Here is a 70,851-nt window from a genome sequence, read left to right as displayed (position 1 = left end):
CAGCATGGCTGCCCTGTTGAAAACCATAGAGATATCTGCGCCTAGAAAGCAATATACTGAAATAGTTCAAGGGAGATCAGAGTCATTCCTCTCTTTTGTAGAAAAAGTTGCTGCTTCTCTCGAGAAGCAGGGTGAGGATAACAGGTTAAGGCAGATGTTGTTAAGGCAGTGAGTGAGAGATAATGCAAACAAGGAGTGCAGAAAAATCACAGATGCGTTGCCAGGAGATCCTGAGGTAACAGACATGGTCGAAGCCTGCGCTAAGGTGGGATCTGGGAACCAGAAAAGGTCTGTTTTGGCTGAGTTCCTGCAGCCTGTTCATGCGTCTTCTGGTCGTGAACCAAAGCAACCCAAACAGGCGAAAAAACGGAAGCGGCCTAAGCCGAGCGAAAAAGAGAACACACCAATCCCCCAGTGCAAGAGGTGTGGCAGGCCAGGGCATTGCTCGGACTATTGTAGATCCCCGACTCATGCCAATGGTCGGCCGTTGTCAGGAAACTTCTGCTGGGGTGCAAGGAGGGGGAATTGCTCTCCGATGCAGTCTCTCCTCCAGAGAGTGGCACAGGTACAGGCACAGGCCTACTCAGCCACCCTAGAGACGGCACCCAGGGATCAGACAGCACCCAGGGATCAGACGGGTTTGACGTCCACACCGCAGCCGCAGTCGTCTTAGACTCTAGTGGTATTTATAAGGTTGCCTTGGATGCATATGGACCCTTAGCCCAAGGATACAGTGCAATGCTGGTGGGAAAACCTGATTCCATCAAGGAATCTTAGTGCACTCAGGAGTTATTGATGCTGCCTTTAAAGGTCAGATTTGCGCTATGGTCTCCACGCAAAAACCCCCTGTAGCTATTCCTGAAAAGACCTGCCTTGCTAAATCAGTGCCTTTTAAGTCTTGTGTCCCCAGGATAGAACAACAAACTCACGAAGATAACGGCAGTAGATCTATAGGACTTCCGCAGGCCTTCTAGACTGCAGACATCTCTGACCAAAGGCCACGATGACATGTACCCTGATCCTGCCAAACGCCCGTCCACTCTGGACTCAGCTTCGAGGTTTGATTGATACAGGTGCTGATGTAACTGTCATCTCCTTCTCTGCGTGGCATACCTCATGGCCTTTAGCCCCGGTGGGATTGGCCATCACAGGAGTAGGAGGAACCACACAGAGCTATTGAAGCGAACGGCCTGTGATAGTGAAGGACTCAGAGGGGCACCCAGCTATGATTAGGCCTTATGTTGCTACCACTTCCCTTAACCCTTGGGGATGGGATGTGTTGGCAGCTTGGGGGGTATGGATTATGACAAATTTTTAGCAGGGGTCACTGTGCGTAAGGGCGCACAGTATCCTACACTGCCTTTGCGGTGGCTGACTAACACACCAATCCGAGTCAGGCTCTGCTCAGTTAGTTGAATTAAGGGCTGTTACCATGGCTTTTCAATGATTCTCACAGGAACCTTTGAATTTGGTTACTGAAGCCAACTAGAAAAAGCTTTGTATACAATTAATCACCTTACAGTACCACAAAATTCAAATAATCCTGTTATTCTGAATCATTTTCTCTCATTGCAGTCTGCAGGCGAGACACAACTGCCCCGAGCAAAAGTCTGGGTACGGAATTTACTTACTAACCAGTGGGAAGGCCCTCATGAGCTCATCATTTGGGGTCGTGGGTATGCTTGCATTTCCACAGATACTGGAGTACGGTGGCTACCTTCGAAATGTGTTCACCCTGCCCTACGGCACCAGAGGCAGAACAGGCAACCTCCAAATGATGACCAGAACGCCAACCATCTAAATGGCGACCAGAATGTAGATCATCAGCCTAATGACTCTTCTGATGATGACCAGGATGTCAACCATCAGGCAGATGGTCCTTCTACAAGCAGAGACTGAACTTTAAATTTCTTGTTATGGAGTCAGATAGTGAAAGCCTTAAGGACATATTTAGAATTAATAACTGATGTAGATTTCTATTTAGGATTAATAGTAGAGTTGATATCTTATAAAACAAAAAGGGGGAATTGTAGATACAAAAATGCTGCTAGCGAGGATTTTCTTGCTATTTTCTAAGTTCGTGAGAGACTTTTCTCTCACGCAGAAGAGGTAGCAGGGAATGTAAACAACCAAGCCACCTGCAACCTTGAAAAGTCTTGTTTATGGTATTGTAGAAAAATATTTTGACAATGGATGTTTTAGGATTTTAGCCAATCACCCCCAAGGGGTGGCTGGTCCTTTGTCCAATTAGACTATGAAGAAAAAAGTCTATAAAAGAGTTTGTAAAATAATTAAATAAATCAATCTTGCTGCACAATTCCTGCCTGCTGGATCTTCTCTCCTCCTCCTCCCTATGGCTGCAGGACACGGTGATATACCCTAGAGCCCAGACCTGCGGTAATAAATACATGCAGCAAAATATCCATCCCAAAGAGCCCACCTGAGATTTCTTTCCTGCTGGCACAGACAGCTTCAGCAATGTGCAAAGCAACGGCATATGTCCTGTGGCCTCCAGAGTGTGGAGACAACCTAAGAGGACTGCATAGGCCAGGTGGCAGGAAATGAACATCAGTTTTACAGAAAGGACCACTTAAGAGTCTGTTTTTAGAGCACTCCTAAGTAATGGCCATGTCACCTCACAAAGGAGCTACTGAGATGTGCAAAGCAGCTTTGGTGTACATGGCTTTTGTTCAGCTGACAGTGGGTCTGTGTTTTAATGAAGTTGTCTACTCTTTCCCATGAAAAGGATCAAGGCAAGAGGTTTTCTAACTTTTTTGAGTTTTTACTTGGACCCATGGAAAGAAGAATAAAGAATAAGCCCCAAATCAAACCCCAAAAAGTGAGCACATCAAGTCAGGACTTGATAAGCACTAAAGATGAAACTGACAGCACTTAGATCTGCCAGGCTGCAAAAAAACTGTCATTAAGGGCTAACACTTCCATCCAGCCGGACACGTTTCCAGTCTATAACACATCAATTTTTGCCAGGAAGTCTTTAATCTTTTCCTCCCAATACCCCACCCTTCTTTTGACTTGCTCTTTTTTCCCATTTATTTTATAATTGTCATCTACTATCTTCTATCATCCACTATTAATGAGATTTTAGCTTTACATCTTTGTTACATTTGTGACACTATTTACATGCTACACTATTAAAATAATTACATTTTCTAATGTGTAAACACTGAATATTATAATTTCTAGCAGCAACATGGATGTCAGCTATATTGTTAATAAATGATAACATTTTTCCCCATATAATTTGAGTCTTGTTTTTAAAGGCAAACAAAAGACCTAAAAGTGATACCTCTTACCTTTTGAAGAGCAGACAGACAACTGAAAATTTATTTGTTAATATAAACTAGGAGCAAAATCTGTAACTGACAACATCCAAGTGTATGCCTTATTATACATCTGGCAGGCTTAGTGCATGGTAAAAGCTCAATTTTTCTATGGTGTGTGCTTTACTACAAAGCCACAGCTCATTTAAATTTACACCTCAGTAGTGGCCACTTACATAAGAGGCTGCTGGTAGCACCATCTATTATTAGTAATGCCTGACATGTTTTTGGAAAGAAAGAATCACCAATGTTTCCATGCTTCAGGGCACAGGACTGATATTTTTAGACCTACCTTTATTGTCAGGGAAATGTTTGTGCCATCCCTGAGTAAAATAACTGGCCATGTTATTTATCCTGGAAAACTCAAATTGTATGTAACCTGTAAAAGTCAATCAGATTCCAGAGCCTAAAGACCCCTGAAAATTTTTATTTCCTTAGGAAAGGAAGCTGATGCCCTGAAAATGCAGAGGGAAGAAATATTCAGCTCAAATGCATAAAGAAGAGGAGCTAGAGCAGTAGAGCAATGGGTGGTAACATGCAGAAGGCAGAAGCTGAAGACTGGATATCTATTAAAATGCCCTAGGGTATATCACCGTGTCCTACCGCAGCCATAGGGAGAAGGAGAGAAGATCCAGCAGGCAGGAATTGTGCAGCAAGATTGATTCATTCAATTATTTTACAAACTCTTTTATAGACTTTTTTCTTCATAGTCTAATTGGACAAGGATCAGCCACCCCTTGGGGGTGATTGGCTAAAATCCTAAAACATCCATTGTGTTATACATGAAATCCCTAATTGTCCTTGGTCTTTGCATATTAAGTGCTTTAATTAATTAATTCTGAGTTAAATATTTTAAATGTTAAAATTAACCCATCAGCCCAGGTACAAAAATCAAGTTCCATTATCAGTGTTTTCAATTGTTCAAAGTAGTTTATTAAGAGAGTTACACCCTTCCCAGTTAAAAATTTCCCAGTTAAAAATCCCCAACTTATGCTCCCTTTTCAAACTTCAAACCACCTGTACACCATAAGAGTTATCTTTCCTGTGTTTACGGTATAGTTTTACAAGTGTTTTAAGATGTGTTGGATGTATTTTAATATTTTTTTCAAGTGTTTTTACTTTGCACTTTGGTCCAAGGAAGGGCTAACTCCAAAACCCCAGTTCTAACAGCCAGCAGCTCTTTTTAGCCCCATAGCCGTTACCCTGTAGGCAAGCTCCATGGCAACCTGAATTTTAATGAAGGCATTTTAGCACCCTTATCTCAACTGATACCACCCCTCTGACAACGACGAGCTATTGGTGGACGGAGATGATCTGTCAAAAGGAAAGCACCAATCACTTTAAACCAAAGTGGGTGGGCGGTGGGTGGGTTGTGGGCGGGCTGGGGTGGAGCAAAGGCACTATAAAACAATGAGACACGCTTTGAAAAGCGCGAGAGAGAGAGGTGGGAGTGTCCTCTGCAGGCTAGCTGTGGTGGACATCAGTGCTGGGCATTAAAAGCCTTACTCCTATTAAGGAGCCTTTAGTAACTTTTTTTTGACTTTTGGACCAGCCAAAAGCCAGCCCAGCACTGCAAGTCCTTTTTCTTTACCTGAGGTCCAGTGCTGTCTCAGCCAGAAGATCTCAAATCCCTGCGCTCCTGGGGCATACCACCTATAGAGCCATACGATCCCAAATTTTTATATTTTTCTAATTTCTGTAATTTTTCAATTTTTCTGTTTTCAATAAATTATTTTAATTTTTTATTTAACTAAGAATTGTCTTTTTTCTCACACATTGTCAAAGTATTTTTCCACTATACCATAAAACAAGACTTTTCAAGGCTGCAGCTGTTTCATTGTTTACAGAACTCTACTACTACTTCTGTGAGAGAGAAGAGTCTCTCACGGACTTAGAAAATAGCAAGAAAATCCTCGCTAGCAGCATTTTTGTATCTACAATTCCCCCTTTTTGTTTTATAAGATATCAACTCTACTATTAATCCTAAATAGAAATCTACATCAGTTATTAATTCTAAATGTCTCCTTAAGGCTTTAACTATCTGACTCCATAACAAGAAATTTAAAGTTCAGTCTCTGCTTGTGGAAGAACCTGATGGTTGACATCCTGGTCATCATCAGAAGAGTCATTAGGCTGATGATCTACATTCTGGTCGCCATTTAGATGGTTGGCGTTCTGGTCATCATTTGGAGGTTGCCTGTTCTGCCTCTGGTGCCGTAGGGCAGGGTGAACACATTTTGCAGGTAGCCACCGTACTCCAGTATCTGTGGAAACGCAAGCATACCCACGACCCCAAATGATGAGCTCATGAGGGCCCTCCCACTGGTTAGTAAGTAAATTCCGTACCCAGACTTTTGCTCGGGGCAGTTGTGTCTCGCCTGCAGACTGCAATGAGAGAAAATGATTCAGAATAACAGGATTATTTGAATTTTGTGGTACTGTAAGGTGATTAATTGTATACAAAGCTTTTTCTAGTTGGCTTCAGTAACCAAATTCAAAGGTTCCTGTGAGAATCATTGAAAAGCCATGGTAACAGCCCTTAATTCAACTAACTGAGCAGAGCCTGACTCGGATTGGTGTGTTAGTCAGCCACCGCAAAGGCAGTGTAGGATACTGTGCGCCCTTACGCACAGTGACCCCTGCTAAAAATTTGTCATAATCCATACCCCCCAAGCTGCCAACACATCCCATCCCCAAGGGTTAAGGGAAGTGGTAGCAACATAAGGCCTAATCATAGCTGGGTGCCCCTCTGAGTCCTTCACTATCACAGGCCGTTCGCTTCAATAGCTCTGTGTGGTTCCTCCTACTCCTGTGATGGCCAATCCCACCGGAGCTAAAGGCCATGAGGTATGCCACGCAGAGAAGGAGATGACAGTTACATCAGCACCTGTATCAATCAAACCTCGAAGCTGAGTCCAGGGTGGACGGGCGTTTGGCAGGATCAGGGTACATGTCATCGTGGCCTTTGGTCAGAGATGTCTGCAGTCTAGAAGGCCTGCGGAAGTCCTATAGATCTACTGCCGTTATCTTCGTGAGTTTGTTGTTCTATCCTGGGGACACAAGACTTAAAAGGCACTAATTTAGCAAGGCAGGTCTTTTCAGGAATAGCTACAGGGGGTTTTTGCGTGGAGACCATAGCACAAATCTGACCTTTAAAGGCAGCATCAATAACTCCTGAGTGCACTAAGATTCCTTGATGGAATCAGGTTTTCCCACCAGCATTGCACTGGATCCCTGGGCTAAGGGTCCATATGCATCCAAAGGAACCTTATAAATACCGCTAGAGTCTAAGACAACTGCGGCTGCTGTGTGGACATCAAACCCGTCTGATCCCTGGGTGCCGTCTCTAGGGTGGCTGAGTAGGCCTGTGCCTGTACCTGTGCCACTCTCTGGAGGAGAGACTGCATCGGAGAGCAATTCCCCCTCCTTGCACCCCGGCAGAAGTTTCCCAACAAAGGCTGACCATCAGCATGAGTCAGAGATCCGAGCAATGGCCTGCCACACCTCTTGCACTGGGGGATTGGTGTGTTCTCTTTTTCGCTCAGCTTAGGCTGCTTCCGTTTTTTCGCCTGTTTGGGTTGCTTTGGTTCACGACCAGAAGATGCATGAACAGGCTGCAGGAACTCAGCCAAAACAGACCGTTTCTGGTTCCCAGGTCCCACCTTAGCGCAGGCTTCGACCATGTCTGTTACCTCAGGATCTCCTGGCAACGCATCTGTGATTTTTCTGCACTCCTTGTTTGCATTATCTCTCACTCACTGCCTTAACAACATCTGCCTTAACCTGTCATCCTCACCCTGCTTCTCGAGAGAAGCAGCAACTTTTTCTACAAAAGAGAGGAATGACTCTGATCTCCCTTGAACTATTTCAGTATATTGCTTTCTAGGCGCAGATATCTCTATGGTTTTCAACAGGGCAGCCATGCTGACCTGTTGAGCTTGCTGCAGGATGCTAGAGGACAAAGTACCCTGTAGGCTGGGATCAGAGAAGGGACCAGTCCCCATCAAAGCATCCATTCCTGCTGTCCGTCTAGGATCAGCTGCAAGGAGCTGCCTATTCCCTAATGCAGCCTTGTCAGCCAGCTTTCTCCAGGTTTTCTCAAAAACTGCAAATTGTATAGGTTGAAATAGGATTTGACCTAAGTGTCTGATATCAAATGGAGCAAGCAAATCTGTATTTATCACCCTTATTATCTGCATAACCTCAGCAGAACGGAGCCCATGTTGTGCCACCTTGGATTGGAGGTCCTGGGCAACTTTCCAAGCAATTACCTCATGCTTGTCATGCTCCCCTGAATTTGGGAGAGCATTATACACTGGGAAAGCTTGGATCTCCCCTTTTGGGGAGTCACCACCATCCTGAACTGTTGGCACAGCCTGTGGATGGGGTGTAACATGGATTACTCCCAGAATCCTCAAATCTATTTGGCATTCCCAGGGTCTCCAATAATTTCCAATCTCCCTCCTCCAACACTCACATCTTAACTGACTCCAAGAAACTATTGTAGTGGGTCGGACGCACTGTTACCATGCAGTCCTGAAAGGTCCAGGGGCGAGACCGGCGCAGCCTTTTCCTTCGCCGCCCAGCTATGGCAGCCTGATGCCCTGGGGCCAGAACCTCATCTGCCTCACTTCCCGACGAGGAATCATCAGGCAAAGGCAACTCTGAGGCGCTGTGAGCGAACAAAGGTGGGCGGGGAGGGACAACATTGACTAGGTTGGCTAGAGGCAGAACAGACAGCACAGACTACAGCTGGCTGCGCTGCAGTTTGAACAGCAGCCTCTTTACGGAATGCCATCTCGGCCGGTTCCGACCGAACTGGTACTGGAGCTGCTGCAGCTGTCTCCGGGGCTGCTACCACGCACGGCACTGCGCTCGTCTCTTGCACTGTGCCAGCATTCGGCGCCGCCACTGGCCCTTGCTCTGCGGCTGCGTTTGGCGCCGCCGCCGGACAAGGCATGGCCACCGCGTCCACCGCTTCTATCACTGGTCCCAGTTCCGCAGGCCGCTGGAGCGCCGGCGCTGCACCGGTTGCTGACACTGCAGCCCCCGCCGCCACCACTTCCAGGTTTTCCTGCAGCAGTGCTACTTCCGGATTCGGCACTGGCCACGCCACTTCCTGCTTGGGAGCCGCGTCTCCCATGGGTGGCGCAGGCAGTGCGGGCGGTGGGGTGCCTCTGGCATCTGCACTACCTGCTTTTGCAAGCTGAGCAGTTCCTCCAGCTGCCGTCATATGTTCGGCAGCTCTGTCAGCAAAGGCAGATGCTGTGTTAATAGGTCGACGGCTCGGTTCTGCAGCTGTGCAGAACAGTCCAGCGCCATAGAGGGCAATGGACCACACTCAGGCAGTCTCGGTGCAGTCACTCCAGGGGCTACACCAGCCAAGAAGGTAGATCCGGGCGTTCCTGGCGCAGCCGATGCCTGCGCAGACAGGCTAGGAGCCACCACGGGGGTCCAATTTGCTAAGCCGCTAATTCACGGTCCTGGATAAGCCGTGGCCGCTGCTGACCCGAGCGGCAAGACAGGCTGTGTAGCTTCCTGCTGCCTTGACACCCCCGCCTCTGCCGGCGCGGCGTCCTTGGGGGCCATGGAGTCCTGCGACCGTGCAGGGTGAGCTGGCGCAGGCTCTGCCCGTGAAGCCGGGGGAGATTTTTCGGATCCAGCACCACACGCCCATGTCAGTGGGATCCCCTTCGGACATTCCTCCGTCACGCACTACCGAAATAGGCGAGCCAGATCTGCTGCCACAGTCAAGGTCTGTCAGCAGCATAAATAACGAACACCCAAGTTCGGAATAATTCTAACGCTGCTCAGTTCCCAAACGGGAGCTCATGCTGGACAGCACAGCAAAATTCTTGCCACAATCCAAAGTCCAGGGCAGTGTTTCTGTCCATGGGAATCCCTTGCAAAGTAGCCCAATCTAATAATTCCCGAAGTGAGTTTTCAGCAATGGAGGTGTGCATTATACTGAAAACACCTTTCCAGACCATTACTACAGCGTCAGTTTGTGAGCCGCTGTTTGCCACTTTCTCAGTCCCGTTGGACCTCCTTGTCCCGGGGGGGGGGCGGGGGGGGGGGAAGGGAACAGCATACCTCTAGAGAAATTCAGCTTGGCTCGCAGCAGCAGGACACTTTGCAGCATGCAGATCACGTCGGTGGCACCAAATATTAAAAGAATGCCCTAGGGTATATTACCGTGTCCTACCGCAGCCGTAGGGAGGAGAAGATCCAGCAGGCAGGAATTGTGCAGCAAGATTGATTCATTCAATTATTTTACAAACTCTTTTATAGACTTTTTTCTTCATAGTCTAATTGGACAAGGATCAGCCACCCCTTGGGGGTGATTGGCTAAAATCCTAAAACATCCATTGTCAAAATATTTTTCTACTATACTATAAAACAAGACTTTTCAAGGCTGCAGCTGTTTCATTGTTTACAGAACTCTACTACTGCTTCTATGAGAGAGAAAAGTCTCTCACGGACTTAGAAAATAGCAAGAAAATCCTTGCTAGCAGCATTTTTGTATCCACAGATATCAGAGTTCGTAAAGCAGGAGATGCACAGAGTGTCAAAGGAGCAGTGTATGTGGATGGTCAGATGGAAACTGAGATGTAGCAGAGATACTTTTGCACGCAGATGGAGGTGAGGAGCAGATGTGTGTGACTGAACTGCCTGTCACAGGGGCTGGGCTCCTGTCAGAAGGGAGATCCTTAAATCAGACCCCTACAATGTACAGGCACAGGAGGCCTAAATCAGTCTGAACAGAAACCTTCATCCTAGAGCTCCTTACAGCAAGTGGCTTTGCATTGCAGAAAACCTCCCTGGCAATGTAGGGGTTTCTTTCTATTTGTAATGAAAATGTAATGCCTCCTCTTCAGCTAAAGCTCTTCTGTTTATTTCTGTGAAATGCCGAGAAGGGCATAATGGTTGAAGCCCAATGTTTGTAAAGGAGAACACCAGTTCTGTTCAAAACTTCGGACCAGGCTAGATCAAGACAGTCTCAATGCATACTTGCTTTGTGAGCAGAGTCTGACAGTGCGTGTCGTACTTCCAAGGGAACAACAAAAACTGGATTACGAATTTGACTGGTTTCAAACCCATGTGCTCTGTGAGCCGGGTGCGGCGCGGTAGAACTGGGGGCTGGCATTTCAGCACTGCCCTGACAGGACACTGCCTGGAATTGGTTCTGGCACGCTTGAGGCTCCGCAGCTGGCCACACACACGGACAGTTCACTCTCCTGCACACAGCAGCAGAACCGCTGCCGGGACAGCACCGCGCTCGCAGGATCGGAGTGAGCTATGGGCGCAGGCACCTGTTCCGACACAGCGGAGGGACAGCGACACCCCGGTGCCTTTTTCTCCTCGGCCTCGCTCCCCGCGTCCTGACCACGGACTCCTATCGGCTAGGGACACGACAGCCGGGAGCAGGGAAAGACGAAGCAACGCTCCTTCATGGAAACGCTCCCGGCCCCGCCGCGCCCCGCGCAGGCGCGGAGCGGCCGCGCATGCCCGCAGCGCCCCCGCGCGCCCAGAGGCGGCGGCGGCGACGGCGGGGCGGGGGGGGTGGCCGGGCCGGGCAGGTCGCGCGCTGCGCCCCCGCCCCTCCCGCGCGGGACGGCCCCGGCCCGGCCCGGCCCCGGCCCGGCTCTGCCCGGGCGGCGCTGCCGCTTCCTGCTCCCGGCCCGGGCGGGCGACAGACGCGGCCTTCGGTTTCGCACGGGCACGGTAAGGGCGCTGTGTCAGCTCCTGCCACCGCCGCGCGGGCGGGTGCTGACAGGCGGCAGCTACCCTGCCAAGGGGCCGCGGGGCCGTCTCGGTTCGGGGGCGGCCGCCGGCGTGTGTGGGATGGCCTCGAGGTGGTGGGGCCGGGGGTCGCTCCGGCGGCACCTCCCACCAACCGCCCTCCGCAGCTACACTTTCGGTTTCGCGCGGGCTGCGGCGGAGGAGCTGGCGCTGCCCTGTTCCCTCCGACTCGGCTCCCCGCGGGGTCCGCGCCCGCCGTAGGGGGCGGCGGGCGGTGCCTGGCGCTGTCAGTGTAAACAGCCCGAGGCAGTGCGGCCTCCCGGGCTGGGCCCGCAGCCTCCTGGGCCGGGCCGGGCTGTGCTGGGAGCGGGGCGGCGGCGGAGCGGGGAGGCGACTGGGGCAGCGCCAAGGGGCAGCGCCTTGTTTACCCAGGGCGTCGGGAGAACATGGCAGCCCGGGCGTGCTGGACACTCGATGTCATGCGTGATTGCTCTTCCCGTGCCTCGTGCCTGGGATCGCTGTTTGCACCATGGATAAACAGCAGAAGTCTGGCATACTTTTCGTTATACCGTGACTGTAAAACGTCGTGCTGGGTGAGCCCAGTTCGTGTTTAGCTGTTACCTTTTTGGATGTGTTCTCTCTTGTCTTTCCCCACTTGAATAATTCAGTTTTTCATTCTTCATGCTTCCTCCCTTACGGCTAGTCACTTATCTTTCTTGGGACTTTTCTTTAGTCATTTAACTTCTTAAGCAAAGACAGCACAACCTTACTGTAAGTTTAAAAACAGGTTCTTGGTCTAATCCTTACTGCTTTTCCTTTTCTTCTCACACCATCTCTTATAGTAGACAGGATCAGCTTTAGGAAAGGTGCTGGGAAAAGGATGGTTCTTTTGTGTGGTGCTGTCAGTGACACACTCTTCATCTCTCAGGTTTCAGTAGTATCTGGTTCAGAAGGTGCCTAAACTTTAGACTGTTAGACACATCTTTATGTTCAATAGTCTTATAAGCCATTCAGGGGCTTTGCCTTCGTAAAGCTGTCTAACTTAAATCTTACAAGTTTTTGACCTCGAGAATATCCTGTCAAAGCTAATTACGGAATTTACGCACACTGCTTCCTTTTAGAGTGTGTGTGTTGGGGTTTTTTTTAAACGTACATCCTCACCATTTAATTTAATCGTCTCTGCTAATTTATTATGTAAAACGATGAATAATTCCTCCCTACTCTGGCTTGTGGGGGAGTGGAAATGATTGCTAAGGACCAACAATCAACTCGCTGGAAAGACAGGTACAAAATAAGGGTAAATATGTAAGATTTCTGTCAGAGGGAAGAGAAGGTTTCAGGGTAGCTTTCAATAGAGAGCAGTGGCCTGCTAGTAGGATGAGATACAGGAAGGTCCAGAAGAAGCCTGCTGAAGCCACAAAGCTTTTTGCAGAACGTTAATAGTTTCTAACTGACTAAGCTTACATGTTTTGGGGCTCATCAGCTTCAGCTATTGAGGTTTCAGAGCAAACTTTGGATGGTCAGATTATCAAATTAAATATGTATGGAAGGAGGTCTTCTAGTTTTTACTGGATTTGATGCATCATTAATTTGATCCAACGTTATAATTTCTGTGCATTCAGCAATAAAATTACTGCTTTTTTTGTATGAAAATTTAGGAAGTATGGAGTGGCTAGGACTACCTTGCCCATTCCTTATTTTGATTTGTGCTTTATAAATTTTAGTGCTTGGTGTAAATTGTAAGGTACTGTAAACTGCATGGATTGCATGTTCCTCTGACCTTATAAATATAAAGATTTACTTTGTATCCTAATTTTGATATAACCCCTGCAACAGACTTTAGCAACAAGTTTAGGGGCTTTTTTCTGCTCAGACAGCTTTTTCAGTGGCTTAATTTTTCACCTCTTAGACTTGTTGAGTTTCAGAAAAAGAAAGCTAATTTGCCATTTCTTCTGCACATGCCAGTGTTAATCAGATAACAAGAGCTGTAAATATGATCTTGGAAAATGTCTTTAAAAAGACTTTTCAGTCGACATGAAATGTTTTACAGAGCGTGGTATGGTTTATATGTATCAGAGTGATAGTGGCATTTACTGCTGTATTTGAGGTTCTGACTATGAAAGAGCACCTTAGTGCCCTTAGGAAGCCTTGTTCCTGTTAATGGGATTCTGCAGTGATCTTGGCCGGTGTATTTCTCCACGTATAACTACCTTCATTTTTCAAGCCAACATTCTTAACTTTTCTTTGATTAAACCAAAAGAAGGCTATTTTGAAAAAAACAAGCTGTGTGTGATGCTACTGCTAGCTGGAGTCCTGCGCTTGCGGTTGCATCTGTATAGGTATCCGCATAAATCTCTCCTCAGGATTTAGGATGCCAGCTGAATAAAAGGGAGACGTTCCAAGTACTCTTGTGGTGGTTCTGAGTGCTGTGGGAGCAGCTGCCTCTGGTCACTGCTGCCCAGACTTCTCCATGTTTGTCTTGTTTTCATGTATGGGCATCTTTGTTTAAGCATTGTGTTTTGGGGTGGTTTTTTTGCTAGTTTCTTTTATAGTTAAAATAAAAGTGTGCTAAAGCTATTTGCACACTTGTATTGAGAGTTTTGTTTTGAAACCAGTCCTAAATAAATTCACTTGAAGTTTGGCCTAGAAGAGATGACCTTCTCTGCCATCCTTTCCACACTGTTTTTCAATTATTATCTTTTATTCTCTTGAATAGGTGACACTTGATAGGTGACTGTGCATAGGGGAATCATCTTAAAATACTGTTTTTTGTGGGATGTGTTCATCACAGTTGTGATTTCCAGTAGTTTTAAGCTAGTAACATACAAGAACAATTTGGATTTCTTGTAGGCACACAGATACATAATGTCGGTCAGATAAATGTACTATTCAGTATGTGAAGGAAATGGTATTTTGCAGCCTTCATCACAAGTGCCCTGTAGCCTCTGAAGACTTGCTCTAATTGGTTGTCTTGTCCAGTGAAAGTTATAAAAAATTTGAGTCTTCGTTGTGTGTTTTGTAGTGGTAAATAGAAACTTCTTGCTGTTGAGGCAAAGTATTCAAGATTCAGAATTTTTTGTTTGGTTGGGGTTTTGTTTTTTATTATTTGGTGATGGGAGCATGTAGACTTATTTTTGTTTTCCCATGAGATATGTATAAAAATAACAGATGATGCAGCAAGGATGTTTCTGTGGTTGTAAGAGTTTTTCCAAATGTTTCAGAGCTAGTTTTTCTCAGAATTTTCCATTTCCAGGAAGAAGAGGAGTGGATGTCAGAGCTGTAACAATATGATTTGGTAATTTTTTTTGGAAGTGTTAAATTAATTTTTTCTCCTCTGATGTTATTCTGTATTTTGCTTTATTGTAAGCATCTATCCAGAGAGGAATTACATTTGCAGTGTGCATTTTTTGGTTTTATTTTTAATCTTTCTGCAGGTTGTTCTGTAATTCAAAACTTTGAACCAGCTTCTGTGCTGGCTAATTGTATCACTGGGGACAGCCTGGTCTCTTACAAACCTGAATCATCTCTTACTTTAAGAGTCTGAGTCTAATTGTCTTTTGGCCTTTTTGGCTCACTTAGTCTTGGGAAATGTGAATTTCTGAGCTGATTCCTGGAAGTGACCAGGCAGGCTTTTGCTTTTACAGGAATCAAATGAGTTGGGGCTTGCTGGAGAGAGGATGGGGAATAGATTCAGTGTCCTACTGCAATTTGAGGGAGAATCAAAAAGTCTTCCATAGAGACATACTACTTAGGGAAAGGGAAGAAGAAGACAAATGCTGGTTCGTTCAGAAAGGGCTGTTTCTGTGGGAATCTCACATGCATGTAGGTGTATGGGTGTGTTTAACTTAGAACTTCTAAACCAGACTGAACTGAAACTCTTTTACCTTTTCACTTGCTGACAGGTGGGCTTGTTGTTTTCTCTACCCTGCCAGAGTTTTGAAAATTTTGCTGACTGAATGTCAGTATGAAGTTCAAATCCTATTATATAAAGACTTCGTGTTCCTTGCTGGACTATCCATGTATTCAGTCTGAAGATACCATTCTTTTAATGCATGCTGTGATTTAGCATCTCATGCATTCTTCTGTGTACTTCCTTTCCCCTGTGAGGTCCTTACTAGGATTTCTGCCGCAGCTGGAAAATTCAGATTATCATTTATGCTCCAAAATTATGCTTAATTTATGAAGTTATTGCCTTAACTTCATTTCTATAGGAAATTGGTGATTCATGTAGAGATAGATCAGCATAAAAGTAATCTAAACCTTTTGTAACCCAGGAGATGGAAATCACATATTTTTGAGAGAACCTGCTCTTGTAAACAGTATTGAGCGTTTTCAGTTGCTGCAATTTGGCAGTTACTTGGCCACCTGTGCGGGATTATAGCACGTAAAATATAAATATACAGCAGATGTGGTCTAGTATATGATTGTTTATTTGCATTAATATTTATTTATTATTATTGATTGTTTGTTTGCATTAATATTCTGCATGAGAATGAAATTAGCTTTGTGACGTGCTTAAGCAGAGGTACCATATGAAGCACTGTATGCTATTACGTAGCTACAAGTCTGAGTTGCAGGAATAATGCTGATGTTTGAAACAGGTTGGAATGTCTGGGCTTCCAAATTAAAACGCAATTTAATTTTTCTGGATTTCTATTTTGGGTTATGATTCATTTGCAATATTTCTTTTGTGTATATAAATGGAAAACTGTAGAAGAATAAAAGGTTTTTGCAATAAAACAGATTTTTAAATTTTTTCTTCTGATTGATTATTTTAGTGTACTCATAAACAGTTGTTTTTCTATTTTACATATTTCTGAACTTAAAGATTTTTTGAATAATTGATAGGTAAGGAGCAGACTTTTTGTTCTAAAAATCTAGAGGGTGACAGGTATATATGGCTCCAAGGGATACCTGTTAAAGGCTTTCCAGCCTGAGTCTTGTTTGGAGAGCAGATGAGATCTTGGCTTTCTTTTTCATCAAAAAATGGTGCTAGGTTTACAAATGAAACAATGGAAAATAAAGTAGTAACTGTGGGGGGTTTTTTGTGCTGTTACAAATGAAATATAGTTAGGTATGAGTCATGCTTTGTCATGTAAAGTGGACTGCCTATGTGAGCAAAAAAAGCCTTATTGTGTATATTTTTTCTTTCTTTTGAAATGTATCTTATGCTTATTCCTTGCTTAGTTTGCAAGCATTTGTTTGATCAGCATTTGTAATTTTTGTTAGTGTAACCTTGCCTGTAGGAAGCGCAGTTACACTGCACGAATCCAAACAAGCTTTTCCCTAAATGTGCAAGATGAGTTTTGTTTAAGCTGGCTTCCTGCTACTGAAAAGCAGATTCATTGAGTTTGCCCATTGGAGTATTGATTATAATTTTTCTTCAATACCTATTAGACGATCCTGTTTTCTTGCAACCTCAGTGATTGTTGTAGCCTTCTAACAGATGGGTTTTATTAAAAATGTTGGGCCAAATTCTGACTTTTGTTAGAAAGCACTGATCTCAGTTTTTGCTGTAGAGATGCAGCATGCAAGAGATTTCATAAACATTGGATGACTTTTGAGTATAAAATATGCAAATAACTTAAAGTTATTTTGTGTTTCAGTAACCTCTGCCCAGCTGTTTAAGAGCAGTGGATTGTGAATTCAAGCCTTTGATATCCTGAGGCTATCAGCATTACTATCTTCGAGAAAGAGAACAGTTCTCAAAGAATCTTCGGGGGATGCACCATGACATCGGTAGTGATTGACACTGGAGGCCCTGCCCTGGAGTTTGACAGCAATGGAATAAAAAATCAAGAGGTTAGAAAACTAAATAGCACTTACTTACTATCAAACTTTGAAACCTTTTATCTTAATTTGGAAGAAAAATTCACTGTAATGTTGCCGTGAAAACAAATGAAAGGGATTGTTGTGTAAGGAGGAATAGTGCAGCCATTTTTCAAATATCTTTTAATAGAAGATTTTGTTATCACAGAAGTGGAAGCAAGAAGTTTTGAAGTCTGCAGTACAACTGTAGACTGGGTTTACAAAATTATATTCTATACTAAGCTTTCTTTAAAGATCTCAGATGTGTCTTGAGGTATAGAACAAGTTGAGCAGAACAATATATGGACCTCTTTTAAACTTAGGCAGTACAGCATATTTTATCGTGTTTTGCATTCTTATCAATAAATAATGAATATATTCTACTCTCCTGTAGCTTTTAATAAACAGAATATGGCAGTGTTCTACTTCTGCAACACTATAACTGATTATATATGCTTTTACAGATGTTTTGATCCTTAAATAAGTAGAGACGAGCATATAGGCTTTGAAGTAGTCAGTTCTTCTGTAATAACTTATGTACTTAACCCAAAACGTGTTCGTAAGACATAGGTCAGATGTAGGTATTTTGCAGTGCATAGTCAAAGCCTTTGTTACATCAAGCAGAGGGAGGAGAAACACTTCCCACAGCTGAGTGTCTTCATTAGAAGTGTGCTCTTTTCTAGTATCTTAAAGCTGTCTGCTCCTTTAAATTTTAAGTCCTTAAACCCAGGAAAATATCTGTGAGATTTAGAAAGCACCCTCTGATGGCTGGTAGCTGTCTTTTATTCTTTTAATCTCTTACTTTGGAAGAAAATTTCCTTTAAAAATATTTAAAATTATTATTATTCCATAAAGAATGTAAGAACATAAGAGGAAAATACTGACATAGAGTTTAATAGTGCAGTATTTAGAGCATTTTTTTTCTTTTCTTTCCTTTTTTTTTTTTCCTTTCTGTAGGAAAATGAGCCAGTCTCTGAATTCCCTGCAGTGATTGTGGAGCCAGTTCCTAGTGCCAGACTAGAACAGGGTTACGCTGCTCAGGTCCTGGTTTATGATGATGAGACTTACCTGATGCAAGATGTAGCAGAGGAACAAGAAATTGAGACTGAAACTGTGGAAACAGGTAGACTTACTTAATTTTTTTCTTCCATGAGGTTTTTGTACTTTTAGAAATCCCCAAGGAATGTGACGTGTTTAGCCACAGGATGGAGGTCTTGACCTGGGTTCACATCTCTTTCCTCTAAGCTTAGTTTTGCTTAGGCTTCAGTGGTGACAGAATCGTGTTGGCAGGTAAAAATGTCATGTTACATTCATGGTGCTGCATTGTAACAGTGTCTCCTCCCTCATGAGCAGACAGATCTTCATTTATGTCTTTGCTATGTACTTACGCAGGGAGTTTCCTAGACAACTGAATTTGGAGTTTTTAAAAATCAGCTGAGCCAGGAAGCCGGTTAGAATTCAGTTTTACGCTATGTGTTAGCCACACAACTGCATGGCAGCTGGAAATAGGGGCTGCATGGCTCTATTTACCCCATCTTCCAACTCTTGCCCCTTCCTGCCTGTCCCTTCCTATCCTGCCTTTTTGGTGCAGAGTTGTATTATGGCTAGTTTGGTGGCAGGAGTGGGTGGCTAGGGGGAATGGAGTTGGGCTGTCCCATTATGGGCAAAAAGCCTAATAGATTGAAATTAACTCATGTATAAAATAACAAGTTAAGAATGAAGGAAGGTGTGGAGCTTTGCTGTGAAAGCTGAACTTTCCAGTGATAAGCACAAATCTTTGTGTACACCCTCTCTCTGAAGAACGCGATCAGGAGGTTTGCATTTTCCGAGGGGCAGCTAAGTATGTTTAAAGTGTCTCTGGAAGCAAAAGTTGTGCTGCTATAGCAGCCTAATTACATCTGACTGTTGGGCTGTGATTCCTGCTATCCTTCCCTCTTGCTCTCTTGTGTTGCTTCTTGTAGCAATGGGGAACAAAGACACACGGACCTCCTTGCCTGCTTCAAAGAAGATCGTTTATTGTAACAAACCAAGCCTTTTTATGTTCTAAACTTAAACAAAAGAAGCACACATTGGCTGCCTGCTGCTGTGGTTTCACTGTTCACGCATCCCTTTAGTCAATGAGCTCTCTGATCACGTGGTATCCACACGTCTCCCCAACCAATCACTGCCTCACACACGAGGCCGACTACATGCCAGCCATACAACCTGCTCTCTGGTCATGTGGCCTGTTTTTTACCTTGCTGTTAGCTGAACCTTTCCCAGAGTGCTTTCTGTTAAGCAGGAGTGAACAGAACTGAACAGGATTTCTTATCTCCCCCGTCTCCCCCCTTTTTTTTTGATAGCATGCACTTCGATAGCTCGCAACATATCTAATATAACTATCATCAGCTGCTTAAATACTTTACCATCATCCAGAGTCTGCAATTGCTGGGGAGCCCCATCTCACAGTAAGGACCTGGAGGACCTTTCCCAGGCAAGGTTTCCAAGTTTACATCAAAAGGGGGTCCAGCTTTTATAAGACGAAATCAGCAAGTCAAAGTGACTTGACTACATTTGTAGCACAGAAGCACCTGGGTCTGGGGGTGTAATTCCTGATCAGTCAGGGCCAGGGCTTGGCCAGAGCCAAGACCTTAACTGGAAAGGTTTCCCTAATATATCCTACAAGCAAACCTCAATTAGTATCAGTTGGGAACATGACTTCACAAGACCTTATCTTTCTCATAAACCGGGGGACAGATTATATCACCCAATAACTGGCACAAAAAGCAGTCAGAACAATGCAGAGGGTCACAAGGTGGTATGGTAAAACATTAACAATGAGCGTCCAGGGCTGACCAGCTGGGAAAGTTGTTTACAGCTAAATCTCTTAACTTACAAAATGACATATACAACAACTACATCACCTGCAGGAAACTTAACAATACCTGAATTTGCCAATTTTCCTTCACAGAAGGTATAGATAAGTTTATAAATCCAGGCCTGGGACTTTACAGTTATATTAACTCCCTAAGTGGTTTCAAAAGATACTTGCATTTTATCAAGGCAACTCTAGTAAATCTCCAAGATGCACTGAAGAATATTGTAAATGTGTGTAAGTTGTTAACAAGCCCTGAGTCAGAATTTACTGTGTGCTCTGAGGGTTACTGTCTTTATCCAGTGTTGATCTACAAGCTTCATTCCAGTGGTAGTCTCTTCTGCATCGGGGAAGCAGCAAGGCGGGAGCCATTCTTCCACGGTTTTTTTTGAGTAGGACAAAATTTCTGCAACTCAGTTTCATTAATTGAAAGGGTACTTTGAAAAAATAAGCACCTAAGATCAAGCTATGAAGTGCTGGATGGGCTCCCGGGGTTTCCCGCGCGGCGCCCGTCCCTGCCACTGCTTTCCGTGATTGGATGAAACACGCTGAGAACAAAGGGGCTGGCGCGGCGGGGCAGCTCCGCAGCCGTTCCCGGGTGCAGCTGCCACCGCATGGCTCGGCCTTGGCAGGCGATGGCCGGCCCCAGGGCGCTTCCAGGGGGTCGGACCTGCTGCCACTGTGTTTCCCACGCTGCAGCGATCACCGCCGTGTTCCCGACGTTGCCGGCGGCACCCAACCCGCTGCCGCCGGCCCCGAGCGCCGCTCGCCGCTTTACGCGGCCCCGGCGCGCGTGTCATAGAGCCGCCTGTGCCGGGATGGAGGTGCTGTTTCTGGTGCCCTGTCAGAACCCCGGCGGCTGCTTCAGCTGCTGGGGAAGGAGAGGGAGTGAAAAGCAGTGGCAGCCCCACTGCCGGAGCAGCCCCGACGCAAGGAGCAAATGTTTCACTGCAAAACACAGGAGGGGTAGTATTGGGAGGGTTGCAAAGATGGTGCTAAGACTTCGTCCAGTGTGTTGGAAGTGGGTGTGAGGAGGCCTGATGTGAGAAACGCTGCCTCACGTCTTCAAAACTTTGAATTTTATTAGTTAACGAAGGATAATTTGACAATCAGGGATCAATGTTAGCGATCAGCAATTCCACAAAGCAAAGGATTACAGCGCTGGGTGCGTCACTCCTGATGGCATGTGGCCGGAGTCACACCTCCTGCTCGGGAACACAGTTTTTATATCGTGGGGCTCAACGGGTCTCCACCCAAACCCTGCCTCCCGAGGGTTATCCTGATTGGCTGGTCGGTCTTGGGACCTTCTCACTGGCTCGTTGTCGCCCACTAGTGATCCCCCACTTATCCCCTTCTGTTAATACGGTCAATGCCCCCACCCCCTCCTTAAAACCAGATTAACATTGTCAACAAACAACCCAAACCCATCAACAGTTCATATAACAATCAACTTATTTACCTCATCAACAATTTCAGCTCAACCACCTTTAACCATAAACCCCACATATGAAAGCCAACATCAACAATTCTCATTTATAACTCTGAGGGCTCAGGGGAATCAGTTTCTGACGTTGCGAAATGGCGGACATCCACGCGACTTTCTTTAAGAAATGCTATAATAGTCCTCCATGTGGTGAAGTGCCCACAATCATCGGCATCGCCGTTCCTGGCAATATCAAAAAAGTTTCTGTCCTACTGCCTGCCAGGCTTCCAATTAAAAAGTCCCAGTAGAAGGGAAGTCTTTTAAATGCATGGACACCCCGTCCAGCAAGCTTAGCGCATTGGAGATGTCTGTACTTTGCTGATGCGGGAGCCACCATAGGCTCCATCTTTGTTCCATGGGAGTTTTTCTGCCTGTAATTCTTCCACTGCTCACCTGGCACTGCTCACCTGGTAGGTGATGGGCATGCATTTGGGTTCCTTTGCCAAACTTTCCTAGTCGACCGATTTCTGGTTCAGTGGAAGTTGCTGCCAGTGCAGTCCACGTCTTTCACTGCCTGTGAGATGGCACAGACTGGGCTGCCATTTGTTGCAATGGACAACAAAGACACACACACCTCCTTGCCTGCTTCAAAGAAGATCGTTTATTGTAACAAACCAAGCCTTTTTATGTTCTAAACTTAAACAAAAGAAGCACACATTGGCTGCCTGCTACTGTGGTTTCACTGTTCACGCATCCCTTTAGTCAATGAGCTCTCTGATCACGTGGTATCCACACGTCTCCCCAACCAATCACTGCCTCACACACGAGGCCGACTACATGCCAGCCATACAACCTGCTCTCTGGTCATGTGGCCTGTTTTTTACCTTGCTGTTAGCTGAACCTTTCCCAGAGTGCTTTCTGTTAAGCAAGAGTGAACAGAACTGAACAGGATTTCTTATCTCTCACAGCTTCTCATACTTCTCTATGCTAATTTTGCAAGAAGAAAAATAGCAAGGAGACCCTCAACTGTTCTGTATTTTTGTTGAGTTAAATTTCTGCTGCATTAGCAGAGTGTTAGGGTAGGGAGTACGGCGAAACTGCAACCAAAGGACAGGTTCTCTTGGGCACTCCATGCTTAACTGGTGAGAGCCACTGGCATGGGTAGTATATGTTCCTGTCCTGGGGTTGCCTAATTTAGAGCTGGAGTTTAAATTCATGATGTCAGGAAAACAAAACAAAGGTGAGAGACTCTGTCTCAGCTGCTTAACCTGGCATCCCAGTAAGTCTATATGCATTCCCATCAGATCAGTGCAGATTTCTCAGTAAACAATGGATGCAATTGCTTATACCTCCTTCTCAATTCGGATGTTATCCTGTAGCTCTGGAGCAAAAATCACAGGCATCAACTTCACGAGGTGAGCATGAGCTAATGATTCAGGTTTTGGGACAATACTTACAATTCCAGTTTACTGAAATGTGTTTTGAAAGAAATATGCTAATTAGAAGTTCAACAAATTAATGTGAAGAGAAGTTATGAAATAATGCATTTCTTAAATTCAATTTTTGACTATGGTAATAAAACTTTTAAAATTCAGGTAAGTGAGAAGTGAGGGTATTCTTCCCAAACTTGAGTTTTACAACTTAAGTTTATATATGAAAACTTTCAGGAGTTTATAGTTTGAAGGTTTTTGTATTTAGAAGTAGTTTTTTAAACATTAAATATGCTGTTTCTTGTAAGATTTTTGTAGATTAATGGCTAACAGAACAGTTCTTTTAGGATAAAGAGCTGCTGCAAATGCACTCTTTATGTTTTTAAGCGTAATTTTATGGCCATAAAAAACTGGGGGAAATTACAATTAAAAACTTGTAGCTCTTCTATAGGAATAGTTTTATGTAAGCTACCATTCAAAGAAAGGGGCGTGGGTGCTTCCAAGCCTTGATATTTGAAAGTATAGTCTTAAAATTTATAGAGCAGTTGATATGATAATTTGGTGTCTGTGGCTGGAGATGGTAAGAGATGTGTCTTGACTGCATGTAGTTTGTTGATGTTTTCTGTGTTGGTTTTATTTTAATTTCACAATTTGACATTAGTATGTCCTTAAAAATTTAGTATAAGATAATCATATATTAAAATCAGTTCAAATATTTATTTGTTTAATAGTTTTGATCTAAGAATTAATGGGCAGTGAAAAGCCAATAAACAGCGGAGGAGAAATGAAAATTAATGAAGATTTTAAAAACTATGAATGCACACCGGTTCCTACAGTATTTTAAGTATTATTTGTGTAGTGTATACCCCATTAATCCATTGTGGTTTTCATGGTGTAATTATACATTACAGTGAGCAGAGGTCCTTGCACAGAACTTGTGTCGTGTTGGTGAAAAGAGTGCTTAGTTTAGGCTGTTCTGAGGGAGGCAGCATTACTGGGCATGTGTTGCAACTGACATGTTTTGGCACAGCCAGGAGTCCTTCTGAATTATTTCTTTTACAGAGAGGTAAGATGTGTGGAGAGAAAGTATGAAAGCCTGAAGAAACATTCATTTTGGTAATGCACCATTATTAGCAATGAATTGCAGGACAGTGAATCTGAGTGCACTGGTTTTTAATTTGAATTTTGTAGTAGAGATAGGCTGTGGGTAGGTAGCAATTTAATGTAGGAGAGGTGGTAACAGGTGCCATGGTAATTGTTAATGAGAAAGCAGGCTAAGGCAGTAAACAAGGTATAATGTTTAAAGAGCATTTTAAGGTGTTAATATTTTGAAGTACATACCTTTGTTATGCTAATGATCCCAATTTAGAGAGGTGCAACAGTGATTTCTGTACATCTTAGAAAAAAATCTATGCTAAAATAGTCTCAATAGATTCTACTTCATAAACAACAGAATTAATTGCTACAAAAATATTCATGTTATTTGATAAATGATCATTGTTGCATCAAGAATGAGTAGACTTAATACCTTTTGTGGTTCTAGACTCTACAAGGCAGTATGGTAAATACTAAAACCCATCTTAAAGATTCCATGGCAGTACTTGAAAAGGATCCCTTTTCTCATAATATATCCCCTCTTTTTCAGTATTTTTCCTGTTGGTCATGGACCTGAATTTTTTGCCTTTCTTTTGACAGTTCATTGGTCATTCCAATGACTACTGATATACGTGGTTTAGAGCATTACAACACAGATTCGAAGAGCCTTGGGCTAATTTGCAGTTAATCTAAAGTTTCATTATTTAGTAAAATGTAGCATTATTCTAGCCTCCAGAGATAGGGATCAGTACCCTGTGTGAAAAATGTTGTAGGGAAGCTGCTGTGGGAAAATTTACTTAGGGTGCTAAAGAAATGATCTGTGCTGTGCACTAAATGGTTCTACTTGTGGTTTGCTATGCAGTGAATGGATTTGAGACTGTGTGGACTATAAGGATAGTCAGTGCCGAGCCAAGGGCAGAATCAGGACCCACAATGTTGTTTTTAATTTAAAAATATCTCACATTTATGAAACCACAATTCAAATAAAATATACTTTATGATCATATAAATACTCATGAATTTTTAGTTAATTCTAGTGGAGTATGGGGTTTTTTGCCTAACAGACTCCTTTCCACTAATCTATCTTGATTCATTAATCAAGGATCATTATTTATAATTAATCCTTTAACTGTAAAATTAATCCACTAACTACCAAAGTACAATCCAAGTGTCTTTCAGCAAACAAGAAAGACTTAGTCGTTCATGTTATGTTTTTATTCCAGAAAAAAATGCCTATTTGCTTGGAATAGAAAAAGGAGTTTTCTAGAAAAACAAAATATGGAAATTTGGGTCATTTCAGGTGACCTTATGACATCCTCTGCGGAAGTAGTGAGTGCCTTTTGTAATGGTTGGAAGGGGAAATACAATATTTAGATTGACATAAGTGTTTAAATTTCTTTCCCTTTTTGTTTGATGCTCTTGGGACTAGTACCTTTAGATTACTGAGGACTGAGTTACAGCCTTAAAATTTTGTTTACTGCAACAGACAAAGTGTTTGTATCATAAAAGACACATCCTTCTTAACAAGTTTTTAATAATACTCAAATTTTATTGGATTTCATTTCCTGCAGAGTTTTTTGTCCTGAAAGTAATTAGCCCTACAGTTTTAGGATTTATTCAGCAATTCAGTAGCAGAAGCTGCTTTCTCTAAAGAAGCAGTCAGTCTAAAGTTAACAACTGCTATAGTTCTGTTTATTTTGTCACCACACAGAACTTGTAACGTGGATGTGTAGGTGTGATAATGGGGTGATCTAATTTTGGAATTTACCATAGGAGCAGTATGGAAGGTAACACAGTCACGGTCTGCAGATCTTAGACATGGAGGATGCCTACTCTTTTAGTTAACTAAGACGTGAGTATTTAAGTATTGCTGCTGTAGATCCTGATTTAATTGTTTTTGTGAATCTAACATCTTGTATTAATAGTTTTTTTCCCCTTGTTTTTTTATTAATCATCAAAGTACCAAGTACAAGTTTGGGATTTATTTTTTCATCACAGCTTTAAGATTAAAAAGGAAACAGAACTACTGTTTTCAAGAAGCTGAAATATCAGTCAATTTGTGAACTGTCACCAGTTTTTTTTTAAATTTCATGTCCTATAAGAAATCTTCCCTTTGGTAAAAGTTGAAAATCTGTTTTGATTCTAAAACTGTTATTGCCACAGGGGGGTGGACGATATGCATGAAAAATGTGGATCTGAAAAAGGACCCTTTCCAGGATGGAAAACTATTGGGCTGCAAAGACCAGGAAGTTCGATTGAAGCTATCATGTAAATTGATAGCCATTTTTAAGGAGGGAGGATGTTGAATCAACAGGGAGTTCAGGCTTAACTCTCCCCCAATTAAAACATATGGATAAATAAAATACATACTTTAAGGGAAATCATCTTCTTCAGTGGAAGTTTCAGATTACTACTTGCTGACTTTCGGCGGGGGAAAACATGCAGACAATCAATGTGATTGATAAAGCAAGCTTCGTTTATTGGCAATACAGAGGCACTTATATAGTGTGAAAGTACATGCTTATCAGTTCTTTAATTAGTTTAAACTTACGAAAGCGCATTCTTACTTCTACATAATTGGGTTAGATAAAAGACTACATTTGGCAAGCTTCTATTATTTATATTTTGACTTGAGAGATCAAAGATCTTCCTCCCTTCTCATGGTCAGTGCATCTTATCAGAACAGGACTGTACCTCCTTAAAACTCCCTTTTGGTTCTCAGGCCTGTTTCTCACGCAGGCATTTTCTCATGGAGGCTTTTTCTGATGCAGGCCTTTGTTTGCAGGCCTTTGCTTGTACAGTTCTGTTACTGATTTGTACCCTTTATCAATGATCCATGTCCCTGATCCTCTAACCATTCTCCAACAACTACTTACACAGTTATCACCATGGGAATCAGTTTTGCATCTCTGTGTCTAGTCTTTAGTTACTGCCTGTTCTTTCTATGTCTTCCCTTATTATGATTAAAACTGCTTTCTTCTAATGTCTCTTATGGAAATTTGAGCCTGTGAACTCTATAGTTTCTATGATAAATTTTCATCAGTTAAATATTATCTACTAAGAACTTTGTATTAGATCTAGTTAGAATCTTACCTTTGCGATTATGGTAGGTGTGTGTAAGGGATAGACAAAACAGTGTTGTAATTCATTCTGGCCAGACATCATTTGATTAAACTTCCTCTCAGGAAAAATGAGGTAACACAAGTATCTGGGGTACATTTTGTTAGTGGTGACATACCCTATTGACTGAACGTGAGAACTTACACATGCAGAGAGACCATTTGCTTTAGAGGACAGTGCTGACTAAAAAAAAAAAAAAAATTGGACATTGTAACAGCTTGATTAAACTCTCATTTTAAGTTGGTGCTGTTCCTCAAAGAGCTAAGATTGAAGCCTATTAGCTGGATAAAAACAAGATAAAACTTTGCTTGCTCTACTGCAAGAATTTGATGCCTCTTACACATTAAGGGGTTAAGAGTTTATCCTTTGAATTATTTTTCACACCATGCTTCTATTGCTACTGAAGATCCACGTGAATCCTCATTTTGCCAAGAAGTCCATTGCACTTTTGGTAGTTGAATATCAATGACAGTGAGGCAAAATGATTCCCCTCGTATTACATGTGTTATTGTGTAGTGCTTGGAGCAGTTATGCCAAGGGTATATACATCAGTTTTCAGTAACATTCTTCATTCAGGAGCAAAATGCAACTGCAACTTAGATTTTATGTCATCTTGGTTGATGTTACCTTTTCTGAGAAATTAAGGAAAAGAGCTCTACAACTGCTCCATGGACGATAGTATTTTAACATAATGGTAACAGCCTAGTTGTGGTGCCCAGTTCATTCTAGATTTCAGGTTTCTGCCTTAGAGCATTCAGTGCTCCATTCATACCGAAGGCATGCTGCAAGACTATTTTGTAATAAAGCAGAATTTAACTGCACATTTCAGGCATAATTTTTATTTTCTGAGGCTGATGTGAGGCTAATTCAGTGGTTTGCTAGTGGAGGGCATTATGGGTTGGACTTCAGATGCACAGAGGGATTCTCCTCTAAACTCCCAACTCCAACTGCAGCTGGGAGTGAGAATTTGTAGGATGTTACTGTCAAGACTCAGCCACAGCATTTTACTAATGTAAGCTGAAAAATTTGGGGCTTTTTATCTTGAAATTAGAATGTGATGGGGCATCCAAACCCATTGTGGTATGAGTGCACAAGAGTTAATGGTGTTTATTGATGAAAAATATAGTGACAAACTATTGAAAGTAATAATTTTTAAAGGTGATCTGCATATTAAAAGGGAGATTGTAGTTGACAACAAACTGTAGGATGAGAGTAAAGCCATATGTGTTTGAGCAGAACATTTAGTCCTTAAAAACATTCAGTGGGCTTATAGAATAGATGTTTGTTGTTATCAGGAAAGACTTAAGGACTTCAAAATTATACATCTGGGACAGAGAAATTGCTCAAGTGTGGCATAGTTGATATGCCAGCCTATTACCAGTCTCAAATACTGTTAATTCTGTAAAATCATATAGAGTGCTATGCAAATACCTGACTTATCATTGTCGAATAGCTGCCCTGGAAAGAAGGAATTTCCTTATAAAGCAGGGAAGTGTAAATATTGATTGTTTGTGGGTTTGAGGTTTGTTTTGCTTTTTTTTTCAAGACAGCTGAGTTTTCTTACTCTGCATGCGCAAGTAATAATGCTGGAATGTAGCACTTGCTATTTTGATTAACTCCTTTTCAGTTTGTCAAAGGTAGTATCAAATCCTGAGAATACATTTGTTTTTTGTCTGCAGTCATTAATTGCTGTATGAATAGTGACATCAGGATCCTGAGTCCACTCAAAGGTGCACATAGTAACAGACACACGGCTTTGGTATTGTTAGACTTCATATGGTGTAGTCAAGAAGATAAGCTTGGCATAGTCATGGACCCCTTTCCTCAATATTTCCCTGTTTCTTCCAGGGACACTTTGTGGTTATTTTGCTATTTGGGCATTTTCTACTGTGGAATCCACAGTGGATGGTAATGATTAAGTTGATGTTCTGATAAAACAGATGGCTGCATTTTCTTACATGTTTTCTGGCATTTAACTGTTAAAAATGCTTCTTTTTATTGTTACTTTTGCAATGCTGTAATAGCTATCAACAGTTTGATGGCCTGCTGTTGAAGACAGCAGCTACTTCGGTAATTATTAGATGGGAATTTCTTTAGAATCCTGGGCAAAACTGACCTTTCTGTAACTTTAAAATTAGTAGGTGATTTGGGCACTTGGGACAGGGCATACTGTGGCTTTTTGAAATGGTTGGCATTTTAGGATTGTTACTCTGTTATCATTTGCAATTTCTCATGTAGACTGCAAATACTACCCTTAGACAGATTGCTGTCTACCCTCCACTTACTTAAATTAAGTCAAACAAATCACCTCTGTAAGAATAAGCAACTGCTTTATGACAATTGCCTTTTCCAAGGGTAGCTTTGTTGTACTAGAATATAACTGGAATCGTCTGTGGCTAAAGTAATTAAATGCACACAGTTTTTTCCTTCTGGTTAATTATTTGCTGTCAGTGGAGGGAAAAGGTGCCATTGTAAGGCTGTACTTTTAGCATTTCAAGCTACAGTGCTTGTGAAGTAGTTTTCCAAGAGAAAAGTCTTATCAAAGAATGTTTTCATCATATTTGTGAGAGTTGTAGGAAGGGCAGCTTTGCATAGGAGACTATAGGAGTGGAGAATGACAATTCCTCTATGAGAACTGAATACTCTATTAGTTTTAAGGACTGCTCAAGGAAATGGTTAAGATAGTTGATGATTCTATTCCAACCCAAGTCTGAAAATCTGATGAAACCCACCAGTTTTTCATATTTTGAATTTACTTCTGCTGTCTTGGATGCAATTAGTCACATCCAGCTGGTTTTTTTGAATTGTATTTCACTTTTTCTAAAGAATTAGGATGATGTTTAACTGGTGTATATTGCAGAGAAGAAGTGATACATTTCCTTTAATGTGAGCAAAGTTGTTCATATCCCCTAACCATAAGCACGAGCTGATAGATATTTTACTCCTGTGTTATACAAGTATGGAGACACAATTCACTTGTCTTGAAGTTACTTATGACAAAACAGGAATGTAGTAAGTAGAAGCATAATTTTGAATGGTAGCTTTCCAGCTTATCAAACATTTTGGCTGGGTTTTTTTCCTGGCAGTTGGTAAATGTACCATGTAGGTCTACCTGGCTATCTTGACAGCTGAACTTGTGGGTTAAAAAATTACAACAAAGCTTAGTCTCTGTATACTAACAGTAAAAACAAACAAACAAACAAATAACCCCCTCAACAATAACCTAAGTTAAATAAACATGTTTCTGTGTGACAAAGACTGATGCTGGTCAGGGATCTGTTCCTCTACATATTTTTTTTTTACTTTTTTCATGCTAGAGAAATAAAAGTACATCTGCAATTTCCTGTGGCCCTGTTCCATTACAGTTAGTATTTCTTGCTTCATGGGGCCACCCACTGAGTAGGTTTTGGTAGCCCTCTTTGTTAGCCTAAAAAGGAGGTTTTGAAAGAGATTTAAAAGTTAAATGCATGTTTACTTTTTTCCTGTTGACTGTCTTTTTTTCCCTGAAATAATAAGATTTTATTAGCATGACAAATCAATTAGTATTCATAAGATACTAGAAATCATATAATTTAAACAGCTGAGACTGCAGGACTTTTGGACAAAGTTGCATTCCTCCTTAAAGACAGTGTTATGCTTTAATACTGTACTTATATAGATAAGGTATGCACAGGTCGCTTCATAGATTTGTTGTGGTTTTTTGCCACATATTAATCTTGAAAGTGCACAGGCTCAGATTCTTTTCAAATGATTGGAATCCTCTTGGGCATCCAGTGATATTCTCTCTGTGTATGATCAGAGAGAGGGAAGAATCAGAACGCTGTGCAGCTGTTCAAGTCCATTTCATGTGAACTGGAAAACACTGTGCTAAGTCTGTGCTTGTAGTTGTAAATAAAAGCTATTTAGGAAACTGGTATTAAACCAAGAACTTCATGTTTAATACTCTCTCTTCTTCATTTTGGACCTACGGTGTTTGTCAAAAGTTACACAATGCCAGTTACTTGAATGCACTTATTCAAGGAGTCCACACATCTCAGGCAAAACTTTATTGGGTATGAGTCAAACACTTCAGTTTGTGACTGAAAGCTGCAATCAGTAAACAATCCTCACTGAATTACACAGCAATCAAAAAAAAGGAAGAAACTGAGAGTGCACCTTTTCCAAAGTATGGTAGTGCGAACTATTGACATGGGTGTGGATCTTCCAAAGCATTTTGTATCTCAGTACAGCTTTTGATCTGGATCTAAACAGACAAACTTTTAAACTCTATTTTATTGCTTGAAGTGTAGGTAAATTATAATTTTTAACAAGAGGAGGTACATAGGATAAAGTGACAGGACTACGTGGTTATTGCAGTACTCTGTATGTAAGCTGAAGCTATGGTGTTGCTAAACTACACCATGTAAGGCTTCCACTTCAATCTCAGGATGTTCTAATGAAGGGCTATTAAATTTTATTGTACATTTAAGTGTGTGCCTAGCTAAAATGCCTTTTCTTGTCCTTGAGCTTGTCTCCACTACGTAATTTCTGCTGGAGAATACAGCAGAGTCCCCTAGTAGAAATATGCTGATGGAAGGAATTCTTGTTAGTACTGCTGTTCCACCTCTTTGAATAACAAAAGCTGATGGGAGCACTCTGCTGTTGGCAAAGCTGGATCTGCCTGAGAGCTTTTTGCCCTCAGAGCTGGCTAGTTGACTTTTTTATCCATGCTTCTGGCTGGAAGGATCTTGGCTGGCAAAATTTTAGCACAAACCTACCCTTAGATATCATGGCCTGCATGTGAGAATCAATGATGTCACTTGCAGGTCTTGCTCTTTATCTGATGAGATGGTGAACAAATTTAATTCTTTACACCCAGGAATAGGTGACTGGGATCTACAAAATGCCTGATTTTTCATTTGTGTATTTATTTGTGTATTATGTGTTAATATTTGTGTATTATAAATATTATGTATAAATACAGTCATGGAAATGTATTCCTAAAACGTCTTGAGAGTTGTAGTGAAGGAGTAGGATTTGTCAAGAGTTTGAAGCACTGAATTTACCAGCTGGAGGTGATTTTTGCTGGATACCATTTTGTGATTTCAGTGGTGAGGAAAATTGCTTCTAAATTGTTCCTTCTAATCTAGGTCCTAGGACTACTGAAATTTGAGAGGGGAAAAGATTATGTATTGTCAGATTGCAGCTGGAGCCCTTCACCTTCTTTTAACGGAGCTCTGAAGCTGTTGTGTTCAAGGACGTCACTGTAGGCAGCAGGTGTTTGCCAGATCCTTGGCTTAACAATGTAGGCCTCCTCAGGAGTGTGTGGTGTTAATGAAGGAATTCATGTGTGTAATTTCCATGCATAGCTCTGTGTAAGACATACTAGGCTTTTCTTGGTGCAGCTGCTCTTGGCATGCAGCTCTGAAGTTTTACTCTGGGAGTAATCAGGACAGGGACGTGTTGGGAAGTGTGGAGAGTGTTCTCTGACTGGTGCCTCTGTTCAGGGTCCTGGGAGGTAATGCTGTGGCGTTACTGAAGCAGGTTTCTTCAGAGGGGAGTGGATGCAACCCTAAAAAGTGGTGGTTTTTTATTTAAGAGAGCAATGAAACTTTTTTTTCACCCCACAAGTCTTTTCAGAGAGTAGATTTGATGAAGGATGGATGGGGCTTCTGGCTAACTGGAATCAGCCCTGTTACTCTAACGGAGATGAGATGGATTGCAGGTACAGAGCACCGAGCTTTTCTGGCGAGTTGTTACTAATACAGGTGCCCTAGGGACCTGTCAAGGAGACATCATGTTAATGCGTCAGTGGTCGCCTCGGTGAGGACTGTCCGGCTTATCCTGGTACGCGGTCTGCCTCGGTCAGGAAGTGTTACCGGGGCACGGAGGTGCGGGTGGCCGAGGGCTGCGGGGAAATGGAGGGGAAGGCGTTTGCGGCAGTCCGCGGACGGCCGGACTGCGCTGCGTCTTTGCCCTCGGGCGCCTCTGGAGCCGTCCCGGAAGGCGCTTGTGCCGCGGGGCGTCTGGAGGGGCCCGGCGGCTCCCCCGCCCGCGGGCGGCCCCGCGCTGCGGCGGGAGCCGGCGCGGCACTTCCTGTCTGGGGCGGGCAGCGGAAGGACCGCGCGCGCCGCCCCGCAGGAAGCGCTGCCGCGCGCCGTGGCGGTGACCGCTCCGCCCGCCCGCGAGAGCGCGCTTCGCCGCCGGCCCTTGCGCGCGCCCGCCCGTCAATGTGAAGCCGCTCCGGTAGCGTAAACATGGCGGCGTCCGTGCATGAGGGGCCCACGAACCAGCTCGACCTCCTCATTCGGGCCGGTGAGCTGCGCTGCTCCGGGCCGACGCGGGGTGGGAGCGTGGACGGGCCGGGGCGGGGAAGACACGGCGCGCTCCGGCGGCGGGCGGGAGGCAATGGAGGGCAACCAGGAAGTGATCACCTTGGTAGCGGCCGGCGCGGCGAGCGGCTGGCCCGCGGTACTTGCCTCCCGGCGCGGGCGGCACCACCGCGGCCGCTGTGCCAGGAGTTGCGGCGGGGCGCGCGGAGGAGTTTAGTGGGGTTTTGGAGGCTGCGGCGAGAACCAGGAAGTGCGCGAGGCTGTTGTCCTCCCGCCTCCCTTGGCCCTCCCCTCGCTCCAAGCGCCGCCGCCACGCTGTCTGAGCAGGCAGGCCGAGCGTCACCGCACACTGCACGCAGGGCCGCGGCCCGGCCTCCCCGGGTACCGCACACCCGCGCGCGTCTCCCGCTATTCTGCCGCCTGGCCCCCGTGCCCTTTTAAACTCTGCTCTGGCGGCGGGGCGGGAGGAGGCGCTGCCGGCAGGGCCGCGGCCCCACGTGTACGACGCGGGGGGGCGGTGGCGCCCCCTCCCCCACGCGTGCCGCGTAGCGGAAGCGGCGCGCTCCCCCGGGGCCCCGCGCAGGGGAGGGGCCGCCGCCGCTGGCGGGTGGGGTGCGGCGGCTGCCAATGGGCGCGCGGCGGACACGGGAGTGGCGGCGCGGCGTTGGCGGCGCGTACGGCACCGGAGGGAAGCCGACTGTAAACACGGAAGTGGCCGCGCCGCCGCCGCACGTGGCCGCACCTGCCTGCGGGCGCCCCCGGCGGGCGGGGGAAGGGCGGGCGGTTGCGCTGTCCCGGGCTGAGCTTCCTCTCCGGGCAGCTCCGCGGCCATGGCGGGATGAGGAGGCGCGAGGCCGCGGGAATTCCGTTCCCTGCCGCCGGCTCGTGCAGGTGCCGCGCTTTCTCTGGCCGCTCCTCCGCACCATCAGACATTGCAGCCCCTGGGTCCAGCCGCTGCCGGGACTCGGGCCGTTTACCTGAGCTATAGAACTTTTTCGGGGTTGCATTCAGAGACCTGCATGGTTTGGCCTCTTTCCGTTTTGTTAAAACTGACAGCAGAATACTCCAGTGATCCCAGGACTTGTCTTAAAGTGTGGTAAAGCCCTGGAGAACGAGCAAGGTTACAACTGACCCAAACCTCAATGCAGTGTCAAGCATTCAGTTCTCCACTGAAGTTTTACCAGATGTGGTTTTATTTTTGCCTTTACAACATGGAGTTCAACTTCTAAAAGTAGTCCTTGGAACCATAAACAGTACAGTGTAGGGCATTATAGGTAATGAATTGTGCAGTAGGTGCACATGAATTTACAGAGAGAGTCAAGCTTAATACTGGCTTTACATCGACATGGCAGTGGGTTTTTACAGGTCTAAAAGCAAATGCTCTGTCGTTTCCTAGTGTATTAAGATACTCTTTTTAAAAGGGCCAAGTCGCATAGTCTTCATCATCATTTATTTTATTTAATGTGGAAAAATACCCAGGGTTTTTTTGGGGGGGGGGGAGGGGGACGGGGACCCAAACCTCAGACACGCAAAAATACCCCGCTACAAAGCAGTGAAGAACTGTTCTGCTGCGTAACCAGAAGGGGAGTATGTCCTAAGCATTTGGACAGTTGGGTCTCTGATGGAGCAATAGCTTCACTTTCCCAGTAGAACACATCTCCGATTTTTGCAGGTCTCACTGCTGCAGATTTCAGTGAGTTGTTTTTTACTTTTGATTGTCCATAAATAAAGAACATTTAAGTAGTTGATCATTGTGTCAACACCTTCTTAAGTCACTGTAACTAGATTGCTTGAGAGCCAGCCCTTAGATAAATAATGAATGACCTTTGCATTGCTCTTTCTGATGTCCTTTGTCATACTGATCTCATTAGCCCAAGCAACTACATTCCTTTTTTTTCCATATTTGCATTGGAGTGAGTGATACCTACGCATGTCTAGTATTCCTATCATCATACTATCAAGATACCATATCTGTTTTAGTTTTGTATGTAGATGATATCACGTGGATTTAAGTGAGGAATTCTTTATCCTAAGGGATTATAATAATTATATGTTGCCTTTTCCCATGGCTGCTGGTTTCAGTGTTGACAAAACTTCAGTGTTTGATAACTGTGGGAAGTAAGATGAACCAAAGATGTTACTGCTTAGTGTTATCTTTATTGCCAGTTATAAGAGCAACTCTTAAATGACTTTACAAAGATATGTTTTGGCTTTATAGCTAATATTTTTGTCAATATTGAGCTGATGACATATGGCTCACAGTGAAACAAGTGTTTTGAGATGGTTGCTCTCATCTTTGTTATTGATTTGCCTTATGCAGTGGGTTAGGCATAATCCTTAAATTGTGTGCAGCTGAGAGTGTGGAAAAAAGCCAGGCGTAGGGAAATACTGAAAAATCCAAGGAATTATTTTTCAGTTTCTGAATAAATATCCACCATAAAACAAGCAATAAACTGAGAATGCTTTCTTTTCCAGTCAAGTTTTGCATACAGAAAGATTTCTGGATATTACCTATAGAGACAATTCAACTGCTTTTAATTAAGATGTAGCTTAAGCACTGTTACTTCCACCGCTGTTTTTAAATGCTGAAATAAAACAAGCATGTGAACAAGCATTAAAGTAAACTTTCATGTGGTTTGTTAGTGTATGTGTAGTCACTCTTGACTGAGTTCCATGCTTGGAATTGTGAATTCTTCATTAAAATGTTGCTTTGGTTGCCTGATAGTATTAAAGGGTAAGCTATTGCAGGTGCTACAGTTAAGTGTTGGCCTTGTAAATGCAGACACTGATAGCACTTCAGGTTGAAGGAGGGGGAGAGGAGAGCTGTACTGCAGTGCAAAAGAGTACCATTTTGAAAATTTCAGTCTGTTTTTTTCATCTCATAAATTTCTTTCATTAATTTTGTTAGTCTTATGTTAAAACAGGGGTCATTTTTACCAAATGGATATGTTGCCACTGTTTTTTTCTGTAAAGCTGAAGTACAGCCCTGTCAGACTTAATTTTACCAAGGTTGGTATTTTGTAACAGTTGTTGAGAACCTTGAATAATCTATAGTACACACTATTTGGGTAGAAAGTGGAGCTAGAAGACATTAGGCCAACAGTGAAGATAGACATCAACTAGCCTAGTTATCTATTTTCACTTTAGATTTGAAATTGTTTTCTAAGATAATTTTTTTTTTTTTTGTAAATAGATAAAAAATTTTTAATATTTTTAAATAAAGTGCCATGGACTTAGACTCTGTCATAAAAGCAGTAAGATGACATTTGGTTTAAAAGAATGGAAGATAAGTGGTATTAGCTCTGATGTGTTCTAGATCAGTAAATGGCAGTTCTCATGTTACTCAGTTACCAAAGTCTGGAAAATTTACTGCCATCCACATAAACTACTTTGCTTCATTTGGGCAAGTGACAGTTCTTCCTGAAATGATCGTATAATATAACAGCTACACCTTACATTGTTTACTCAAACAGTACAGTCTGTTTTAGCTTTGGGGTCTTGCTTATAGTTGATAGCATAAATATAATATAAATAGAATTGGGCATTTTTAGAGAAATGGGTGGTACACTTCAGTCTTCGATTAGAAATGTTTCTGCCCATTGTGATACTTGTGTATCAAAGTCTTGGAAAGTTGTGGGTTTTTTAATTGTGGAAGCCTACTCCTTTGGTTTGCTTTTAGCCCCATCTTTATTGTGAGAAGTGTTACCAAGTGTTGTGATACAAATCTGATTTAGTTGATGACACTTGATCAAGTCATCTGCAAGAAGAGCCGCCTGGTTTTTTTATGGTCCCTTCCCCTCTCTGCGAGAGCTTGTTCCCCCACTTCATCTTTCATGATGTCTTTTTTATCTGTATTTTTCGATATCATGTCTTCTATCTGAGCATTCTGACATACTGTCTTCTGTTAGACATTTTCTAGTGTGTCAGAAAGATATTTTACATAAATTTGTGTTGAGGTACAAATTTCTACTTTTTTCTTCCTACTGTGTTGGCACAGTAACATTGCCTGTGAGCAAATGCAAACTCCTGATGTTCACTGGGTAGACAAATAAATGCCTCTGAGGCTAAAACCATGTACTGGTTAAAGGACAATTAGCTAGCTGGGAAGACTTGAAACTTGGTAATAGAACTGAATTTAGTAAGTGTTTTAATAGCTGTCCTTTTGGCAATGTTAGGTTAGTTTGTTAGCTGTCATGATAGACAGACAGCATGTGTTGTTCCAGCCAAAGCCAGAAGTGTTACTATTTTTTGCTTGATAGTTTTTAGGTGACAATTTTAGTGGAGTCCCAAGTAGCTCACACTGGAAAAGCATTTGTGAAGTGTGTATTTTCCAGTGTCAGAGGCTTTTGTGGAGTAGATAATGGTGGTTTTATTGGAAATGGAAGGGTTGCTTAGGGGAGAGGTCGAGTGACTCTTTTGCTCTGCTGTTACGGTTTTGCAGTCTTAGTCCCTAATGCTGGTTGTATTTCCTTTCCCTCTGCTCTGGTCCTTCAGCAGAATGCCCTAGTACTGGAAAACGACATAGATGGCTTTCTGCTGTCTTCTTGCCTTGTTCCTGCCCTCTGCTAAGTACCTCTTAGTTGTGATGCAGCATCTAAACTGTTCCCTGTAGGAAAATTTTGTATACTTTTAAGCATTTAGGAATAGTGAATTCAGTACCCTCTTATAATTGAAATTTGTCAACTAAGTTTGAACTTCTTTACAAAAGTCCTTATACTGAACCTAATGGCACAGAAGCAGCTATTTGGTTAGAGAAGCTTTGCTGACATGCTTTGAATCTTACTGCATGCATTAGAATAATAACATATTAAATACTGATTCAGACTTTCTAATTTCAATACTGTTGTAGAATTGATACATTTTTAACGACTATCTGAATATTGTTCCTGTATTTTGATAATCATCAGTGAAAATTTTTATGAGGTAGATGAGGGAAACTTAGTCATCAAATTCTGTGCAACTGAAACTTTTATTTAGAATGAAAAATGTTTAGGCAGAGGGTTTCCTGCAGGGCCACTCTGTTACAGTGCAGGTGGTCAGCCTCTGACTTTGGATATGCCCAAACAGCTGCTTGGGAAGGAAACACTTGGCTGAGCGTGGGGAGCATCCAGGGTTTGGAGCTGGGGAAAGGGCTCACGGTGCAAAATTCGTGCTGGTTGCCACTGGTTATCCAAGGAACAGAGTGCACAGTAAAGACCCTTTCCTGATTTTCCTGTGCTCTTAGGTAGGCTTTTACTGTTCACAGCCTGGGGTAAAGCAGTGTTGGAATGTCAGCTTTAACAGGCATCTACTATTCCAAAAGATAAAGCCCTCTAAATAGCATCCCAGGCCATAGCTAATAGGCTGTGGTGGGAATCCCATCAACCAGACAGCAGGTGGGCAGCAGGCTGGTTCAGCAGGAACTTTCAGTCACCCGTAATTTTGCATTTGTGCATCTTCCACATTTCATCCACTTTCAGCTTCTGGTTGATATGTTTAATCTGCTGGCTAGTAGGTTTTTCAAGTTTTTAATCCCTGGATTTGAAAAAACTGCTGTATGCTGGAAGGCTTTTACCCCCATGTGAGCCTGCAGGGAATCAGTGTATATCTGGTGTTTCCTTAAGTCAGAAGCAGCTCTGGCATTATTTTTCCCTGCTTTTCACTAAACAAACCTTCAGTTATTTCTTAGATGTTTTCAGTAACAACATAGGTGCCTTGAAGTTTTCATAGAGAATTATTCCCAAATCCTCTTTAGTTCTGTGATACTGGAGATAGGTGACTCTGCTTAGGCTAAAGATAGATCTCCTGGTTGCTGGCTGCCTTGCTGGAGTGCTTTAGCTTAGAGCAGATGGCCATAAATGGAAAGAGAACTGGAGAGAGCCAGTTACCTTGGCCAGAGTGTGGATAATGGGCAACAGGTGCTTCTGCAGTCACCACTTTTCAAAACCTTTACAAGGGTGAGGAATATGGAGTTAGCTGTGAATAGAATTGTAGTTTTACATATGTTGGGGGTTTTTTAGTGTTGCTGCTGTGTTCAAGGTGCTGTGATCTGCACTGCATCAAACTTACCTGTGCTCTCTTGAAGTTGAATTATTTTTGATTAATTAGTTTTCCTAAACTTTCAGAACTTGAAAAAAGAGCTGGTTTTACCTTCTTCCCTTAGTTTTTGCATAAAAGCACACCCTTTATACTGTTTGTTGTGCTTTGTGGTTTTTTTAACAACCAAGCTGCTAAAACAAACTCACAATTATTTTGAATGTCAGAAATCAAAACAGGATCTATGTTTTAGAAACTAATCTTGTATTCTTATATATATATATGCATACATAGATGCAAATATGTATATATTTATCCAATAGACTGAAAATTTTAAGAGAGGTGACCTTTAGGTCAGTGTCCTTTAGGAGCAGTGTCAGTTCTGCTTGTCTTGTGTCTTCCCTAAATATTTCTGTTGATGGGAAGGTATAAAAGGTGTGAAGACATCTGATAATCTTGTGTTTTGCATGTTAGAGAAGTACAGTTGTACAGGGATACATGTGGACTTTTATAAGTAACCTGTTCTCATACATTTTGTATCCTTCTGCAGTGGAAGCATCAGTTCATGGCAGTAATGTGCACTGCACAGATAAGACAATTGAAGCTGCAGAGGCCTTGCTTCATATGGAGTCTCCTACCTGCCTGAGAGATGCCAGGAGTCCTGGTATGTCAGCCACAGTCTCTGCTCTGGGAGCCATTTCTCCTCCTACTAATGAGTAAAACAAGCAAAGTGGGAAACCTATGTCTGTGGAGAGCTGTATGCTGTTTAAAACATTTGCCTGCATATTTAAAAACTACTGATTTGTTTTGAGTTTTCCAAAACTCAAATACAGATTAAATAATTTATCTGAGAGGGGTTGTTGGGAAGAGATAGCTGAGTAACTACATATTTAAAATTAATTTTTCCCCCTAAACATCACAGAATAACTTTTTCACTGTGCAGGTGACAGAGCTCTGGCACAGATTGACCAGAGAGGCCATGGAGACTCCATCCTTGGAGATATTAAAAAGTACAGGATCCAGGGCAGCCAGTTCTAGGTGGCCCAGCTTGAGCAAGGAGTTGGACCAGATCCCCTTCTAACCCCAGCCATTCTGGGTTCTGTGAATCTGACATTTTAAATTGCTAAAATAGTTACTTTAAGGGAAAAGTATTTCTATTCATCTTTCTATTTTAGAAAGCATACCTGAAAACAATGTGTTGCCAAGTGTTAACAGTCTAAAAAACCAAACCTTAATGCTGATGATTACTTTAACTGATATCCCTTCTGAAGTTACTTAATATATGTTGGATGAAATGGTCAAGCTGAAATGCAAAGACTACAAAGTAGGAAATGGAGATCAGAGTAATGATCAAAGATGAAGCTCTAATTTGTTTAAATTAAAGTTGAGTTTAGTTCTGAAGAATATTGGTGTGATACTTGTTTTTGCCTAAAACTACTGACAAGTGTGCATGTTTTGGGAAGTTGGATTGATTTTCAAGGTGACAGGATTTTGGAGCAGAAACTTGCTACACCATTGCATATGCTTTGTTTAAAATAATTTTATGTAAGCTACATTAAAATAATCAGGTAGAAACTTCATCCGACACTCTTTTTTTCTTCTCTTGTAGTGGAAGTTTTTGTCCCTCCTTGTGTGTCCACCCCAGAATTTATCCATGCAGCTATGAGACCTGATGTGATCACAGAAACCGTGGTGGAAGTATCAACAGAGGAATCTGAACAAATGGACGTATCTTCTGTTCCAACTTCCCCTGATATCCATGAACCAATGAAAAAGAAAAAGGGTACATACAGCTTTTCATAGGAGCAAGCTCAGAGTTTACTTCTGTTGTTCACTGCCATGGATGGTGCAGTTGATACAGGGGAGGATGGATTGGATGGTCTGATCTCTTTGCTCATACAAACAGATTGATGGGAGTCTGAAATGTGAGTTCTTAGAAAATGGGTCTGCAACAAGAAAAAAGAAGGAGCAGGAGAATGAGCTTTGACAAGCCATAAAGGAAGATGGTGTCTGTGTTGTGTATTTTAACACAAAGTGGAGGATGGATAGAGGATTCAAAGAGGACTTCTGTGGTGGGTAACCACTGATGTCTGAAATATGGATATATTTGGAGAGATGGTAGACTTGGGGTTCATGCAATGAAGCAACAGGGTAAATACTAACTTAAAGAAACATAAGTCAGTTTACAGAATCATTATAAGATCTTTGTGAAATTTTTGGTTTTTGCATTTAATTGGCATGTCTTGGACAGAACAGTGTTTGGTTTCTAAGCATTTTGCTATCAAATGAGAGGTTGGCACCTGGTAATGTTGTTCTAGTCTAGCAGTTTTGTTAAAGGCATCAGTACAGTTCATAACTTTAGGAATATTGATTTAATAGAGTTTCCAGACATGCTGAGATGGAATATTTACTTGTAATTTAGAGGGAAACAAGTGCAGTGTAGTGATAAAGTGATATAAATCCAAGATCTGTGAGTCTTAGATTTAATAAAAATGCACATTAACTTGTCTGCAATTGAGTTGAATCTGCCTATGAAGTAAGCAACCAAAGGATAATTAAACTGGAAGTGCAGTAGTAATCTAAGAATCTAAGTTTATCCATACCTGTAGCAAGGAAACAGCAGGGGAAAAATACACAGACTGCTTTTTTCAGCAAAGGCAAACTATAAAATTCTACTCTGCATGTGATTAATACTTCCTTTTCCCCATGTTTTATGTGCAGCTGGCCGTAAACCCAAGACCCAGCAATCATCTTTATCTGATGGGTCTCCAGATCTAGGTATAAAGAAGAAACCTAGAGAAGGCAAAGGTATATTTTTCCGTTTATTGAGTCTTTAAAAATAAGCAGGGTATGTGTATGGTATTTATCACAGGAAATTTACAGATCTTTAAAAATGGTATGGATGAGATTGTACTGATTTATTAGAGTTTTATTCTATGTCTTCAAATTTGTTTGTACAAGATATAGCACAAGGATGTATGCTCTAGGAGTCTCCTCTAGAACCCTCCACAGTTAATAGGCTTTCCCATTTTATATTTGCTTTGCTTTGTGGTTATTGACGTGTGATGTCTTTTGTGTTGTGTATCAGGTTAGTGCTTCACATATAATTCTTTAAGCTACTGCTGCAAGACTTGCTCTCAAGTAGAGGCAGCACATGAGCATTTAGAAAGGTGATTGTTGGAAATATGATTTCTTAGTTGACTGACAAACTTCAGTGGGAAGTTCCTTGACTAATAGGTTCCAGTTAGTTTAAGGGGAAAAACAAATGGTGATGTGTTTCTGTATTGGCTGAGTGGAGGATTATGTGCAGGAGAGTTCTACTTTCCTAATGTTTCTCCTGATAAATAGAGGTTCCTTTCTTGAACTCCAAGCCCCTACTATTCATTCAGCAAGAAGACAGATTGGGACATTTGCTCACAGGTTACCTTTGAGGTGGCGTGCAGTGTATCAGCTCTTCCCCTGGCTACAGGTAAAAAATCTGGATCTCTTCTCCACCTAGTGCACTGAAAAGTTGTTTGGAGATGTTGCTATAGCTGGGAATAACAAAGTTTAGTGACTTGGAGCGGCAACATGCTAGGTGAACGAGTGTGCAGTGGTCAGCTCCTCTATTATTTTAAGATTTGTTTGAAAGCAAGGTCTCTGCTGTTCACATAATACCTTATCTGGCTAGAGCTCCAGAGTCGTCATGTCAGTAGGGCAGGGAAGAATGACTTCATGGAGATGTTTGCTCATGGAAACCAGTGCAAACTCTAATTAAACTTCCCTGCAGTGCCCACAGTTGCCCACAGATTTGGTGTAGCAGTGGAGTTCAGTGGAGATGACAGATTTTGTATCTGCTATATTGAAAAATACATCTTGTAGCCTTCTTGAATCCTTACTTTTCTTTCTATTTCAGATTTTACTATTACGGCTTTCCATGACCTGAATAGTACTTTCTGGTTGTCCCAGGTCCTAGTTTCCTGCACAAATAATTTGAAAAGGGAGGCCTGTATTTCTCTGTGTTCTCATTTTTGTGCTGGTGATTTCAACTCTATAGCTTCTTGTTTTATGAAGTGGGAGATGATACTGCTTTGTGGTTTTCAGGGGACTTTTTAGCTTTCTTTTAAATTTATTTTATTTCTATGGCCCTTCCTAATGACCTACATATGTCTCTTTTTCTCTTGAAGTATCTTATTCCATATTTTATACTACAACTGCAATAAATTAATTTTTGTTCTTGATGTCCTGCAAAATATTTTGTTAACTGGATTTAAATTTTGTTACTTATTTTAAAAAATTACTTGCAAAGGTAGGCTATTTCATATGCAGCATGTTTTTGGAAAACCAGGAATTATTCTGCAGTTCAGTACTATCAGAATTAAGTCATGGAGGAGGAGATGGTGCACATTTGGAAAGGGGATCCCTTGTTGGCATTCCTTCCTTTGTGCATTCTGGGTACTTTCTGGTGCAAAGTGAGGCAGCTGTAAATCTGATTTAATTGTGTCCTACAGTTTATTTCTTCTCTTGAAGTTCTTATTTGCTTTCTAATCCTGAAGCCCACTTATATTGTTGCAAAATATCTATTGCAGACCTACAGCATTTGGTGGTTGACCCAGAAATTCTCCTTGTAAGGAGCTAAGGAATAAAACCCCAGGGATTAATTCCCTAAAATCTAGGATGATTTAAAGATTCTTGAGTTCTCTTGTTGACTGGTTCCTCATATAGGTCTCATTCAAATATCTCTGAAATCTAGTTGGGTTTTGGTAGCTCTTAAGTCAACTTAGTGTTGTTTGGAGCACATTGTAAAGTACAGTTTTTATCTTTGAGGTACTTTTCTGGAAGATGGAACCTGTGATCTTTCCTATCCTTTGAGGTTTTCAAAGATAGCTGACTTCTCAAAATCTGCAACAGTGGTCTTCAATCTGCTTTAATTTATTTTAATTATCTTCGCATGGCATAACAAGTGCTGTGCTAGGGCATTAAATCTCAGGAATTATTGCCCTTTTTTCATCCACACACAAAAATATAATTTGGTCCATGTCCTTGGAGGTAAATAATTGTTATTAATGTTCTGAGGTAATTGTCCTTGTGGATCTGTCTTAGTTCCCCCTTCTCAGAAACTTGAGGAGTCTTCCCCAGCTGTACAAATTGGAATGTGATCTGCTCTTTTTCTTTGGCATCTCTTCCTCTTTTCCTAGATGCACATGGTCTGGTCAGAATGCAGACAGACCCTGTGTTACATTCTGTGGCATCCTGATAGTCACTGTCACAAACCCCTTCTTGGGGATTCTCCAGTGAAGATGGTACACCTCTTGAATACCTGACAAGTGCATTAAATTCTTTAGCCTGACTTCATTTTATAACCCCCTAATTACAGAAAGGTACGTGGGATTTCTGCCTTGTTCAAGAAGTTGGACTGGCTTTGTACCTGGAAGGATGTTGGTCACTCCACAACATATTTGGGAAGGGTCAGAACATGGGGCTGTCACCAGTTAGTGTGAGAGCCCCAGATGCTGGACAAACTTAACCACAGTTGAGATGGTTTGTTGCTGCAGGTTGTATGCCTTTTTAAAATTACGTATTTATATTCTCCTGTCCTTCAGTGTCATAAAATACAATGGCATTTTCATGCCCTGTTTAATCAAATATGAGAAGAAAATTCTGAGTGCTCATCCTGCTGAATAGATAGGTACTGACTTGGAACACCCTCCCATACTTCTTTTCAAGAACTGAAGAGTGGGTGTTGAACAGGCTGTATAGCAGATCACTTGGATCAACTCCTTTCAGAATGTAAATATTTATGGAAATGTCAATAAACTTAACAGAATGAATGAATATATGCTGGTTACATCCTCTGTGTAATATTGCTTGTAACGCAGGTCATGCAGAGTCACCTAAATATGGAGAACTTTCTGTTATCTTTAAAAGTGGTTTTTTCTAACACGTGAATGCTTTCTGATTATAGGAAATACAACGTACTTATGGGAGTTCCTTTTGGACCTTCTTCAGGACAAAAATACATGTCCTCGATATATTAAATGGACTCAGAGAGAGAAGGGAATCTTTAAACTTGTGGATTCAAAAGCTGTCTCCAGACTCTGGGGAAAACACAAAAACAAACCTGACATGAACTATGAGACTATGGGAAGAGCTCTGAGGTAAAAATTCTTAGATTCTGAAGTTACCTACTACAGTTTAAAATCTGATTCTTAATTTTGCCCATAGAAATATAACCGTTCCGAAATTTTAAAAACTTTACCCTCCCGCAGATTTAGCCTTCAGTCTTGCAGTCCCTATAACTTTTTATGTTACCAGTAAATTTGCAATTTTAATTCCTGAAGTATATATTTGAAAGGTCAGATTTTTTTCAGGCAGATCCCTCAGATCCTTTGCCAGTGTGTGTTCTCACAGCTTCTTTCCATACCTCCTTTTGTCATAGATTTTACTGTGATTACTTCAGGTTTTCTTGTTAGCACAGACTGAGATTTTCTTTAAAATCTGTCACTATGGTGCTTACTACTTAATTGTACTTTCCTTGCAGATACTACTATCAAAGAGGAATCCTGGCAAAAGTTGAGGGACAGAGGCTTGTATATCAGTTTAAGGAGATGCCAAAAAATATAGTTGTCATAGATGATGACAAAAGTGAGTCCTGCAATGAGGATTTGTCAATATCTACAGATGAAAAGTCCCTGGAAAGAGTGTCTTTATCTGCAGAAAACCTTTTAAAAGCAGCACCCTCTGCGCGTGGAGGAAAAAATTCCTCTCAGTTAAGCTGTACCAGAACAGAAAAAGCAGTCACCAGAGTTGTGAATATTGCCTCATCAGCTCATGACACATCCTCATCTCGTCCTTCTACTACCACTGCTACTGTCCCAGCAACAACAGCTCCCAGGTTTGTGTTAATGGGGCTGTTAAATTTCCAAAGTCCTATTGCTAGATGTGCAAAAGGTTTGGGGGTGGGTTCTTTGCTTGCTGGTTTGGCTTTTTCATTTTTTTGTTGTGATATGGTTTGGTTTAGTTTTTTTTCAGAACCAGCTAAAAATCTGTCTCTCTTAGAATTGTCTGTCCTTGTCATCTGTAAGGATGCCCTGTGTTTTGGCCTAAACACACACGTTTATTTTGTAGGACTGTTCGTGTGGCAATGCAAGTGCCCGTTGTCATGACCTCTCTGGGACAGAAAATCTCAACGGTGGCAGTGCAGTCAGTAAATGCAGGGTCACCATTAATAACCAACACAAATCCAACCACAGCAACAACTCCAAAGGTAGTAATCCAGACAATCCCTACTGTGATGCCAGCCTCTGCTGAAAATGGAGACAAAATCACAATGCAGCCTGCCAAAATCATCACAATCCCTGCCACACAACTCACACAGTGTCAGTTGCAAACAAAAACAGGCCTGTCTGGGTCAGGAAGTATCAACATTGTGGGAGCCCCACTGGCTGTTAGAGCACTAACCCCAGTCTCCATAGCTCATGGGACACCAGTAATGAGACTATCGATGCCTGCTCAGCAGACCTCTGGCCAGACTCCTCCCAGGGTGATTAGTGCAGTTCTCAAAGGTCCAGAAGTTAAATCAGACACAGCAGCTTCAAAACAGGAATGTGAAGTGAAAACACTGCAGCTGGTAAAAGAAGAGAAGCCAGCAGATGGAAGCAAGACTGTGACCCACGTAGTAGTAGTTAGCACACCCTCAGCTATTGCCCTTCCTGTAACAATGAAAACAGAAGGAATCATCACATGCGAGAAATGAAGAATAGGTTTCTTCCAGCATGGACTTCTGACTGTTACGGTTTTGAATATACTGACATAACTGGGGGAGGGATGTAGATGGCCATCACCAAGTCATATAGGAGAGTTTTGGAATGTTAATAAACATGCATATGTTGAAGACTTACTGGAAAAAAAATTATTTTCCTGTGTTTCAGTGGGAATTAAACCACACTGTTATGCAGTTAAAAACTGCCTCTTCCAGTTCGGAAACAGCTGAACCTATGGAGAAGGAAAGAGGGGCTGAAAAGGGACCAAACAATTTCACTACGCTACTGGTTACCAAGTTACACTAAGACCTGAAACACTAAGAGAGAGCTGTGTGAGAGGTTTGCCTTGGTTTTTAGTTTTCATTGTTACACAAATGGCAAATTTGATGTATTTTTTCTGCATACCAGCGATTACTACTGTGTGCCCACAGTACTCAACTGGTGCTATGTGAAAAACTATGCTACTAGGTATTGTAGGAAGTGAAATAAAGGAGATTAAAGAACTTCTAAAAGAAGACAGAGGCCTAGAGGGATTTTTGTATCATACAGCTTAAGCAGGTTCAAATTGAAAGCCTTAGACTGATTTTCAGTTATCTTTCTTGAAATAAGCTAATGGCTTGTTTGTGTAAAGCTTTTTTATTAAAACAAATTTTTTAAAGACCTTGTACCTAGCACAGTATTGTTATAGAATGACATGTAACATATTTTGTATGGTAGTTAAAAGTCTGTCTAAATTTCTTAATCGTGGACAAAGTAGCAGCAGCTTTTCTGCCTTCTGCTGTACCATGCCTGTGTCTCTCACTTAGCCTTGACATCTGTGCATACATTTCAGTTTCAGCTCTACTCTCACTTCAAAGGTCACACCCAGCATGAGCTTTTGTCAGGTAGTTCTAAACCTGTACATTTTTTTTTAGTTGAAGTTAAGAGGGAAGTACCAGTGTTCAGAACGAACTATAATAGTTTGTATATTCAACATTTGAAGTATATTCTATTTTGTTGTACTCTTGTTTCAAAAGTGTATTCAAGTAGGTTTTACTGAAATACAGAAAGAAAATTTAATGGTGTTTGGTCTGCTTTTTATTTTTTCCTTCTTCCTTTCTGCTAACCTGTTAACCTTCTTTTTTTTATTTGAAATCTTCCAGGCATTCATTCTAATATAGATGATACAGTGTGAAATTTTGGAACTCCTCACTGCTTCAAAGGGCTGACCAGCTCGCTCACTCAGTTGTTTAAATACCTGTGAAGCTTGCTGTAGCTGGTGAGGTAGCTTCTGACAGGAGTCTAGTTCTTCCACTTTTTCAGCATGGTGAGCATACATATGAGCTCTTTGAACTACCTAGCTGCTCCTCCAGCTACACCAGATATTAGCTCCATATTCCCAGTCCATGTGCATGGCTTGAAATGTAGCTTACCTTGTTTTCACAGGGACCACACTGGCACATCAGGCTGTGGGTAGTCAGGTGCCCAGTGGACCCCCAGTTCCTAGTGATATGCCCTGGAAAGTCTTCAGGGCAGGAACTTGGATATCTTGAAATTATTGAAGTCTAAATGATATCTAAGTACTTCATGCCTGGAGGAGCAATTTTAACAGATGTCTGGAACTGAGGTCTTCCATAATGCTAAAAGACACCAGATTTAAATACTTACATGCTGAGAATCAAGTTACTTGTAGAGTCCCAGCATCAAGGCCTATTCTTCCCTTCAACTGGTAAGAAATGTGGAAATAGCTCCATACAGCCAGGCCAGGATGTGGGGGACTATGAAAGGCTTCTGGAAAAAGTATTCTTTTTCATACTCGTAAGCCGGGAAGTGGAGTTTAAAAATAAAATAAAGCTGAAGCAGATAAAAGATTGTGTATAAGGCAGCAATCCCTTCCACTTGCAGCAACCCAAAGAATCAAAGGTTCCTACACATGAACTGTGTTTCTGGCATGGGGTAGAGGACAAAGGCCCTTCATGCAAGGAAACGGAGAAAGAAGAGGACTTTTTTTCTAAGAAAGATGTAGGAAAGGGAAGTAGGGGAAGCTGGGCAATCACTCAATTAATTTGGCAGTCTGGGAGGCATTAATGTTCTGGGTAAAGAGAAATGGAGCAGTGTAAAGAGAGGCAGGTGAAACAAATCTGAGTCAGACAAGAAGAGAGAAACAAGTGTTTTTAAACCTACATTTTTAAGTCCAGTCTGTAAGAAATCCTTTTCTAAATGGCTATTATGTGATTGTATCTGAAAGAGATGCTGTATCTCAGAGCATGAAATATCTATGTTGAGTATTTGTAATTAAGACCTTTCCAACACCTAATTTAGATGCATTGGAAGTCAAAGGGGGACAAACTGTCTTCCTGGAATTAGATAAGGATCTCCACCTGATAACCTTCTCTTAATGCCAAGACTTCATTATGTAATAGCAAAGACTAGAGGAATGAAGGTGCACACATCTCCGCTACTAGTGGGGTAGTCAGCTCGTAGCCAGCTCTGAGATGCCAGTGCTGCATCTTGCCACGGAACTGGTGATGGTCCTTTGGCTCTCTCCCCTGGCCACCAGTGAGTGGCACATAATACTGGCTGCCAGAGGATATTTACCAGGACTTCATGAAGTGCTGTGAGAATCTCAATCTGTGTGAGGATGTGCTGTAACTGAAATGGAAAGGGAACTTAACCTGATTGTGTAAATTAGTATGTGTTTACTGGTGGTATTGGAGGATGTGGCCTTGGGATGAGGGAGCTTTGGTCAGGTTTGTAACATCTGACACAGATGAAAGGGACACTAGAATATTTCAACAGTTAGTATCTAGCTATACTGCCAGACTTTTGCAATCCCATTGAAGAACCTGTTTTATATATGTGTGAAAGCAGGACTCCCTTTTACATCTGAAGCTGGTGGCTCATGTAGAAAAGTCCAGGCTCAACTCATCCTTGGCAAGCAGTAACTCTTAGATGTGTGGGTGGAATGAAACGTGTGAAGTGTGAAGCTTTATACAGAAGGCATTGAGACATATACAGTCATGGTATCACTAATTTTGCAGATAAATACAAATATTTTTACTTTTCAAATCCACTGTTTTAAGTTACAGAATGAAAAGGGTGATGCTATGTAATCCACAGGGGAAAAAAATCTTAACTGTGAGTTGCAACTCAGAGTAAATGTCCGAGTACCAAAAATAAGAAGAGTTGAAAGGGGAATCCCATTCCAGAGACCATTGTTTTTGTTAGCTCTCTCTTGCACATCTTTCCTAGTGAAGGGTTCTGGGCCTTGACACAACTCAAGTTCTCTGGGTAAAGCATGCTGAAAGGAAGGCTGAGCTCTTGGGATGCTCTGCTAATTGATCTCATCAACTTTAGGGCTTTGGAGAATTACACCTGAGGTGATCGGGGATGAGTGAGCCAGGGGCAGTCAGGAGTTGAGAAAATGGAGAGGTGCCTGAAGCCTCAGTTCATACTCAGCACATGTCCAGCAGGGATCTTGGCTGCATATGAAGATTGTTACTGCCAGAACAAGCTAAGTGCAATTCTGCCTTGTAGAGACAGTTCAAATAGCAGGTGTTAAGCTTATTAAGAAGATCCAAGTGACACTATGTACTTGGAATCTAATTGTTCTCCACAAGAGATAGTGTTTTAAATAAGCTTGCAACAACTTTTGCCTTTCAGCAAATTAAAACAAATGGGTCAGTTCTTCCTGCAGCTTGCTTGAGAATGAGGGAAGTGTCACTGCTAAAGCTAAAGCAGCCTGTATTCAAGATGAAAACAAGGGATCTGTGGAGACTTTTTTTAGCCTTAATGTGCTTATAAGGCGTACAGCCATAAGAAGAGCTTGGAAGACATTTTTACTATGAGTCATACTGCTACATAGGGAAAAAAAACCCTTTCTGCTTCTTCTGAAAAATATTTAGTGTACTGATATTTATAGCTGGCAGAAGTATTTCAGTGCTGCAGGCTTGCCTCTTGCTGTATAAAACAAAGTAAGAGCAATAATCCATTTCAGTTTTCCAAAAGAGTCTGTCTGCAAAATAAATTATGGCATGTACTGGAATAAAAGGGTGAAGCTGCCTGAGAACTTACCACTTAGTTTCTGTGGGCTGTCTACCTTTTATTAAAATACAGCAGAAAGGGTTCACCGTTGGGCTGTAGCAGGGATTTTCTGAGTATGACAGTATTAAGAATTGCCTGGAGATGGGAAGAGTCCCAAGCCTTTTCAGTTATTCCACCCCTCCTTGCCTTCAAAATTACCCTTTAAGGAGATGAAGCAGTGAACATCTATCATAAATGTCCAGGATGAAAGAAGAATCCCAGCCCTTTCCACTTCAGAAGGGGTTCTGCAGTGATGGCAGTATCATACAAATCATGCTCTTTCTCAACAGTTTGGTTTCTTTTGTACGATAGTGTTGCAGGCAAGGGTATGAACTAAAATGTCTTAAGAATCATAAGATACCAAATACTCCACTGTGAAAGTGACAATGGGAATTCTGCAGCTGTGATAGTTTGGTTCCTGCTGGTAAAGAGCCTTCCATAATTGGGCCTGTGGCTCTATGCTCTGGCAGTGGGAAAGGTGCTGCACTGATGGACACCTTGACTGGCCTGAGGAAAATGGAGCTGCTTATACAAAAGTGAAATGAAATCATGGGCTTTTTAGTGGGAATGATGGAGTTTTTGGTTATGGTTTAGTTTGTTCTTAAATACAGATGTGATCTTGGCTCTCAGTTTAGGGCTTTCTACCACAAGTATAGTTTCTTCCAGAAACTGCCAAAAGGAGTCTGGATGGAAACTCCAGCTTCTGGTGTATCTTTTTGTGGTAAATGAGCAAGGATTTGACTTATTAAAGGTACCGTCTTATAGGTCTACATTGTGGTGTTGATTTTAGAAGTATTTAGCTGCAGATGACTACAGACGTTAATTAATGGGCACTTGGCATTATTTCTCCTCCTTGCAAGACCACTTGAGGGAAGGTCCTAGGAGAAAATACTACTAAAGGAGCAGCACTGCATCTCATCCCCTCTGCACAACTGAGGGCAGCCAGCACCATGAAAAGGAAGCTGTCAGTGTCTAGTTGGTATGAAACATGGGAGCAATGCTCAGTCTTTTTGTGGAGTATTGGGAGTGTTGCATCTCTGGCCCAAAATCTCCCCCAGAAGTGCCACCCTTACGGCTTCCAGGGACACAGTTTGATCCTTCTGAAATTCCAGCCAAAGGAGGTGCTGGCTTGTTGCATGTGCCTGGTAGGAGTATTCACCAAGGCCATTGTCTCCTTGATTGTAAAATCCTTTCTGTCTGGGGCAAGTCAAATCCACATAAATCCCAGGCTGGTTAAAGGGGCCTCTGCTTGGAAGTAGACCATTGCCCTCATCCTGAAAGGGTCAGGAACATGTGCAGTGTGTTACAGCTGTGCAACAGCACTTCATTTGTTTGCCTAATGAGGAGTATCTGTGGGGGAATTTGGGACTTCCAGTCACCAGACTCCGTATTTCCCTTCTCAGCAATGCAAGCACAGTACTATATGGGCTGTGTAAAGCTCATACCTGCTGCATTTCTTCTCTTCAAATGCGGTTTTAAAAGAAAGTGGCAGATACAGCTGCATCTTGTGAGGGACCAGACTTCCCAGGCACACTTAGCAGCTCTCAGGGAGGAATTCTTGCACCCTGCTACGCAGGACTAGCTAGGTTTGTACCTCCCCACAACTGTTGGAAAGGGGAATATTTACAGTAATTCAGTGTAGGTTTCCTCTCTTAACTATAAGAGTGAGCAGCTTAACAGCTAAGGGTAACGCCCTTCCCTACAGACTTGTGAAATTTGGACATTCCAAGTTGGAGAAGAATGTGTGCTGTGAAGGCAAAACAGCCATGGCACCCTGACATTAGGGTTAGGGGTGGGGAAAAAGAGGTCTGGAAGAGGAAGCATCAGCACCAACTTGAAGCTCAAACTAATTGAGATAGGTCACCTCCTTGGCAACAGGAACTTGGAACAGGGAAGTGAGAAAGACAGCAGCAGAGATATACTTCTTTCCAAAGTGTTTTATTAATAAAAACCTGGAACATTTAAGAGTTACTATGCACCCTACTTCACATGGAAATACTGCTTTATTTGCCCTGCCATATCTTCCTCAACTATCTAAATGTCAGTCCAACTCCAACTGTTGTCTCTCTTCCCTCCTTTCTTCCTACATCATTTTCCAGCGTAACGGCATGTTTACAATCCATATATGCAATTCCTATGTCACCAGTGAGCATCACAGGAGTTGCTATACTAACACGCCTCTGATGTAACCCAGATGGTCACAGGAAGAGGCTCTGAACACTATCACTGTACGATTTCCAATCAGATGCAGGATCACCAACTTCTCTCAATAAATAAATTACAACACGTTCCAGTGTAGCTTTAGATTCTGAAGATAGATAAATCTTTCAACATTAAGATTGGCCCTTTACTGAAATGGCAAGATTGACAAGACTACAAATTTAAATCATTTAGAAAAATAATACACAAAGCAGAGGAAGAAGTAGTCCCTGGTTAGCTGCGTCCTCCAGAGCGAAGCACAGAAAAGATGAAGGTACAGTCACTGTGTACATGCCTATAGACTGTATGCGTGTGACAGACACATGCACACAGTTCTGGAAAAGTGACAGTATTACTCTAGGTCATAGCCTCTGTTTCCTCACCTGCTCTTACTGGAGGGGGCCTTCCTCACACTTCTAATGAATTTGTCATCTCAGGTCATAGAAAACTGACAAGATCACACTACTATGAGCTTAGCTTTTTGTCTAAACTGCATTAAACTTCCTTCATTTTGCAACAGAAAAAGATTTAAGAGACTCTTACTGGGTAATCAAACCTCACTACCTTTGGTACTTGCAGAAGCTTAACATGAAAGAAATAAAATTAGCATGCTGTCAGGGCAAGTTGTTTTACAAACAAAAGTGTTTCGATTTAAATACTAAGGCCTCCATATTCATTAGAGGATTAAATCCTTAAACAGGGGGCTTAGCGAAAGGATAGAGCTCATTTGCCTTCTAGTTTTCAAATCCTGACATGGCAACAAGACCATGATGAGAACACTGGCTTCTTTCTCCCTCGAAGGCTGCACATTGAGGGCTGAACAGCAAGTGTTAACTCCGAACAAGTGCCTTAATGGTTAGTCAACAGTATTTCCTCATCTTTCAATAGCATCCAGATTCAAGGGCTTTCTCTAAAATAAAAGACTGGCGAGTTCAGACACTGCAATACCAGGTGGCATTCCAAGACGTTACAGCAGTCTGTCAGGGTCTTGATTAAAACTGAAGTCACACACGAGGGACAGGTGATCGGAAGGGTAATTGAATGAGGGCAGCCTGTTGGGCCCAATTTGCTCTTCAGTCAGCAAGCCCAGGGCTGAATTCACATTCAAGGCATGCTGGGAATACCAGATATAATCCAGTGTGTGCCGACACTCTCCAGAGGGCCGGATTTTCCAGGTGGTGTAGGGGGGCTCCGACTGTCCATCAGGGCTCAGCAGCTTGTATGCACTGTTTAAATTGAGGCTGGAGTTGGAGAACTCCCTGTAGACCTCCTCGGTTGGCTCTGCATTGAAGTCTCCACAGACAATCAGGGGGATCTTCGCTCCTTGGGTGATATTTTTCAGGTTCTGGAGGAGGTCACAGCCCTGAGCAGAGCGGAACCTCTCCCAGCCCGTGCGGGCTTTCAGGTGGGTGACAGCGATGCAGAAGAGTCTCCCAGTTTCGTGGCACTTCAGCGTCTGAGCGATGGCCACCTGGTTGGTCTTCAGCTTCATGGCTGTCAGCCGGATGTTGGCACTGTTGACGAGCTCAAAGCGCTCCTTGAGGAAGAACATGGCGCAGCCATCTGGCCCATTGTTGTGCTCCACATCCAGGCACGGTGACCACGGCTTTGGGAAGAAAGTGCACTGGTAGCCCAGGCGGCTGAGGAGTGGCTCAAAGGTGTCAAAGTAGTGGTCAACTTCCTGAAGGCACAAGATGTCGGGCTTGTATGCAAGGATTTCCTCCAGGATGAGGCATTTCCTCTCCTCCCATTTCAGAGCTTCCATGGGGCACTGAACAAAGTTGTCTTTGCCTTCCCCAAGAGCTGGAATCAGCAGGGAGGAGGGACAAAAAACCCAAAAGTTATTGATAGCTGAAACAGCCTGTCATCCTCTAGGTTTTATCAGCTTAAATGCAGGTCATGGGTTTTTCAGGAGTAGCTGGTTACTTTAAGGGTACCAGATTTACCAATGGGTGTGAGAACCCCTTCTCAAGTCACTGGAGTCACTCCAAAAAAATTAAGTTCCTTTTACAGATACAAGTAAAAGTTTTCTCCCCCTCTGCCCACTACACAAGGGCAAGTACTTCCACATGTGGCTGCTGCAGCTTAAGCCAAAACAGAAGGAAGTGGGTTAAAAGTGACTTAACTGCAAAAGGTAAGGCAGTCCCTACGAAGGGAATTTCCCACCCCAAAAGATTTTGAGGCTGTTGCACAAGTCAATTTACAGCCTTGACTCAAAACTACCAGTTAAAATTATTTTTAAGCATTGAGAATTCCCATAGCAGATCTGAATTTCTGGATAGTTCACCAATAAGGTAACCAGAAACTGAAGAGAAACTTTACAAATAAAATTTAGGAAAAGGATGAGTCTTCTCTGGGGTTAACAACCATCTATAAAACTGATGGGTCACAGCTTTTAGAATACACTGTATTCAGTTAGGATAGGAATTCAGGGCTACCTTCGGCATCAGAGTTGCGAGGAGACACCTTTTTTTTCTCTCCTATGGGACAGAAGGAAAGCCACTATTTCAAGTGCTCAAAATATTCCCCCTGGCCCTCAGTCTCATGTATCTCATGTAGTTTGCTCCTCTCCCTTTGCTCTGCCAGGGTTTTCATTGATGCATTTGGTCTCAAGGTCATACCTTGAGCTCACAAGCATCTCCTACCTTGGGCGAGGATGTTCCACTGCATGACCCGGATGGGGCGGTGGTTACTGGTAGTATTTTTCTTCAGGTTCACGAAGTTCCTCTGAAACCGGGGTGGCCGCTTCTGCAGAACAATCTGACATTCCTCCAGCAAATCCTTGGGGTCTAAAGGATCCAGCCGTGCTGAGTCCAGCTGCTCCAGGCAGTCCTGGTGCTGGGACACGGCACCACTGCTCAGCGTCTTGGCGAGCACACTGTAGAGCCGGCTGGTGCTGTTTCCCATGGAACACACTGCAAGGGAAAAACAGGTGTTAGAGCTGGTCCACCACAACTCTTCTCATCACTTGGGTGCCTTGTTGCAGCCATTGGTGGTTTGTGCAGGAGCCTGTTCCCGAGTCTGAGACAAAATAAGAAGGATGCAGAGATAGGGTTAGTCCTGTTCAGTCTCATGTTCTGCCTGTCATCAGGGGCTGCAGCCTGCAAACAGCCTGGTTTAAGACATCATGTTGCTGTCTTCTTAAGGCAATAAAGAAGTCTTTCAACCAGAATAGTGTTACAGTGGGGATACTGCAACACGCATATCAAACGAGGCCCGTGGAAAAGAAATATATATGGACCGATTCTAGACAGATGTTTCAGAGAGATGTTTATTTCTCCAGTTGCAGGGCCAGAGCTCTGCTGAGGAACTGCTGCAATCACGAGACCCGAGGGTCCTTGCCCGCGCAGCGGAACAAAAAACAACCAATGGGGAACGAGGCTGACCAGGGGCTAGGGAAAACCCGTGTCTCCCCCCAGGGCCCCTCTCCCAGGACCACATGGCAGGGGGGGAAGGGACCCCGACATTTCACCCGTTTATTTTTAACAAAAAGAGATTTAAAACTTAACATTGAAAACAACTGGATAAACATAACAAGAATAGTTTCAAAACAAAACAAGCCACCCTCCTGAGTCTTTAAATGTCCAAACAGATTCTCTGGAACATCTTAAGGCTGACAAAAGGGAGACAGGACTCTCCAGGCATACTTTGTGGGGAAACTGAGGCAGGAGAGGGTTTCTTCCATTTGTACCTGTTAGAACTCTAAACAACAATAGTTAATTTCTTCCCTCCCCCTCTTCATCTCCCACTCGGCATTGGAAAAGGATTTTTGGGGAAACAACTGGCAAAGGCATGGTTTTGTGAGGGAAACCATGGGTGAAAAAATGGATTGGGAATATATTGGGGGTAATAGGATATAGGATAAAAGGGAAAGGTGGGATTAGGAAAGGGAGACTGTAGGGGGGGCTTATAATGGAAATATTGTCTAACATGACTACGATTTTTAGCATATATACTGCCTTTCACAGAAACACCATCAGGCCCAGTGACCTCTGCTGCTTGTAACCCTTTTCTACCTTGCACAATTTTGAACTCTACTACTTCTCTATCTCCTAAACTTGGGATGTATTTTTCAGGGTTATTCTTTTTAATAGCAGTTCTATGAACGAATATGTCTTCTTGGTTGTCACATCTTGTTATAAAACCATAATTTTGTTTAACATTATACCATTTTACTATTCCTAAAACCTTAGCTATGGTGATTTTTTCCTTTTTTTGAGTGGTTGCTGTTTTCTGTCTCGCTGCATTTCTGCTTTCTCTTTCGCTCACTCCTGTGTTGGAATTGCCAGGGTTGTCAGTGCTGCCGGGGCCGTCGGGGCTGCTCGTGCCCACGCGCTCTTCCTGGGGTCGCATTCGGGGCTGCGCAGGCCAGGCCAGGCTGCGCTGCTCAGCTCCCCGTGCGCCGCCACCGCCTCTGCTCTCAGCTGCGCTGCTGCTGCCTGGGGCCGCACCCACGTCTTGGCCGGGCCCCCAAGCGACGGCCCCCTTGTGCCCTGCTCCAGCGCACGTCTCAGCTAGGTGTGGCTCCACTCTGCCGCCACCGCCACCAGCAGCCAACGGCACGGCGCCCCTCTCGGTCAGGCGTTCACGGGGCTCGCTCCACCACGTGCTGCACAGGGCCAGGCGGGCAGCACCGGGTAGCCCCGCTCCCGCCACGCCTCACTCTGCTGCCAACACTGCAGCTCACGCTGCGCCGCCGGTGCGCGGGAACTGCCTTGCTGCTGCTTGCAGAGCTCTCAGTCCACGTCCACGTGGCCTGGGTCACACGGACTCTGAGGCAGGCTTCCCTTCACCAGGACACAGCTTTGTTCAACAGTCTCAGTAATTAAATAATATTCATGAAAATATTCTTCCATCGGCATATATTTTGACTCAGAAATTAACTGTGTCCAAACAGTCTTCCATAAGTCTTTGGTAAGAATTAAATCCCAAGAAACGCAGAAAAAGTTCTTAAACAACCATGAAAGGAAATGTTTCAGTTCCTTTTGAGCTTGAATTAAGCTAAAATTTACAAATCGTTGTTCAAGAATCTTCTCAAGTTTAAGATAAATGTCCATATGCGGCTCTGAGAGCCAAAAGTCTTTCCACGGTTCCTCCATAGTTTAGAGATAGAACAGCAAAACAAAAACAAGAGAAATCCAGAGTTTACTCAGAAATCAGTTGCTGTCCTTAGGGATCGGGGATCGTTCTGCTCGCATTATCCACCATTTGTTACAGTGCGGATACTGCAACCCATGCATCAGACAACAAGGCCCATGGAAAAGAAATATATATGGACCGATTCTTGATAGGTGTTTCAGAGAGATGTTTATTTCTCCAGCCGCATGGCCGGGGCTCTGCTGAGGAACTGCTGCAATCACGGGACCCGAGGGTCCTTGCCCACACAGGGGAACACAAAACAACCAATGGGAAATGAGGCTGACCAGGGGCCAGGGAAACCCCATGTCTTCCCCCAGGGCCCCTCTCCCAGGGCCACATGGCAGGGGGGGAAGGGACCCCGACAGAATAGCAGGGCTAAGATTAACTCTGCACATGTAGAAAACACAATAGAGCATACTTTTTCTCTGTTCACATAGGAGAGAGCCCAGCAGTGGACAAATGCTGCCTGCTCCTTACTTCATGTGCAGCATTGGCTTCTGATGGAGATAGCACTCTGTATGGCCTGGTACCCTGTGCCTATCTAGGATGCCTCCAGACTGCAGACTATGGCCTGCAGGACAGCCAGCAGGGTGACTCATTCCATCAGGTTAGTATTTAGGCAGAATCTCTGATCACAGTTTCATTTACCCCCAAAGCAGTAACGTTGTCATGAGCATGAAGCAGCCAGATGCTTCTGCTGGCTTAGATCTCAGGATGTGGAGTGGACAAGGCGGTGTCTCTAGCTCCCCTTCACATCCCTGTGTTCATTCTCCTCACCTTCCTTCCTCTCCTCACTCCTTTGTGTTGTGCCCCAGCTCAGCAGTTTCCAGCACTCCCTGCAGTCCTCCCTGGGCCCCAGCCACCTCCTGTTCCTTTGGCCATCTTACCCACATGACCTGCACACAAGCTGCTGTCCTCAGCTCTCCCTGCTAATGCAGCTGGCCCTCACCCAGCCCTGCGTCTCCTACAGGGAGGTCTCCCCATCCTACATGGGGTCACAGATGTCAGGGGACGGAGATGCACATGTGTCCCTGCTCTGTTTTGTCCTTTGGCTTATGCACAGTTTGTGGTATTTCTACACTGTGCGTGCCCCAAGAGCTCTCCAGCCATTTCTCAGGGAGAGGGCTTTGCTCCTTCAAACACAAGCAGTATGGGCAGTGCTTGCACCACAGCAACTTGCTGAGGCAATGCTGACTGAGTTTTGTTGCTGTCTCAACTTACTTATTTACTCCGAATGCCTTTTACAAAGGGAATCTTAAGCAAAAGAACTTCAGTGTTGCACTACTTCAGTGTTGGCCCACAGTGGTTTTTAAGTAAGTTTATTTGTACATTTGAGTTACTTAAAAAAGGAAGAGGATGAAATTGTCATCTTGTGCTCGCATCTTGCAGCAGATTTGGGGAGCTACCCAACACACCTGCACGTTCAGATTGGACACAGCACTACCACTTGTAAGAGCTGGTGACAGATGTACAATAATGACAGGCTAGAGGGGCAGGCAGGAAGATGGATACCCTAACAGTTCAATAAACATACTCAGGAGGAAAAGAAAGACTCTGCAGTATAAGCCTCACGTCCTTGTATTTAGGAAAACAGATACTTTTAAAAGACACTAAAAACTAGTTGCTTTAATGTGTGTTTTGTATGTGTAAGCCCATGGAACAGTTCTAAGAAAGCTGTGAAGTGGGAATTTAGATTAGATATAGGATGTTTCTCCTCATCTCCATCGTTTTAAAGTACTAGGAGTTCCTCAAACTGAGATGGCGGTCTTGAACTCACACACACGAATGTCTTTCTAGGGAAGCTATGTGCAGTTTCAGTTTCTGCAGTCTTTCTCAGTGTACAATTCTTCTCAAGAAGCCAAGTACTGCTGAAGTAGAAGAAATGGCATTTAATAGTGATGGAAAACACAAAATCCCTAAGCTGGACCCTTACACAGCTGTGAGAGGATAGCGAGCAGGAATGAAAGCACACTCTGTGCTGGATACAGAAGGGTGCGGTTTACACACAACCAGGACTGCCAGGCAGCCATGCAGAAACCCAAAGAAATCAACTGAGCTTTTAATAGAAGCTCCACAGGGACCCACTCACCTATTTTTAGGGTAGGTACAATCCACAGCTAAGCACTGCAACTGCAGATAAGCACACAGTGTTTTCTGCTGCATCAGGGGTGCTGTCAACAGCTGAGTACAGCCCCTGCCGTGCCATGGATGCACATGGCTCATGTGGGGCTCTCCAAAGGAATACTGGGAAATAACTACCCTCCAAGAAGCCATTATCAAGATCTTAGGCTGCTTGTGGCTTGATCTGAGTCAGAGGGATGATGTTGAAGGGACAAGGTAGGTGTAACACAGCTGGAATCAAAGGCCTGCTGGCAAAGCCCTGAGCAGCTTACAGCTGTTACAGCAGGATCAAGGCTAAGTTCAGCCTCCACCTGCCAAGCTGCAAACAAAGCCAAAGTATCGTCTAAATCTCATCATCCCTGGGATCCTGGGGTATCCAGCTCTTTATAGGGCATAAAGCATAGCCTAACCTGTGCTACGGCCCAGAACTGATCTGACAGCTTTTAAAGTCAGTCATGTGTCAGGAAGGAAAAAGAGCTTCAGTCTTCTTTTGAGGAACCAGAGAAGATTGTGTGAAAGAGGGTCTGGACTGTAAATTAAGCAACTTCAGTCCTGGTATAGGTGGCTTGAAAGCTCTTGGCTGAAGGAAGGGGGCTCCTTGGGATGATTCCAGCTTAAGATGACTGCTGATCTGCATAAGTTCTTTGTCCCAAAAGTGCTGAAATCATGACAGCATAGACTGAGGTATTCTGCAGAATAGGGGTCAGACCAACAACCTGAATATGAAAACTCCAAACACAAAATTCATTTTGTTATTTCTGCAATGTTGAACCATGTCCACAGCAGTCCAGCTGTACAATACAAGGTCACCACTTCAAAATCTTACAGTGCAAGTTAAGTAACCTGTAACTTCCTGGGATAATGTGTGCTGCCAGTGCTGTGACACTGTGGTGCTGGTGCAGGCAGAGGAACAAGCAGACTTCTGAGCTTGCACTGAAGCAGTGGATAGTGAACATGAAAGTGATTCTCTTGGTGTGATATAACAGGGAACAATCAACTCAGCAATTACCATTCAAGGTGCTTAAAATCAAAAAGTTCCTTCCTCTCAGCAAGGGTGGTACCTCAGCATAGTAAGGGCAAGGGAAGAATTCAAACTGTGAATTAAATTTAAGAACAGGGTGTAAAGTTGGAAGGTTTCTTGCATCATCCAGCACAGAAGATATGAACTTCTAGGATCTCAGGCAACAAGCCATCAGAGACTTTATTTTAAGGACTTTGCTTCAGAGATGAGGGCTGCAGAAGGGTATTGAACCCTGACCTTTCAGGTAAGGTGAACAACATTCTCACTTCCCTTCCTTTCAGGTTATACCTCCCAGAACCACTTTCAGCTAGAAGCCCTACCTTGTTTACCACAGGGCTTTCCCGGCCCAGTGAATGGCTGCCCATACCTGCAGTTTGGCCTGGTAGTTGCATCAGCCTCCACGGCCCCAGGGGCCAGCAGCAGCTAGATATGGCCTCCCTGGAACCGCAGTTCTAGGAACAACTTGACAGGCACCATGTGACAAATTCTATGCTACAAGGTATCATACTACACCTACAACTTTTTTTGGGACAGCAATGAGAGTTTGTCAGAGCAAGGCAGAAGCTGCCTGTTCTCAACAGGCAACACCAGAAAGAAGAGGGAACCTCAAATCCTGCCTCTAGTAATATAGAGAATCAGTACTTGGCACAAGCTCTGGAAACCTTTATCCTCATGAGTGCTTTATTAATCATGAGCTCAATTCTGCCAACTCTCTGATGCATATGCTCCTCTTCCCTGTAGTGCCATGAAGCTTCAATCCTGCCATATGGCATCCTGGCCTGGCATCAACAGGAGGAATGGAAGCACCCTGCCCCATGCTGGCTTTTACACCCCTCCTGTAACAGCAACAGCAGGGAATGAACTCGCTTCACCCCAACCCCAGCTGAGGGCAGTAGGGGAAAGTGGATCTCCTGAATGCCAGGTATGCAATACAGCCTCAAACATATCGTCCAGAAAAGCTGTGGCTGCTCTATAGCTGGAAGTGTCTAAGCGCAGGGTGGATAGCACTTTGGGCAACCTGGTCTAGTGAGAGGTGTCCCTGCCCACTGAGCGAAGACTGGAACCAGAGGACCTTTAAGGTCTCATCCAACCCAAACCATTCAATGATAAAGCTTATTACCTCTCCCACCAGCAAGTCTGGAGCAATGGGGCTGCTACTTTGCTGCCCTGCCTCAGGTTTCACAAGGAATGGCACCGGGTGAGCATCTTGAGCCATGGCCAGAGCCAACAGAGATGGCTTAAGGCTGGATCTGACCACAGGAGTCCGGTGGGTGCATCATTGCCCTGATCCGGGTCTGGCCACAGTCAGAGGGCAGGGTGCGGGGCACATGCCAAGGTAGTGTCCGCACAAGCACCCAAGGACATCTGGGCACTTTCCAAGTCTCATGTGGGGAATGAAGAACGGGGTGTAATTATTTAACGGTATAGACAAGTAGGACCTGGTGGCTGCTGCTGCCTGCCGGAGAGTAACCTGGGCTGTTCCCACACACTGTCTTGAGTGAAAAGACCCCAGTGTGAGCCAAGCTCATCCTACACAAAGTGCAACGCTAAAGAGGACAGCTCAGCTATCCGAGAACATGCTCCTGACAGCGGCATGTGGACGCTGACCCTCGGGCTCACCAGACAGGTCACCCCACCGATACCCTGGTTTACTCCAAGCACCCAGCCTACATGTGGGTGCAGAGGGTGCCCTATCCCTCAGATGGAGGACACCGAGCCAGAAACCCCTGAAGTTCCGGCGGGCTGTCCGGCCAGCGCCTGTCGCGATGCTGCGGGATGTTGCCCGCTCACAGCGGGTGGGCGAACGCCACGGCCGCTGCCTTAAAGCCCAAGAGCCGGTCCAATCCCGAAGAGGTGGCTGGCGAAGGGACAAAGGACACGCTGATGCGGGCTGAACAGTCCTGATCCTGCTCCGACAGCAGCAGCCCAGCACCAGCCGCCCGGTGACCGGGGCCGCCCAGTTGTGACCCCGCGCGGTTCCCGGGGCGGCTCCGCACTCTCCCCGGTCAGTACCCACCTGTGCGGGGCGGCGCCCCCGGGGCGGGCGGGCCGCCCGCTGCTGCCCGCGCGGCGGCGGGGTGGGAGCGGGGCCGCGACAGCGGCAGGCGGGAGGCCGAGGCGGCGGCGGGAGCGCAGCAGAGAGTGGGCAGCGCCGAGCAGAGGCAGCGCGCGGGGCTCTGGTACATGCTCCCGGCAGGACGGAGCAGGACCGGCTGCGATGGGGCGGGATCAGTTGCGCAACTACTCCCACGCCCGCCCGGCGGCGCCGCTTATAGAGGCGGTGGCGCCCAGCGCAGCGCGTACATCGGGCACTACCACCCGCACTTGAGGGGGAGACACAAGGTACAAACTCCCTCGGCACCGCTGCCCGCACACCGAGCCCGCCCACGGAGAGCGGCGGAGCGGCGCTTCCCCCGACCGTTCCGAGGCTTCTGCTACCGCAGGACGCTGCGGTAGGAAGAACACGCCCCGTGGCCGCTCCCGCCTCCCCTACCCCACCGTGAAGTGGTCTGGCCCGGAGGAGGTTTCCCGCCGGTGATGTCAGCAAGGGGCGCCCTCTGCTTCCAGGGACGTCACGGGAGAGTGGCCGAGCAGCCCCGCCCCGCCGGGTACAGCGTGCGGTGCCCGTACGTGCAGGCCTTTGCCCCGCTACGGAGAGGCGCTGGGCTGCCTCGCTGAGCCCCGTGCATCCCCCTCCCCACGCCCGCCACGTCCCCAGGACCACGTGGAGAGGACGCTCTCCCAGCGCAGCATCCCGCATGTGCCGTCCCCTGTGGGAGCCTGCGAGGCGCTGGGTTGGGGGGAGAACAGTGGAGCAGCCTCTGATAAGGGGGGTCTGGGCCCCAAAGCAGGGAGCTGGGGCTCCCTCTGTTGGGTACTCTTGTTTCTTGTTCCCCCCAGCTCCCGTGTCCTCTTTGCTCCGGCACCTTGTGTGAGGCCGGAGGGGCCAAGGGCAGCCCGAAATTCCTGTGCTGAAATTAGGGCAGTGCCCGCAGCTAGTCTGAACAGGCTTCCTTCTGAAAAAGTACTGACTTTTTTTTTTGACAGACCACCGAGGGGGCTTGGGGGAGGCACATGCCTTCTGTGAGGGATGCTGCTGTAAGAACTAGGACAAGCTGGCAGCATGGCATTAGACCTGGGTCTGCTTAAACGCCCCTGGCTCATCCATCTTTTTCTCAGGCTTTCCATTGCCAGGAAGATGGCATTAGGGCACAGCAGCTGATCCCTGTGTTTTGGTGTTCCAGTGCCTGCTGTCAAGCTTGCTGCCTAGTGGGCTTAGGGTGGTTACAGCCATCCCCTGGAGACAAGAGAGAATAGTAGAATCATTTAGGTGGGAAAAGACCTCCAGGATGATCAGGGTGGAAGGTTTTGTTTGATGGGAGCATCCTTCTCTTGGTGGGCTCCCAAGCCCCAGCAGCCCATTGCACCAACCATGCAACAGGATGGGGGACACCCAGGAAAAGGGGCACTGGGGAGGCTGAGGATGCTTCTAGTCCTGTCACATTAACCAGATGGAGCCAACAACCCACCTCTGCCACTGCCAGACGGTTCAAGAACTGATCAATATGAATAAATGGTGATCCTCAAAAGTATGGTGCAAGCATTAAAAAAGACCATTTCAGAGCAACCTCAGAGGAGTTGTCAATTCAGCAGCATCACAGGCTGGGCTCCACTGCCAAGCAGAAGTCAGGTTTTGGAAAGGATCTTACCTCTGTTCTTTGTGCTGTCAGGATGAATTACCTGCAGACTGCCTGTGTGGGGTGACATGTAACCTCGTTCTAAGCTGCAAGCGAAGGGGATTTCACAGCCTCCCTGAGCTCCTAGAAAACTCTGTTTTGGTTTTGGGCACATATGTAGGCATGCCTCTGGGTCCAGAGGAAAGGGAGTTCTCACCTGTCCAGGGACTAAATTGGCCTCCAGGGCTGGAAGCAAATGCAGGCTGCCAGCAGAAAGATGGGACTCTTCTTTTCCACTGGCATGTCATGAGAGCTCTGACTTCCTAGGTGCTTATCTTTCCTAAGCATAACAGCTGATCCTGCTTTCCCCAGTGCAGGAAGTGCATCTTGGCTTGGGCAACATTGGTTGACCCCTGTCCTTGTTCTAGCAGTCTTTTAATCTACTTGCAGACTATTTTTCATGGGCCTGGTCTTTCTTTATTTTCCCCTAAAAAAATAGACATGTTTCTTTCACATCATGTCTTCTAAATCTTTTCTTATTGCTCTCTCCTCAAGCCTTTCCTTGCCCTAGCTCTTCCCCGCTGTCTCCTGCTTACAGCCCGCCACAAATTTGCTCGTCTTTCTTTGTGTTACTCTCCATTCCAGCGACATTTGTCATTGTCAGGTCGTTCCTCACCACAAATTTCATAGTGCAAGGAACTTTCCTTCCCCGTTGAAGGCAAGTGCATTGTTTGTCTTTCTTTCATCACCTGGTGCCACTCTTCTTGCCTGGATTTTGGAAGGCACTTGTTAGGTGTTCAGAGATAACATGGGAGAATATCTAGAGTCTTCTGGGTTGATGAAGGTACCAGTTAGCTTTTCTTTCTGCCTCTCCTCTACTTACTTTGTGTCCTTACTGACTTTTCTGTCTCATTTCTAGAGCTGAGTTTGATCCCTTGTACCATTTTGATGCTTTGGACCCTCTTGGCTCTGACTGATTTCATCCCAGTTTCATCCCTGGAGGCTTGTGCTAATTCTGTTATTCTCATCTGTAATTTTACCTATGTGTCTTTGTTCCTCATTTCCTTTTTGATTATCAAGGCACAGATGGTGGTAGTCTCACAAGCCCTCTAGTGATGGTGGTTTTCTCTCAATGCTGTTTTTCTTTTCAAAAAGATGTGTAGAGCAGCTGCAATTTCAAAGGTGGGTCCTAGATCTTGGTGCTTAAACTTACACCTGGATGTGTGTAGGCTCATCTAGCCCTCCCTAGGCAAAATACTCTAATGCAAATGCTTTTAAACAAAGTAAAAACCCCAAGAAAGATAATTAAACAACAGGTAGGTAATTAGTACCCCACTAACTTTTTTTAGTTTTGTTTTCTGTAAAATAAAGTAGCCTGACCTCGGCAGAGAATGCTGGGAACATGGGGGAGAAGCAGCTGGAGAGCCTGGGTGGGTGTAGTGGTGCATTCAACCCTCCCTCTCCTCCCCCCACCGCCATGTCCAGGCTACAGTGTGATCTGAGAAAATGCTTGTTTGGCCTTCTCCTTGAAAACACTACCTGGGCTCAGTTCTTTCTGAGCTTATCAAAAAACACTGTCTGCTCTTAGGAACTCTTAATGAGCTTCTGTTTTTCTCATGACCAGCCTTGGAAAATATTTCCCTGGCCTGAATGGTATAACATTCCTATTCTCACACTTTCAAAGAAAAGCCAAACTGTGGCCAGGCTGAAACATTGTTATGGCTGAAGCCCACTCTCTTAGAACCCTATAAACACCGGTCCAAGATGGGGCCCCTTGAGCTCTCCTGGGACTACCACAGGCCTGTGACCAGCAATCTCCCTCTGAGGGGGACACCTCTCAGAGCCAGCAAACCCTCAGGTTGGCTATACCTGGAGGATCGCCGAACAATGATGCGTCCTGGGCCAACACCCTCACTCCTCAAGGCCTGATCCTTCACCCCTCAGGAGATGCAAAAGCATGCAAAGTGAGTATTTTCACTGACTTCTGAGGGAAATTTTTCGCCAGGTACCTTATCTTGCACTGACTGTTTCTGTCTGCATACTCCATACTGTTTGCGCATATGCTATAGCAAGTCTGGAAGTTAAGTTAAATTATAGTTATAATTTAGGCTAAATGCTGTTAAGTGTCATTTCTCTGTTAGACTGTTAAGGTTAAGATATAAATTAAGGTATAAGTTAAAGTACTGTTAGGTTTAAGTGTTGTTAAGCTTTATGCCACATTCCTTTTTATCCTTGTTTACACTATCTTTACACACAGATACCCGTGCATACCTAGGTAGTTTCAATTCATTTCTGTTTTGATTGCCTGGCTTTTGTTTGGTTTTGTTGTTGCCTGCTTTCCCCTTGTGGTGCCTTAGTTGCCCTTTGTAAGTAGAGTGAAACTTGCTAACGAATCTGTTGTCCTTTGTAGTTTAATATTAAATCTGACTTTTGCTCATACCCTTGCTGGTGATTTTTTGAATGATCTCAAGGACACTTGTTCAGGACAGAGGGAAAAGGCTGGAACCTGGATTTCTCTGCTTTCAAGTACGTGGACTACTCCTTGAAGATCTCTCAGCTCTGATTCATATCCTTTCCACTTTAAATACTCATAGAAGGGACAGAGGCTTGACTGCCATGCAAGACTGGGAGCCCTGGTTCCTTGCTGGGCTCTGCACCTGACTGGGCTTGTTTGCTCTAAAGTCTGGGCACCCTTATCAGAAGAGCAAACTTGTGACTAAGAGTTTATTTCTATGCTTTTTGTGCATGAACCTCTGTAACCAGCATTCCCCCCCCCCCCCTTTCCAGAAGACCAGATAATTCTGGAAGGAAAGAGTCGTTGGTGATCCAAGGAATCCATGAACTGTCCCAATGGCCCTGCCATTTCTGGCAGGATTTGGCAAAGAAAATCCCTGACAGTAGTGGCCAAGGGGATAGGTAGCCTGGGTTTTGCTGCTGACAGATTAGACTTGGTGACAGGGGAGCTGCTGGCTTTGTATCCTGATCAGGAGATGAGGCAGCTGGGCCCATCTCTGAGCTCCAAGTCCTCAGGTCCTGTCAGGCATTTGCTGGCATTCAGGTGCATCTTATCCTGATGGCTCTCTGTTCTGCCCTTGTGCCCCATGGAAAAACCCTTGAGTTTTCCCCAGAGCTGGCGGCTCATCTTCCTCACCTCATCTTCCAGCAGATTTCTTGGAGCTTCTCACCACCTAGCAAGCTCAGCAGTCCTTAAGTAACTAATGAGTGGCAGTGCAATATGTTTGTTAGTCATTTTATTTCTCTGATGACTCAAGTAGTTGGGTTTAGGCCAAACCACCTCTTCATGTGATCTCCAAGGAGGAAGGTCGGAAGGTTTCCTGCTGTACTGCATATGTTTTTCTCTGCTCTTTTGAGTGTTGGCTTTCCTTAGCCATGTGTGCCCATGCTTGCATGACAATAAAGAAGGCATTTGTGAAAGAAAAAAAGTTGCTGATGATGCATGAAACTGTTTTCCACACATACCACTCTGTTCCCAGGACTGGGAGGAGTGGTGATTTAGCTCCACAATGTGAATCAGTGTTTGCTTGGCATTCCTTGGGGTGGTTCCAAAGCCCTATTAGCCGCCTGTAAAATCCTTCTGAAAATACACAAAATAAGTGATTAATTTTAGGTACATGTGACTTAATGAAAAGAGAGAAGTTTCTTCAGGAATTGATCTCAGCTATCCCATGTGCATCTGATTCATGTTTCCACAAGCTGGGAACAGTGAGCAAATGGAGATAAGGGGTCCAGGTCAAAGGGTGCCTAGTCTGTGAGAAATGCTTTTTTCTTAGTTTTTTGACCTGTTCTTACCCTGGAGATGCTGATGTTTCAAATATCCTGCCCAGACTATTAATCCTTTTCCAATGCTGTGGAAATCTCAGAACCAGCAGGCTGTTATTACTTACTAAAGAATATGCTTTGACTTAAGTTTCTCCAGCATCTAATAAAAGCAATGATGTGCTCAAACTCCGCTTCCTTGGGATTAGAATGATCTGTAGAAATGATCCTTCCACCTCCTTAGTAACTTCCTCCCAACTGGTCATCCCTGTGTCAGGAAAGCATTTGTGCTGTGTTAGGTACTACTGCTCTAACTGCCAACATTTTCAGCTTGGAAAAGCATGCTCTGAAAGGAAACTACCATCTCTGGGGAGATGGACAGTAATCACTGTAGTGCCACAGTGCATTAATAGGAGAAAGCCTGTGGCAGTTTGATTCTGCGCAGCATGGATGGCTGTGAGCATGGTGGTGAACTTCCTGGTGCACACATATCCCAACACCTGATTTCTCCCATGAGCAACGCCATCACCTGGAGTGCTGGATGCTTTCCTGTGGGATGCCTTGTGCCCTCCAGGATGCCCTTTTCCCCTGTCATGTCACCAGGAGCCCTTCACCTCTCCACCATCAACCTGCTGTGGGGCTTCCTCCCTCCCTGGGCAGCAGTCTGGGAGTGCTTGCCTGCTCTCCCCTCCCTGCCTCACCTTGCTTTTGGATACCTGGGAAGAAGCTGTGAGCCAGGACTAGTGGCAAACATGGGGATCATGTTTGAGGAGGCTGCCCTGAAACAGGTTCACCTGACATGAAGTAGGGCAGAGAATTAGGTGTTTAAAACAGGCAGCATTGCCACAGATAGCTGAGGTAGCTTTCCAAAGCACTCAGCTCTCATTTTTCTAGCATTTCAGTCACTAAAGCATTTCACAAAGTGGAGCTCTGCCACTTGAACCCAGTATCTGTCTTGCTGAGAAATTAGTAGCAGCAAGTCTGGGTAGCAGACAGTGTTGCAGGCAGTTAAGGAAGAGGGAACAATAGTGACACATGACATCTTGTTAAAGAAACATGCATGTCACTTCATCTCAGATATGAATATACACTAGAGTGGGGATGATTAAGTAGAGTACTTTGTATTTAGAAATAGGTGTCTGTCTGCCTTTGGAATCAAAATTTCCAAGACTTCTACATGAGGCTGCCAGACTTTGTCTTGACTTGCTCAGTACCTCTCTGAATCTACTTTCTGACACTTCGTAATTTTTGGAATACTTATTTATGCTCCAAGGACCTGTTATATGCCTTTTTTTGGGCAAAACCATTTCATTTTCCTTCTATGTGTGTTAGTGACTTTGAAGGGAGCTAGTGAATAGCTCTCCTTGGAGCCACTGCAGCCACTTGTGCTGCAATGCTCACCTGTATCTGAACAAGGGGAGGATCATTCATTTCCATTTAGGACATTTAGCAAACATTTTCATTCAGCCATTAGTCTGCCTTTTGAGAGACAGAAATGGACATATTATCCATTTAGGATGACGTTGTGACATGGTTGTAGCTTTCGAACAGCTGTCAGATGTTGACATGATTTTTAGAGGTCCTTAGAAGGGTCAGGCCTGGCAGGCTACCATTTCCTGACCTGCTGGAAAGACCTGGAACACTTACTGATACAGGAGTGGTTCACCTGCCTCTGCTTAGAGTCTGAGGCAAATGGGATGCTGATGGAGTGAGGACCATTGAAAAGCCTGGGATTTGTACAGCATTTCTAGAGCCCAAATCAGTGGAGGTGCTGCCCCTGGGGAGCTTCTGGTGGTGATGCACTTCCTGGCACACAGGCATGTAGAGGCAGCAGGAGTGGGTCTGGGGCTGCTCAGTAGCACCATTCATTGTCACTGGTCCTCCCTGGTGCCCATTCAGACATGGTCTGCAAGTGCTGCTCTCTGACACATGCTCCAAGAAGCTGAAGATCCATCCTCCTTCCCAATGACTGC

At 44.1% G+C, this 70,851-nt stretch overlaps 2 protein-coding genes across 5 annotated transcripts; one reads left to right on the top strand and one right to left on the bottom strand.

The window, feature by feature from the left end:
* The first annotated feature begins 10,932 nt into the window (after positions 1-10,932).
* Positions 10,933-47,941, top strand: ELF2 (E74 like ETS transcription factor 2). Of its 4 annotated transcripts, none has more exons than XM_069012682.1 (9): positions 10,933-11,066; positions 16,691-16,886; positions 17,850-18,015; positions 39,691-39,804; positions 40,750-40,923; positions 41,862-41,948; positions 45,085-45,277; positions 45,661-46,014; positions 46,248-47,941. In XM_069012682.1, the coding sequence occupies exons 2-9, from the start codon at positions 16,815-16,817 to the stop codon at positions 46,873-46,875; spliced, it is 1,788 nt and encodes a 595-aa protein (XP_068868783.1). In that variant the 5' UTR covers positions 10,933-11,066; positions 16,691-16,814; the 3' UTR covers positions 46,876-47,941. The 4 variants fall into 4 exon arrangements, with proteins under 4 accessions (XP_068868783.1, XP_068868784.1, XP_068868786.1 ...); XM_069012683.1 differs by lacking the exon at positions 10,933-11,066 and adding an exon at positions 11,520-11,677; XM_069012685.1 differs by lacking the exons at positions 10,933-11,066; positions 16,691-16,886; positions 17,850-18,015 and adding an exon at positions 25,470-25,546.
* Positions 47,942-52,863: 4,922 nt separating this feature from the next.
* Positions 52,864-63,648, bottom strand: NOCT (nocturnin). Its single transcript, XM_069012681.1, has 3 exons — positions 63,442-63,648; positions 55,789-56,058; positions 52,864-54,946 (listed from the first exon to the last, which is right to left on the bottom strand). The coding sequence occupies exons 1-3, from the start codon at positions 63,608-63,610 to the stop codon at positions 54,111-54,113; spliced, it is 1,275 nt and encodes a 424-aa protein (XP_068868782.1). The 5' UTR covers positions 63,611-63,648; the 3' UTR covers positions 52,864-54,110.
* Positions 63,649-70,851: the final 7,203 nt, after the last annotated feature.

This window comes from Aphelocoma coerulescens, chromosome 4 (assembly GCF_041296385.1).
Source record: "Aphelocoma coerulescens isolate FSJ_1873_10779 chromosome 4, UR_Acoe_1.0, whole genome shotgun sequence".
Lineage (NCBI taxonomy): Eukaryota > Metazoa > Chordata > Aves > Passeriformes > Corvidae > Aphelocoma > Aphelocoma coerulescens.
The sequence above is the reverse complement of the archived record's forward strand: the minus strand, read 5'-3'. Positions and strand labels throughout refer to the sequence as shown.

What these genes read in the sequence shown, in the direction of transcription:
- ELF2 (XM_069012682.1), top strand. Translation starts at nt 16,815, where the DNA reads ATGACATCGGTAGTGATTGACACTGGAGGCCCTGCCCTGGAGTTTGAC. An exon ending in ACCAATGAAAAAGAAAAAGG is followed by an intron (nt 40,924 to 41,861) that starts GTACATACAGCT and finishes TTTTATGTGCAG; the next exon opens with CTGGCCGTAAACCCAAGACC. An exon ending in GAAACCTAGAGAAGGCAAAG is followed by an intron (nt 41,949 to 45,084) that starts GTATATTTTTCC and finishes TTCTGATTATAG; the next exon opens with GAAATACAACGTACTTATGG.
- NOCT (XM_069012681.1), bottom strand. Translation starts at nt 63,610, where the DNA reads ATGTACCAGAGCCCCGCGCGCTGCCTCTGCTCGGCGCTGCCCACTCTC. An exon ending in GGGGGCGCCGCCCCGCACAG is followed by an intron (nt 56,059 to 63,441) that starts GTGGGTACTGAC and finishes TTTCCCTTGCAG; the next exon opens with TGTGTTCCATGGGAAACAGC. An exon ending in GTGGAACATCCTCGCCCAAG is followed by an intron (nt 54,947 to 55,788) that starts GTAGGAGATGCT and finishes TGCTGATTCCAG; the next exon opens with CTCTTGGGGAAGGCAAAGAC.